Source organism: Xenia sp. Carnegie-2017, unplaced genomic scaffold (genome assembly GCF_021976095.1).
Source record: "Xenia sp. Carnegie-2017 unplaced genomic scaffold, XeniaSp_v1 HiC_scaffold_3, whole genome shotgun sequence".
In the NCBI taxonomy this organism is placed as follows: domain Eukaryota; kingdom Metazoa; phylum Cnidaria; class Anthozoa; order Malacalcyonacea; family Xeniidae; genus Xenia; species Xenia sp. Carnegie-2017.
Window position 1 is genome coordinate 10,589,860 of NW_025813493.1, and position 72,089 is coordinate 10,661,948.

The 72,089-nt window shown below is 34.3% G+C and overlaps 6 protein-coding genes and 2 long non-coding RNA genes across 8 annotated transcripts; 2 read left to right on the forward strand and 6 right to left on the reverse strand.

Moving 5' to 3' along the window:
• Positions 1–28,397: 28,397 nt before the first annotated feature.
• On the reverse strand, positions 28,398–29,039 carry LOC124454213. Its single transcript, XM_047005018.1, has one exon. The coding sequence runs from the start codon at positions 29,037–29,039 to the stop codon at positions 28,398–28,400; it is 642 nt and encodes a 213-aa protein (XP_046860974.1).
• A 3,621-nt stretch (positions 29,040–32,660) lies between these two features.
• On the reverse strand, positions 32,661–33,656 carry LOC124454214 (integrin alpha-2-like). The gene is made up of 2 exons (XM_047005019.1): positions 33,446–33,656; positions 32,661–32,971 (listed from the first exon to the last, which is right to left on the reverse strand). Exons 1-2 carry the CDS (start codon positions 33,654–33,656, stop codon positions 32,661–32,663), a joined length of 522 nt encoding a protein of 173 aa, XP_046860975.1.
• A 4,904-nt stretch (positions 33,657–38,560) lies between these two features.
• LOC124454970 lies at positions 38,561–39,023 on the forward strand. The gene is made up of 3 exons (XR_006951632.1): positions 38,561–38,597; positions 38,725–38,861; positions 38,989–39,023. It is a non-coding gene; the product is annotated as an uncharacterized LOC124454970 (long non-coding RNA).
• Positions 39,024–43,474: 4,451 nt separating this feature from the next.
• On the reverse strand, positions 43,475–44,200 carry LOC124454215. Its single transcript, XM_047005020.1, has one exon. It carries the CDS (start codon positions 44,198–44,200, stop codon positions 43,475–43,477), a length of 726 nt encoding a protein of 241 aa, XP_046860976.1.
• A 49-nt stretch (positions 44,201–44,249) lies between these two features.
• Positions 44,250–45,319, reverse strand: LOC124454216. The gene is made up of 2 exons (XM_047005021.1): positions 45,302–45,319; positions 44,250–45,248 (listed from the first exon to the last, which is right to left on the reverse strand). The coding sequence occupies exons 1-2, from the start codon at positions 45,317–45,319 to the stop codon at positions 44,250–44,252; spliced, it is 1,017 nt and encodes a 338-aa protein (XP_046860977.1).
• A 1,205-nt stretch (positions 45,320–46,524) lies between these two features.
• On the forward strand, positions 46,525–47,330 carry LOC124454362. The gene is made up of 2 exons (XR_006951426.1): positions 46,525–46,564; positions 47,271–47,330. It is a non-coding gene; the product is annotated as an uncharacterized LOC124454362 (long non-coding RNA).
• A 1,185-nt stretch (positions 47,331–48,515) lies between these two features.
• Positions 48,516–49,781, reverse strand: LOC124454217. The gene has a single exon (XM_047005022.1). It carries the CDS (start codon positions 49,779–49,781, stop codon positions 48,516–48,518), a length of 1,266 nt encoding a protein of 421 aa, XP_046860978.1.
• Positions 49,782–49,862: 81 nt separating this feature from the next.
• Positions 49,863–50,609, reverse strand: LOC124454218. The gene has a single exon (XM_047005023.1). It carries the CDS (start codon positions 50,607–50,609, stop codon positions 49,863–49,865), a length of 747 nt encoding a protein of 248 aa, XP_046860979.1.
• Between the last annotated feature and the right edge of the window lie 21,480 nt (positions 50,610–72,089).

A 72,089-nucleotide genomic window follows, 5' to 3' on the forward strand; every position in this document is an offset into this window, starting at 1 on the left:
ATACAACATTTCTTTCAACGTCGAATGTGGAATAACGTTTTAAATATTTGTTAGCTAAGTATGTTAACTTGAAATATATAATGTGCTAAGCATTTATGAATTTTAAATCACTTTAGCAAAGCTCAGTTATGAAATTATATGATTTCATTATATAAAATAAATACAATGAGTTTATAAAAGTGTATTCAATTTACAAAGATACCAGGCAGAAAAGTAAAGTTCTGCAAAAAGGTGGAAGGACAACTTTTGATACAAGAGACTGACTCGGTTCTCAAACTTACGTTTGAATGTGAACTTTTCTTCATTACTTCATGGCAAACATCGTTCAATGAAGAAAAACGAGTTTGCGTAATTCCATCAGTAAAGTTACAATCTTTTTCAATTAAGTAATATTAACAATGTAGCATCATTTTTATGCATGTTATCATTATATGCATTATCTTTTAATTTATGTCTTTTAAATATTAGCTATCATGAAAAGTTGTGAGTGCATTTTAATACGTAATATAAAAATCAAACATGTTGGGTAGATATTTTAAGACCAGTGACGTTTAAGGTGTAGGCTTACAAACCTATAAACATGCAGCAATTGCACAGCACGATACTATAACGACGATTATGCCTCCATTTATTCCGCCGATGATCTCACCTATTTCTGTACAAATTAGAACAAAAATTAAATTTTGAAAAAGTTTAAAATGATCAGCAAGTTGTGGGACTCTTATTGCATTGATGAGAAGACAGTTAAAATGTCGTTTTTTTTATGTATATATTTGCAAATTATATGTAAATCTGTTTAACGACTTAATCGATTCTGCAACAACGTAGCTAGATTGAAGAATTTGGAGGGTTAAGAAGCATTGTATATTTTATATAACAGACAAAATTTTTCAATTTTATGTCAATTATTTGTCCCACGATATGTCAGCGTACATATGGTTTTCGATTAGGAATAAGCTTCTAAAACTCGAGCATTTCTTAACTTACTTGTCGCTGTACTGCTTTCCTTTTTTTTCATTATTTGTACCGCGCCATGTTTGTTCTAAAATAGCAAGTTGTTATGCCTCTTAAATTCAGCAATTAGAAATCAGGCTAATTTCTATACAAATTTTCAGTCTTCTCTATCAAACTTTATGCACATGCGTAGCATAAATTGTTGCTGCTGACTGTACTACCAGTGTCCATGTTTTATTAATTAAAATTTACATATTCATTTTTAATCTCTATTAACTAAATATCCGTCAACCGATCAGAAGACACTGTCGATCAGCTGAACAAAGATAGCTACATGAAAGGAAAATTTTAATAAATGTGAATGCCCTTGTCAAGCCCAGCAAAACTTTAAATGACGTTTTGCCCTTGCTTGCATGCAATTGTTCATTGAATACATGAAAAGGCTTTTAAGCAGCTGCATAGACTCAATGCTTTATATTAAGAGCAGAAGTTAATCTTCCTCTCTGATTTGAAATGGTATAGCTATGATGATAAAGAACGAGAAATAATTTGCCTGAAGGATCAAAACTGGAACTAAGATATTGGTCCATATTGAAAAATTTTTTATTGTTTTGAACATTGCAAATCCCATGGGAAATGGCCAAAAACACCTAATATAATTAAAACAACTGTTTAAAACCAGAACACATTTAGCAGAAGTTGACACCTGAACAGTATTTGGAAGAAATGCATCGTGTCTTTTAGATTTAAAATAGTTCTTTTAGAACTATCGGGTAATTAATCTTAATATATACTGTTATTCTACGAATTAATATGTTAGTTTGGTCATCCACCAAGGAAATTGAGATATTAATAAAACAATTTTTAGATTTTTTGCAACGGCAATTGTTCCTTTTGATTATTATTGAGCCGAGAGAAATTTAATTTGTGCAAGTTTAGTATAATTTAACTTTTATTTACTAATATTAGAAAACTTTTATGTGATGAAAAACTTTTTTTTTATTGATAGAATTGTTACGTAAAAATTAGAAAATGCTTCATTTGGCACCGCAGAACATCAATAATTTGGTGGATGATGTATTTATAGTAATAGATGTTATAATAGTTTCTACAGAATGAGCTGAATATAAAATGTTGTCTGAAAGCAGGTTCACACTCAATTATAGTTAACAGACGAAGGTACATGCATATTCATTATTTTATGTCAGCAGTCAGTACTAAATAATTGACCCTTATTCGTATAATGCTTGCCTATACAACATATAAAAAATTACGAATCACAATGGCCTTTATTAACCATCTAAAAATAAAAGAAAAGGTGATGCGTTGAAGATTTCTCTCTATGTTTAGACAGGTGTTTTTTCTAGATGGTCCGTTCTTTTTTAACTGTAAATTGTATTTATCAGCAGAGTCTGAAATGTTTGTAAAAAACATGGCACTGGCTGTACAGTCTTTTGATGATAAACATGTGGAAATAAAATTAATGACACCTTAAAAAATTGCAAGAACAAGTATAACACAAAATTATGATGATTCATTAAAGTATCACTTTATTATCATTTAGCAAAGAAAAGTTTGATTCATTCAAGTTTAATGAACTTTAAATCCTAAACTACCACCGAAAGATTATTTAACTAAAGAAAAGTTTTCTTCAATTAAAACTGTGCTTATAATTTTTTATGGAATTCCAAAAAAAATCTACAAAATAATTCATCTGTGATCACGGAAGATTGATAATTCAGATGGGCCCTTTCATATATTCACATGTTATAATACATAATCACAAATGATCATAACATGAACCAGAAATCGGAAATGCATATATAAATATTCAGCTCACCCACCAATCCCACCTCTCCCCATTTATCGATCATCAAAAGTCCCTGCTGACTTAAAAAAAATTAATGGGCGTTGTACATTGAATATAGAGGACAAACTTTTTTAATATATATACTATAACAATAATAAGGTAATGAGATGAATTAATGGGGAGTGTGTTGCTAACTACACTTTAGTTTCAAATATTGTGTTGTAACTAAAAACTTGAACATTGAGTTCAGGGTTAGTTTCGTTAATGTGCAGTGCTTCTTTGATTTTAAGAGAGAATGAGGTGTCTGCAATGTCGATGATTCTGAAGCAAAAAGGTGAATAGTTGGTTTTACATGAGTGAGATTTAAGAAGGTGTAGGTGTAGAGAGTTTTTGTCAGTTGTGGTATGTTCCCTGATTCTGGTGAATAAATGGCGCGAAGTTTCGCCAATATATCAGGAATTACATCCCGCGCAATTGAATTCATATACCGCCATTGATTTAATTGAATTAGAGATTTGTCATTGAATGAGAAGAAGTTTTTGATTTTAAATAATGTGAAAATTTGTCGAATGTCAATATCCTTTCATAATATTCGTAAGTCTGCGCTGTGTGTGTCGTAAGTAATGTCCGATGTATGGCAGTTTGAAGTATAGAGTTGTTATTTTTGGATTTTCATTTGTGTTGGTCTTCACGGTCGTGTCAGGAGTTTCAGTGTCCAGTTTGAGGTTATTGCCTTGTTTGTTGCCGAGATATCGTTTTACAGTTCGGTTAATAAAGTGTAAGTGGGAAAGAGTTTCGTGAAAGAGTGGATGTGATGTTTTTTATGTCTCTTTAAAAGCCATTGTTCGTATTGCTCAGTTTGTATGCTCTGTCGATTAGTGTGTGTATAAGTCCGGTTTTTTATGAAAGCGGTGCAAAACTAAAATAGTTCATCACAAGTCATTTAAAATAGACGACAAATTTCTTTATAGCAAAAATTTTCGGCATACTTTATACCATCTTCAGTGCGAAGTGAATAAATATAGTAGGGAAAGGTTTCCTTAACTGATAAAATTTCATGGCCTCAGTCGCATTAGTAAAAACACGAAAAATACCGTCAACGTAACTGAGGTAAAATGGTGGTTTAGCGTCGTTGTAATTGTTTAGCCAGTTTCGTTCATGTGGGCCCATGAAAATGTTAGCAAGTATGGGGGCTAAGGGAGAACGCATCGCAACACCGTCCGTCTGGTCATAAAATTTTCCATTAAATAAAAAATGCGTCTGTGCTGTCGCTATCGAAAAAAGTTGCGTGATGTCCGTCCTGTTTATAGTGATACTGGGGTTGTGATATTGCGTCAATTGCTAGGTTGATGTTTTTAGTCGGTGATATGTTTGTGAATAGGCTTTCAACGTCGTAGGAGATAAAGAATTTGTGACAAGAGGTGGATGGGTTGAAAGATGAGAAGTCGTCGTGGAAAGTGAAAGAATCTTCAGTGGAATGGTCATCTGGTACGAGTGGTGTTAGTAGAGAACTAAAATTTTGCGAATTTTCGCGAATTTTTGCGGATTTTTGCGAATTTTTTTAAGGATGGGATGTTTTTTGAAGTCAGCTGGTGTCGAGTGATAAGATGAGATGTACGAGTGAGCGATGTGTGCCCTGCCAGCTCTGTTTTGAGATGCGTGTAGTTTTCTTGACTGCGAATGTTGTGTTTTATAGTTTGGTGGATTTTTTCGAATGTTGCCAGAATGTCCGTTGAGTTGAATCGTAGTGGTGAACCGAAGTCCAAGTTCGTTTCCTTATTATTGTTATAATTTATTTATCATACAAACTTTGTATAAGCTTTTATATAAACTTTGTATTAAATAGGTATTATTCACTTATACTGAAGATGGCATCATAAGACGCTGAAACATGTCTATTCTAAAAACACTCGTCGTCTATATTAAATGCACATTAACAACAGCGCTTCTACGAAATTATGAAAACAGGCTTTATAAGAACCAACTTGTCCTGCCACCGAATTTTGGAAAATTTTTTACAGATTTAAATTATTGACATGAATACTAATCTAAACTACAATTTTTCAAGCGAGGGAAAATTTATGAATGAATTGTGATTGTCTTGACAAAGACAATCTGTCAATTATGACAGTAAAATTTCTGCAATTGCTAATAGAAAGCAAATCATCCTTGTATAGGAATATCGATTATTGGGGAATGGGCCATATTGATAAATACATAATATTAGTGTTCAATTCATTTGAAATGCATTATTTAAATAAAGGGATCAGAACATACGACCTTCGAAAGATACGACCTTTAAAATCATAGAAACGTATTGCACATAAATCAAATAATATATCTACCATTTACTGTACTATTTATATAAATCGATTGAATACAGGGGCGGATCCAGCTTCTGGGCTGACCGTGGCCCTGTGACGTAGCAAGCGCCTTCGGCGCGAGGCAACGCTAGGGGGTTTGGGGGCAACGCTAGGGGGGTCTATAATCTCATCTAAAAAAATTCTAATATCGCCATTTTCTTAATTCTGTTCGGATAGAAAAATAAAAATTTTACTTACCTTGTGGTGTCTGATGTAAAATCAACGCAGTTTCCGTACCTTTCTGTAATCACAGAATTGTTGCCGCAGGAGTGAGAGAAAGATGAAGCATGTTATTTTTGCAGTGAATAACCAAAAGACAGTTCACTACAAAAATATAATTCCCCATCATTGTTGCCCCATCAAATGGTCTTTTTCGAAAAGCAGCAAGGATGCTTTTGCTAACAGCCATAAAGATGGCAAGACTAATAAAAGCAATGTTCAAAGGTGGTCTTCTTCCAACAACAGCAAAGATGTTTATCCAACAACCGTAAAGATTGCAAGATTAATAAAAGCAATGTTCAAAGGTGATCTTCTTCCAACAGCAGCAAAGATGTTTATCCAACAATCGTAAAGATGGCAAGATTAATAAAAGCAATGTTCAAAGGTGATCTTCTTCCAACAGCAGCAAAGATGTTTATCCAACAATCGTTATGCTGGGACTCGATGACAGGATGGGTAGAATAGTATTTTGCATTTTCAAACATTTCAACACTAGTTAGGAATCTCAAGTAAATAGAGAGAGTCTCATTCCCAACTAATGCAATAGAACATGCATTGAACAGACAATTCCCATTGGCTAAAGTACTAAAAGAAAAATTAGTATTTATATCAATGGCTGCTTTGTTATACCAAGCTATACCTGGAAACAAATCTGCTAGACTGACTCTGACATTGGAATAAATAAGGGTAACCAATACAGTTAAAGATAGACTAATAATATTGAAATTGAGAAAGTTATTTTCTTTGTGTTAATTTGGTAACATCATGATAAAGTCAAAGTCACAGGCAGGTAGTCTAAGATTTGGAACTAGTCTAGGCATGTCGAACAGGATTCAGACGACTTATTGATTCCATCTACTATAGCATCAATATTCTATATAACCCGTGAAAGAAAGTAAAGTTATTCAAAATGATATGTTAGTTTCTTTAACCAGGGATAAACATAAAATGCCAGGAATACAAGGATAATACGTTATTGATTGGGTTAAATTTTAAAAGGACTAGCTTTGACTAATATTGAAGTAAAACATTTTTTAACAGACAGTAACAATTAAAATTATTTAGGCCGTACATTAGACAGACTGAGTATGCAAAATAATGACAGCTTTAGACATATATTTTACATGATACACTAAATATGAATAGCTGAAAATTAACGGTTGATCATATATTTCAGGCCAAGATGTCAAACGTAAATAAAAATATAAATTAATACCCCAATACATGTAAATTCTTACCTAACAGGGACATTGGGGCCTGATCTTTCAATTTGGCTTTCAGGGAACTGCATTTTTGAAAATAAACAAGCTCGTAGCATAATATCGCCAGTAGAATTTATACGACGAAGCCTTTCCTCGTTGATTATTTTACCACAGTGTTGTCTCAAGTTAGACAATTCACCAGAAATAATTTCGCAAGCGTTCTCTTTCTGAAAGGTTTGGACGAGCTTTCAAGAACATCGATCTTTTAGAAGTTTCCATTGATCCTAATCGCTGAGTAGAACTAGAAGTAGCGTTTTTTCAAGTCGACAAGAACCGAGCTATTGCATATGACTTGTATTTATTGCGCAATCAAAATACATTCACCGTGGCTCACCGTGGCGCACATGACCAAAACATTCCCTGTGATTGGCTTGCAACGCTGCACCGTGGCTGAAGGTTACTATCATTGAGTTCTATAATAACTGGAGGGGAAACGTCACAAAATTAGTATAAATTATTAGCGCGCGGCCGCGTGGTCAAAAACATGGCGGATTTTGGTGGTCAAAGTCAGCGGAGAGACGCGGGCTCATGAAATAAAATTTTTGTCGCCCACCCTGATTTGACCACCACGATTGCGAGTATAGAAAACATCAAAACTATTTATTTTCCTAACATAAACACTTTTTAAAACTTTATCTATTAAACTGCCAACTTCTGTGGTTTGGGGATGCTGAAATAGCGACAGAAAAGGGAACATTTCTTGACTCCGGTAAGTAGCACAGTATTAGTTTTACTATGTTGTTTTTAACACGATACTTGAAGAGTGTTTCTACTACTAAGTTTTAATTTAAAGTTATTTTGGTCCAGTCTTGTTTGTTCTTCACTTAATCGCTCGCCAGACGTGTCGAAGCTGTCAATTTTTATCGAGTTTTGCATCCATCTTGTATCATGATCAAGGCATCAAGCTAAACTCTCCTGATTTGAATTGAGTTTACCTCCCAAAAATGGGGCATAATTTGTTCATGTTTTTTTTTGAAAAGATGAAGGGAAAGTTTACAACAGAGTTGTGTTGAAATCGAATGCAGTGCCATGCAAAATTAATGAGAACTATGGTATATGTTGTGTAATAAAAATAACTATTAAACTGTTTGCCTGCTCAATTTGACTGACTGTATAGTGTAGACAATTATAATGGGATTGGAAAGTTGGATTTATGCAAACAATTTTAAAGTACTACTTAGCGTTTCTGTAAATGAAGTATTTATTGTTATAGTAAACAGGTTACTACATCAAAACCAAGATAAAAGTAGTGTGTTGAACAATGTGCTAAGATTTGTTTCTACCTTGAAATTTTTGTTCAACAATAGCTTATGATTATATCATTAATATGCATGAAAAATTAAACATATTATTATCTCATCTCGTTAAATCCATACTTGGTATGATTCCAGGTGATCCACAAATTCACATTGGATGCATTGGTTACAAAGAAGTTGAATGTAGAAGAAGCAAAAATAGATGGCAAAGAAATTCTTTGTGTCTTATGAAGAATTAGTAGAAATCAATAGAAAGACTTCTTTGAACAAATTGTAAACAAATTTAAATTTGCTCATGGTCAAGCAACCTAGTCAAAGAAGCAAAGTCTGTCTTCAACATGTGACCTTTCCAATTATTTAGTTTCTTTGTACAAAATACTATTTTCAAGAAACTTGATTTGTAAGTCTTTCATTAATATTTTTTTACCAAGAGATAAAAGGAACTAATTCAAAGGCTTGATGTAAAATACAAAGATTTAATAAGTTGTTTATCATTTAATTCCCAAATGTTAGTTTGTACATATAAATAATTAGTATTGGTAGCTGTAAGTTGTTTAAGCAAAACAGAAGAGTAGTAGTGCTCGAAGGGGTTAGCATTTTTGAAAAATTATATCTTGTTCATGACATATATTACTCAATTCCAAAAAACTGTAAGTAATGCACAATAATATCTATAGAACTTGATAAATTTCTTCACCTACACTGTGAAATAACTATTTTGCCTTCATGCAGCAATAGACAGTGTTTTTGTCAGAGAAACCAATGCACTTTAGTTTCCAAGTTTGTAATTTCAATGGAAAATTAATGTAGTTCTGTTCAGTAATAGATCCAAGATTCTGCCAAGCTGTTTACAAAATACAAATTACCAAGCAACAGTGTCATGGTGTTTTTGAATTGTTTTCTTTTTTGTAGCTCTTCTGGTTCAACATACTTTCTTTATGAGTTTTCAGCAGATTTATCAGGTAATGACAATACACTTATGATACTTATCCATGGTAAACTTTCAGTTGACTTATGTCGTAGGACTGAAGCAAACATTTTCTCGCTTCCTTAGGAGCATTTTTACACAGATTTATCTATTTGAAGCAAGAAAAATAGGTGCACCAAACTGTTTACAAACAGTCAAACACACAAAAGCATGAAATAATGTATAAGTTCTACGAGATTGACAGGTCTAGTAAAGAATGCCGTTTGATTTTCACTTTTAAAAGGCTAAAATGTCATAAAATAACTTAAATGTTACATCCAAAATATGCGTTTCTCTACCGTTGATCTTCTTTACTTTGATGTGTGTCTGTACTGTGTTTTTCACGCAATGCTGAAGCATTATTTTCACATGATATGCTGTCGGTATCGTAATTGTTTTTTTTCTCACTTGTTTTCGTTCATACAAACAGTATTAGAAATCAGGAGGGAGTGAATATTGAAAAAAATGTTTAAAAAGGAAGTTTTGAACACCAAAATCCGCCATTACCGCCATGTTTTTGACCACGAGGCCCAGGCCCCTTTGCCCCTCCAGGTCTTATAGAGCTCAATGGTTACTATATTTAGCAACTATTGCGAAATTTTCTGAACGCTGACCGTGGCTCTTCATTCTGAGATTGCAGGTTCGAATTTACGAACATATTCCGAGCATATTCATGACGTATTCGGCAAGATTCGAGACGCTTTCGGTGATTTTACAGTTCAGAGTTTAACTGGATGATAATACTATTTTAACAAGACGTTTAATTTGAAGTTTTTGTTCTGTTAACACAAATTTTTGACAAAAAAATTACAAAATTCATTCAATTTTTGCTTTTGATCGAATTTTGCTGTATTTGAGCAAAATTTTTAATCATGAAAAAGTCAACCATGGAAAAACTTAAGTGGCAGAATTCTGACCGTGGCTCAAGCAACTTTCGCCATGGCCTAGATCCGCCCCTGGAATAAAAAACTTAAACAGATTTCTGGGCCGCCTATGGTGAACCATGCATTCATTAACCAATCTTATTTACATATCAATGTTTTGAAGTTGTAAGTCAATACGCTGAATATTGGCAACTTTGGTGGCACTATTTTGAACAGTTAAAGAATTGTGATGCGAATAATATTGATGTTTGTGCTCAGTAAGTAAAACTATTTATATTTATGTCGATTAGACTTAAATAAGGCTTTTATTCTAAAAAATGTTTGCCTATAAAATACAGCATGTTTTACCACTACAAAATACAGCGCAAAATATATGGACTCAATCTGGCTCGTCTTGCCTCGATTTGTGAAAGGCTTTATAAATCTCGAGAATAATATGTGATTACTTACCTTATAGAAACATATTGGAAAAATATATGAGAAATTTATTTTTCGACTTGCATCTAAGCTTGGGATATTCACGTCTGCGGTGCTCAGAATAAAGCTGAGTTTCCATATGATCGTGAACGTGTTGCAACAATGTCGTGAATGTAATAACAATTTCGTAAATATCTTGAAAATAGAGTATAACTTTATCTTTGCGACTCTGCAACGACATTTTCGACTCATAAGTCACAACCATGTGGAAACCAGACTTCCGATTGACAGCTAAAATTTTCATTTGTTGAGATCAGCAACATGGCCGAAATGCAAATAATACTTATCTTGGAGGAAAATTAATTTTGTTGTTTAGAAGCATCACACTGAAATATATGAACATTTAGCCTGACATATAGCTACAGTATATCAATTTTCAAAATGAATAGATAAGAAGTTTATATCTAGTTCATGGAGGTTGCAACTCTGATTCATTAAATGATTTTACCAGCTGATAGGTAGCAATTGACATGTAAACAGTTCGTGATGCTTTATTACATTTTAATTAAATAAAGCAATCCTTTCTTTTGACATTGTGACAGTATTAAACAATGGCGACAATAAAAACAATCAAAACATTACTGTTCATTTTACTTTGGGTAATTCAAATTTACTTAAAATTGTTTATTTCAATCATTTTTTTCTTTGTAAAGTCAAACAAAACAAAGCAAAATAAAATAACTTTAGTTATGTTCAGATGCCGATTTACGTAGGATTTTGAATACTGTCCACCAATTTTATGCCGTGTAATACCATATGTTGATTAAAATTGATTAAGTCAAGCAGCATATAGTATGTAGGTTCATACAGTCATGCTGACATTAGTGGCTTATTGGAATCTGCTTTAGTTGTAAGCTTTTATCAATAAAAATGGTGACAACATACTCGAATGGGTGCATACTAGAACTCATCTGATATCCAATAAACCTTTTACATACAAACATAATAAACAGTAAGCTGATATAGATGGCCAATAACATGAATATCTTTTTAAAAAAAGAAAAGTGTGTTTTGTAAGGATTAAATATGGTTCTTACACCAATCCATGAAATTATAACACTTTACCACCACCACACAATCACTGCACTCCAAGTACCCTGCATGTAGTGATAACTTATGTAGTATTTATTAAAATAGAGTACTATATTGAGCTATGTTTGCTTTTTGATTTGAATTTATTGTAGATATATTTAGTGCAATGTACAAAAGTCTGAAAACTTATGCTCGTTGATGTTCATATTTGTAAATTATTTCTTAAGATGTTTTTCTATCTTCTAAATGTCAACTAAGGTTGATACACAGTTTAGGTTGAAATGAAAGTTACATATTTTATTAATAAATCAGTAAATGGAGTATTTCTCCACCCCACTTTTTTATATCTGCTGTGCAGCATGAAAGGTCATTATATAAGGTTTAATACCACATAATATTTGATAAATAAAGGATTAAATTCTGAATATATGTAACAAAACTCCACTTCACTTCCAATACCTTGACCTAACACTTTGATTAATAAAGCATATTACATTGTAGATGTTTAAACAATAATCCTATTGCTACAACACATTAATCCAAAAACTTAGTATTTATTTGTAGAAAAGCATGCACTAATCCTTAATGGTATGTAGCAAAGCCATTTATGCAAATACAGGCTATTGTGGCTAAACTTGATATATTTATACAAACATCCCTATAGTTAATTTTTTCTTTTACATGTTAAAGCCAAACTTAAGATCAAAGTAGGTTAATAAAAGTTTGATTATTTCAACTTTATTCCAAAAAGTTTAAGGCGCAGGCTTGCTAGAACATTAATTAAACATATGGACAAAAAATAAAATCAGGGGAGCTCAGCAGGAAAATCACTGCCAGTGAAGTGAAATATCAAACATTAGAACTAAAGTATGGTTGCCAAAACTATTTACAGAAAGAAGAAAAGCACTTTAGCCAATCAAATGATGTTTTGATAGATTGGTAATGATCAAGCCATTCCCTATTACAGACTCATTGCTAAACTGCTTGATGTAGAATGGCAACCTCATGACATGAACATTTTTATTTTTGTATCATTATGTAACAATGATCTAGCCTGCAATTATTTCACCAATTATATGAACTATGTATAAACATATATTTATAACTGTAGAACACTGACGAATGACGTATAAATATTAAGCAGTAAATTACTATAATGCCTAAGGTGCCTATAATCACAGAATAGATATCTTAACAGAAGGTCCACTTGTGTCGGAAACTCTGATGTAAGTTTCTCCCACTTTTCTGAAGAAAATTCTAAGCAGACACATCGACACACCTTTCAGGAAGATACTTTCTCTAGCTCGCAATAGAAAATATAGATGTTTTGCAAATATATCTATATAATTTACAAATATATCAATATAATTTACAAAAATTTTTTTACAAATTTTGCACTGCGTTTAGAACCTTACCTTCTTTGCAAGATGATAACTCTTTGTAAAAATTTCGGCTATGTTAATCGATTAGTATTTTGCTGTTCTAGTATCCTGATCGTATAAAATCAAAATCAGATTGGTTTAGGAATTTTACCATAGGCAAATGCCTTAGTTGCCTACCCCTAGATCCCCCACTCATGCTCATGTAATTTTCAAAATTGATTCTTGACTGCGGTCATATATCGTAAAATACCGCCCAATTCTGCAGCCAATCAGAATGCAAGGAAGCATTCACTTTCCTGATGATTTGTAAAAAATTTCTGAGAAAGAAGTAGGTAAGTACTTTGCATTTGTGAAAGTACAATCACTTTCATCATGATAATTAAAGTAAAATTGAAAATAGAATGTTAAACCGTGACTTCTTTTCCAGTTTATTTATTTCCACGGTTGAAGCTTTTAACTTGCGACGAGAATCTCATTAATGCCTACATATGAATGAGCGACGTTTAATTGCTAATCTTTTCCCCCTTGTTTCTCTTACGACTGGTATATCTACATGTTTTTTGTTTCGTTTAGTTTTTGCGTTTTACAAAACTTGCTGCATGTTTTATAAAACTTGTACATCTTTACATTTTGTCGAAAAAGTTACGTGATTACTTCAGAAATAAAAGATGTTTGCTTTGTTTGCACAGGCTTATGCAATATGAGGTGACCTTTGGAACCGAATGTCGTGGGTTGCACATGCTCGAAAGTTCTCACAAAGGTCTCTGAGGTTTTCATAAGCCAGTGCATACACGTAAAACTTTTATTACTTTTATAGAATAACAATAATGCGACAAGACAAGTTTAAAACAAAGGTTTTAATTTTTCATCTAATATTTATTCATGATCGATTTGCAAGTTATCTTTGATTGATTGATTGTTTTGATTGATTTGATTAGTTGAGCTCAGACCTGTTTTACACCGACTAATGCAAACACAGCTGGAGACCAATCACCGCGCGCCTTTTATTCTTTTTTATTTTATAAAGGAAAACAATATGTTTGAGCCAATTAAAGCACCTGAATTGACACTTGCCGTACAACAACAACCGTGTAATCAGTTATAAGTGTACACGCATATCCCGCTTCTATAAAGCATGTTTTGATAACGTGCATCTTTTTCTTAATGAAATAATTTTTGGAAAGTAATTTTTTAGTATGTGTGATTTTTTTATGATTAAGTTTCAGATAAAGTTGTTTGAAATAGCATAAAAAGTGACGGATAAATGCCGTTAAAAAATGGGAACAGTATTTTATACAAATCAGTTGCATAACCTTTAAATGCTAAGAGTGTTTTGATCTTGAATCAAAATTGTATTTATATGTGATTGTAAAATACATACTTGCGACTCCAGTTTTATATGAAACTCAACCGTACAATGTAGCAAGTTGACAATGTACTCAGTAAACGTTTAAGGTTTTTTATATGCCTTTTTATTTTTATGTCTTTGAAAGTACAGGTTGAAAGGAAAATTTATTAAAAGAGTATTGCTTAGATGCCCGAGAACATTGTATTTTTGTTAAAATTACATCGTAAATCAAAATTACGTTCGTTCAACATTAGCAAGTTTTAACACAATGAGAAGGTATTTTTTAAGAACACGACATAGTGTTTTTAGTAGTGGTTTTTGGTTGAAATTGTTATAAATGTCTCCTAGAAGCCAAAGAGTGAAGGAGTATTTTATGAATTGTCATATATTACTTTGTTGACTTGTATATAATTTATTCTACTTTCATTGCACTAATTAAAACTTCTTATTCTCTACATTCAAGAGGTATAAAATGGCGTCACAATATCTTTTAAGTTATAAAAGATTTTGGGAAAATGATGAACCTATAAAACTTCCCGGAAACAATCCAATTCCTATACAGCACAATGACTGCATAAAAACATTTCTGAAATGTATTCAAAATGAAGGTTTGCAGAAAGCTTACAATCTTACGGATACAAGCCTCAGGAATCAAATCTTTCAAGCTCGGTTGTCAGTACTGTACATGAAGATGAAACTATAGTTGACGTCATCGTTGTTGGTGCAGGAATGGCAGGTCTATCTGCTGCGTACGAGTTGAAAAAAGCTGGTCTTTCTGTGAAAATTCTTGAGCAAACTGAGCGCTATGGAGGAAGAGTCTATACGTATGGTGAAGAAAGTGGTCTTGCATCTGGTTTATATGCAGAAGGTGTGAGTTGATTAGCCAAGGTTGTTTGCATGCTTAAATTGAACATCGTTTTATTGAAATGATTTATTGAAATTCGTTGAATTAACTCTTCAAAAGCCCACTTTTTGACGTTTATAATACTGCTAAATATGCCATTGAAGTAGAAAGTGTCATCAAAATTAACACCATAAATGGTTTTGAAAATTTTGCTCAATATTATTGGGATTGCATTTGTGGCAGATGGGTTTCGTAGAAGAGAGTTCGGAGTGAACTGAGGCACGTGAAAGTTAAAATAAAATAGAAAAAATTTTCAGCCAAAATAAAACAAAACGACAACGCCGTCTAAATGTTGAAGAGAACTGCGTTGAGGACGCCGTCGTGTTCTCAACTTATTTTGGTTTAACATTTTTAGGATGGGGCGCTGAGCAATGGGTTGAAGTTAAAAATGACTTATTATAATTTCATAAATTAAACACAATTTCCTTTTTGTCTTAGGTAATGTAGCAATCAAAACTTTTCACATGAGATTTAACATCAAATGTACAAAATTTTTCGACAGTTACATTTTCCTGTGAAGTTATAGCTACCCATAACAAGAAGGTATTTTCCTATAGTTGTCTGTTTTCGTATGTCTGGAAATATGGGAAAAACGGAAACGTTTTTGTTCCAAAGTAGAAACTAGTATGCGCTATAAATACTTCATAAGAATCTTAAAGCAAAAAAAATTTAAAAAATATTTGCCTCAGAAATTTATTTTCATCTAAAACAAATTAAACAATTATTGTATTATTTAATGAAACAGAGACTTTCTCGTGGTGACAAACTTAAAGATGGATTTCAAAATAGCAAATACCATGGTGAATGGTGATGATAACAATGTAATAGTTCCTAAAAGAACTGTTTTAACAAACACTAATCTAAAAATTCAAATGAACCGTTATTTACAGCTAGAAAGAGACACTATGCATTTCGGCAGACTACTCGTCAGGTGTCAACGTCTGCTAAATGAGAACCTCCAAATCATGCTATATTTATGTTACAGAAGGTCAATGTAATCCTTATTTTTAGAGATGACTCTTAAAACAGAGACAGATTAAACACGTAATCCTTTTGTCGGCAAAGGACAGGATTAATCAATTTGATTAATACCGACTCCATGACGCGTAACTGAAATAACGAGCGACATTTTTTAATAATTTTAAAGTTTTTATCAGAATAAGCATTGGCACAGTGAGTGTTGCTTAGCATCTTTGGAAAACATCTTTTAAGCAACACTCGCTGTGTTCTTTGCCGACAAAAGGATTGCGTGTTTAATCTGTCTCTGTTTTAAGTGTCATCTCTAAAAATAGGGATGATATTGACCTTCTGTAACATTATAAATATAGCATGATTTGGAGGTTCTCATTTTGCAGACGTTGACAACTGACGAGTAGTCTGCCGAAATGCATAGTGTCTCTTTCTAGCTGTAAATAACGGTTCCTTTGAATTGTTGGGTTAGTGTTTTGTTAAAACAGTTCTTTTAAGTACTATTACATTGTTATTATCACCATTCACCATGGTATTTGCTATTTTGAAATCCATCTTTAATATTGTATTATTGCTAGTACGCTTCTGTAGACGTAAAAAATTAAAAAAAAAACTCACGAGAAAGATGTTGCCCAGAATTGGTGACCTGCTCAGTGTTTCATGTTTATAGCTATAACAAAGTTTTTTATATGCTTTTATTAGTCCTCGCCATTTTTATAATTGTTTGAGTTCTATATTTGTTTTTAAAAATAATAAATCATAAGTATAATGCAAAAGTGTGACGAGTACCATGTCGTAAAACATATGTGCAAGCGTTTACTTTCGCATTGACTATAAAAAAAGGAAAACTAATAGGGCATCTTATCTGATCTTAAATTGATTATTCAAGCTTTGATAAAATCAATTAAGTTGAATTATGCTTACTATTGAAATCAAGAGTTTAATTTGATAAAAGTGTCATGTAACCTTACTATTATACATGCCCTTTAATAATTTGTGCGAGAGATGAATTGTTTTTTCTTTGTTTTTTAGCAGGGGCTATGCGAATTCCTTGTGATGCCGATGGTCAATATGAGGGGCAACATTATTTGACAAATGGTTACATCAAGAACTTCAATCTACAACTAAAAAGTTTTCCAAACTACGATGAAAATGCCGTTTCTTGTATCTATGGGTTTCGAGAAAAAATTAAAAGTAAATTTTTTAAAAGTAGACACCACAAAAAGTTTGTAATAAAGTTTTATTTGTTTTGCGAAGTAAGAGGATATACGTGAAGCGGCTAGGAACAGAAAAATTTTTCTTAAGATACCCTCATCAAATTAGCCAATTTCTAATTCGTTTTTTAGCTTTGGTATCTTCGCAAAATACAGTCAAGCCACTAACATTTTTTGTAAAATTTGTAACCTGTTTGCACCAATTGATACGAATTAACAGTTATGACGATAACCTTAACTTCAAAATACTGTTAATAGAGCTATTTATTTAACTTCATTATCATTGAATTTGATAGATTGTACTACGACTTTTTTAGTTTGGTGTGAGAAACATTTCATTAAAATTTGGCCACATTGGAAAGATGGTATAAAGGAAGAGTTAAAAGGACATATAACTGATATTTGTAAGTTTAATGAGACTTTTTCCCCCAGTTTTTATAAGCCAGCCATCAAAATTAAGAGACTATTTACAAGGCAAGTTGATAACTGTTTGATTTGATTGTGTTGGACCATGATCAGGATTAAAACTATACTTGTTTGTTTTCCTTTTGGAGATAAATATTACCAAGAAACAACAGATGTCGTCACTGGCCAGCTTTGCATTTGGTTATCGAATTCCAAGAGCGTCGTTGATCAAGTCTGTGCTTGGGATCGATGGATTAAAATTTGGAGTCGGTTCACGGTGGAAAGTTTTCTTGAAAGTAGTATTAATGTGATTAAAGCTAAAGTGTCTGTTGAAGACCAGAAAGACTTAGATTTAGTGAAACTTGAAAACCTTTTGCCATGGTCTAACGATGCCGTTCGTGGTTTTTCTGTATTTTGCTATGTGCCCGAAATTGAACAGTCCCTGGACCACTTTCTTTCTTTTAAGCTGGGAAAGTGGTCATCTGGTAAGATGCATTGCTTGAAAGGTGGTATGCATAATTTGCCCAAAGCGTTTTTAAAAAATGAAATATTGAGTAAAGATGACATTGTTAAGATATGAACATCACGCAAAAAACATAAACAATATAGCTTTGCATGCATAATTAAGTAGGTATGACACATATAAGATGAAGTGACATTGTGAACTTGTTAATTCTAATATCGTTGTTAGCTTATACGTAAGTTGTTATTTTGTTCCACAATAAAAATCCTATTATTTCACATATTATCCGAACGTTATTGCCGAACCTCGAATAAATTTAACAGGTTATGGGCCCAGGAGCGTTTGAGTTTCTGTTTATGACGGCAAATACGGAAAGTTTATGAGATATCGCGATTTCATGAGAATATAACTTACATAAGTGCGAAATATTGAATATGGCGACTTCGGGAAATGACGAAGCATTTACACGGATCGAAAAGTTCAATGGCCAAAACTTTCGCCTTTGGAAGTTTAAGATGCAGATGATACTTGAAGAGAAGGATCTCTGGCAAATAGTTATCGGCGATGAGGTAGAACCTAATGGTGAAGGAACTACTGATACTCAACGTCGACAATATCAAAGGCGGGAAAGGAAGGCATTTGCAACAATATGTTTGTCTCTCGGCGATGAACAGCTATCTCTCGTTCGATCAGCGCGTACTGCAAAAGATGCTTGGGCGAAATTAGAAAGTCATTATGAAGTCAAATCTTTGGCCAATAAGTTATTCTTGCTAAAGAAATATTTCACTACAAGTATGGGTCCTGATGATTCCATGACCGAACATCTCAACAAGATGAAGGATATTGCAAGTCAATTAGAAGCATTGGGTGCGTCTGTTTCTGAGGAAGATCAAGTGGCGACACTCCTTTGTAGTTTACCTGATTCGTACAGTGGCTTAATAACAGCATTGGAATCTAGAGCGGATGACTTATCATTAAAATTCGTTACTGCTAGACTTCTTCATGAAGAACAGAAACGTAAAGAATCCAACGAAAGTAAGGATATTGGTGAGAAAGCACTACTATGTCAAAAGTCCAAAAACGACAAAGTAAAGAATACCAAATTCAAAAGAAAAGGTAAATGCCATAACTGCGGGTTACCTGGACATTGGGCTCGAGAATGTCGCAAACGCAAACAAAATCAGCAAAGTGACTATAGAAATAAAAGGGAAGAAGCATCCTACGGAGCCACAGTTCAGAATTCATCATTGTTTACAGATAGCAAAGAATCTGCATGGTACATTGATTCAGGTGCATCATCTCATATGTCATATAATAAGGACATCATGGTTGATTTCATCCCATTCAAATTCCCTGAAAAGGTAAAGCTAGGAGATGACAGAATAGTTCAAGCACTGGGAAAAGGAAATGTACACATTGAGATTAAGTCTAAGAAGAAGTATGAACCAAGAAGATTGGTTGACGTTCTATATGTTCCAGATTTAGGAAAAAATCTCTTCTCAGTTAGTGCTACTGCAAAACGGGGATACTCAGTTGAATTTAATGAACACACTTGCTTGATACTTGATCAAAATGGATCTATATCCGGATCAGGAAGAATGATGAATAACCTGTATGTTCTTGATGTTAAAGAAGAACAGGATGATTCGAAGCATGCGAATGTTTCTACAAGTGATACTAGCGAAGAAATATGGCATCAACGGTATGGCCATCTAAGCCTGAAGAATTTACGCCTACTTCGAGATCAAAAGTTGGTTAAAGGTCTTAATTTTCAATCAGATGATCACTTTGAAGTTTGTGAAGGATGTGCACAAGGAAAGCAGATACGAGCAACCTTTCCTCGAGAACCTGCAACGCTTGCAAAAGATGTTCTCGATCTTGTCCATAGCGATGTTTGTGGACCGATGGAAGAAACAAGTCTTGGTGGAAATAAATATTTCATAACATTTATTGATGATAAATCAAGGAACACAACAGTCTACTTTATGAAGAGTAAGGATGAAGCTTTTGAGAAATTTAAAGAGTTTGAAGCAATGGTGACCAATCTCACTAACAAGAAAATTAAAGTATTTCGATCAGACAACGGTGGTGAGTACACTTGTCAAATGTTTGAAAAATATCTAAAGGATAAGGGAATTCAGCATCAGTTTAGTGTTCGAAGAACGCCACAGCAGAACGGAGTTTCTGAAAGAATGAATAGAACCATTCAAGAAGCTGCACGATCTATGCTGAACAACGCAAAACTACCAAAGAAATTCGGGGCTGTAGCAGTTCATACTGCAGTCATCTTAAGAAATCGAAGTCCTACTGTATCCGTGAACGGAGTTAAACCTTACGAATGTTTCCATTCTAAGAAACCTGATGTATCACATCTGAGAATTTTTGGTTGCACAGCTTACATGCACGTTCCTAAGGAAACAAGGAAGAAATGGGACTCCAAAACCAAGAAATGCACATTTTTTTGGTACAGCCTCACAAGTAAAGGTTATCGACTCTACGACGCTTCAACTGGTAAAATTCACATATCAAGAGACGTGTTATTTGACGAAAGCTCATTTGATCTACGAAAGAAATCTACTATAGTAATACATAGATATGATAAAGATACTGTGACCGAAAAACAGAATGATGAACTATTTGAAGACAATGAAGAACATGAAGTCAATGAAGAAATGGAAAATAGTTCCAACAACAGTATGGTAGATGAACAACAACAACCACGACGATCAGCACGAATACACAAATCTCCTGATAGACATGGTGTGGTGATCACAGGTAATTGGTGGCAGAACAATGTCGCTAGCATTGATGATGAATCTATCCGTCACGATGAACCACTCAACATTAATGAAGCTTTTGATAGTCCAGATAAGGCGAAATGGAAACAAGCAATGGACAATAAATATTCCTCCCACATAAAAAAACAATACGTGGACATTGGTTGACTTACCTAAAGATCGTAAAGCCATAGATTCTCGATGGATATTCAAAGTAAAGTACAAAGCAGACGGTTCAATTGAACGACATAAAACTCGGTTAGTTGCTAAAGGATACTTACAAGAATATGGTTTAGATTATGAAGAAACATTTTCTCCAGTAGTAAAATATACATCAATTCGCTCTCTCTTGGCAATCGCTAATCAGTTAGATTTGGACGTACACCAAATGGATGTTTCAACGGCATTTCTGAACGGCGATCTTAAAGAGGAAATATACATGAAGCAATCTGAAGGATATGAGAAAAAGGGACAAGAACAGAAGGTCTGTAAATTAAACAAAAGCATATATGGCTTGAAGCAATCTTCGAGATGCTGGTTTGATACCATTGATCAGCTCTTAAAGAAATCCGCTTACGTTCAATCCAATTCTGATCCGTGCCTGTACATTAAACGAAAGGGAGACAATATCATTCTTTTAGCGTTATACGTCGATGATTTGATTCTTGCAAGTAACAACAAGAAAATGCTAGAAGAGGAGAAAGGCATTTTAAAGAAACGCTTTGAAATGAAAGATCTAGGTGAAATTCATTTCTGTCTTGGCATTGAAATTCAACGAGACAGGAAAAAGAAACAAATGCGACTTCATCAATCAAAGTATTTGACGAATTTATTGAAGAGATTTGGAATGCAAGACTGCAAACCTGTTGCAACCCCCGTTGAGCTCGGAACCAAGTTGTTGAATAATGAAGGAGAGCCAATGAACATAACCAAATATCAAGCATTAATTGGTGCATTAACGTATGCAGTTACAGCGACAAGACCAGACCTGGCACAAGCACTTTCAACAGTTAATCAATTCTGTGCTAACCCTAGCCAAAACCATTGGAATGCTGCCAAACGTATTTTACGTTACATTAAAGGTACGATTAACTACGGCATTTGCTTTGATGGACATAAGGAATCTGAAGTCAAATTAAGTGGATTTGTTGATGCTGATTGGGGATGTGATCCAAATAATCGAAAATCACATTCAGGATACCTATTCATGATTTGTGGTGGAGTGGTAAGTTGGGCAAGCAAAAAGCAAAGTATTGTAGCTCTCTCATCTACTGAAGCTGAGTATGTTGCAGCATCACAAGCATGTCAAGAAGCAATATGGTTAAAAGGATTACTACATGATTTAAACTTCACTCAAAAGAAACCAACTATCATAAAAGAGGATATTCAAGGAGCAATAAGTTTGTCAAAAAATCCGAAATATCATCCAAGAACGAAACACATTGACATAAAATATCATTTCATTCGCGACAAAGTACTGAAGAAAGAAATTGCACTTGAGTATTGTACGTCACAACAAATGGTTGCTGATATGTTAACGAAACCATTAGGAAAAACTGTATTTCAACGAATGAGATCTAATATGGGAGTAACAAACATTTAAAGGAATAGTGATTAGTTTATATTTTTCGAAAGGGAGTGTTAAGATACGAACATTAAACGAAAAGATATAAACAATATAGTATTAAGTAGATATAACACATGTCATATTAAGTGACATTCAGAACTTGTTATGGTAATAGTGTTGTTCGCAGATACTCAACTTGTTATTTTGTTCAAGAATAAAAATCCTAATATTTCATACATTTTCCGAGCGTTATTGCAGAATCGCGAATGATTTAACAGAAATTGTCTTGTCCTAAAGTGCTAATAATATTGGCTTTTTGAAATTTGATATCAACACAAGACAAGTATTTTTCTGGGGACGGGGACACAAATTTTGAAGATTTTCCATTATCTTTTGCATAAAGAGCAATAATTGCAGAAATTTAGTGTCAGAAAAAATATGCAACAAAAATATTGTTTCAACAATTCCAAGAAATACCATTTACATTGAAAATAACAGACCGAATTATTTCAATTCCTTCTAACAATACCCCGGGAAAAATATGTTTATGATGACGTTATTCAAATTGGTCAATCAATTTCAAGTGTCTCTATAAACTAAAAGAAAAATGTGCACTGCAGATGTTAGTTTCCGCTCATAGATAAGATACTATAAATTAAAAAAAGAATATTGTCAATAAATAACTTTTGTTTAATTTTTATAGCTCATTATAATATGATTTACCCCCTTTTTATTTAACCTAACATAAAACTTTCCAAAGTACATCAAATTCAAACAAGGCTAGTTTCTTAGGTAATTATCTCTATACATCACATTTCACATGATTTTAATTTCTGTGTTTAACAAATTTAGTTTATTTCAACGTATTAATTCCATTTCCTCTCTCAAATGCAGAAAATAAGGACAAAAAAGACACATTGATGGTTGCGACCCCCCCCCCTCCCCCCTAAACATTTTCATAGCAAGATTTACGACTTACATTTTCATAAGTTACAATCCTCATACAGTGTTTTTTCGTTTTCACCCAATGTATAAAAGCAAACTACCTGCACATACTTTTTCATTTTCCCGTCATAAATATTGGCGTACTGCGTATGTTTGTGTCTTATTATCATAATGTCTTATTATCATAAAGTTTAAGTTGTTTAGGCCCATTACTTGTTTAATATATATAAATGTATATCATTAGATTATACTTTTGAACAATTTTTCTTAAAATATTAATGATTTTTCCACAATTCGTTTTCAAAAATATTACATTGCCATTGATTGCAAAAACGTTCTCTCAAATTTATTCAAACAGTTTTCAAAAAAAACACGCTTTCTGCAAAAAAATTTGCAAAGAAATGTCTCTTTTTTTTACGTTGCTTTTGAGTCAGATTGTGTGACAGGGAATATTTAATACTGATTGCAAAAAAATATAAACACCTCTTACAAAATTTCCTTTTAATGTTTAAATTATTCAACAGCTTAATTCCATTGACGTAATTTAATTAGGAGTGCAATCTGACTCACGCAACACTCAGCAAATGCCGATAGGCACGGAGTGCGTACATGTGGGTAGCCTCTAAAAGATCAGCAGCAATACGCCGAGTGAAAATCATGGTTCTTTCTCCATTCTTAGTCCTATAATTTAAATAACTCTTTACTTGCTGAAAATAAACATCCCTGTCAGCTGAATATGCCGATCATAGAATAGATATCTTTACAGAAGGTCCACTCGTGTCGGAACCTTTAATGTTCGTGTCCCTCACCTTTATGAAGCAATTTCTAAGAAGGCACGCCTTTCAGCAAGAGAATTCCGCTAGATCGCAATAGAAACTATAGATGTTTTTACAAATGTATTGTTTTATACTACAAACGCTTAGAACCTTATCTTATTCAAAAGACTTTAACTCTTTGTAAAAATTGATAACTCATGGTAATCACCAACATTAACTCGGTTGATCCGCCTCTAAATAAGAATTTGCTACGTTATTTAATCTATAACGTTAATCAACTGCACGCTTACTGGTATTAGCAGTTATGCGATGCTTTAGTTTCTTGCTCTGAATTGCAGCCGGTTTATAGTACAAAGTGATGGGCATATATCATTATCCGTTTTACTTTTGTCTATCACAAATTTATCGACTCCATCAAAAATTTCACTTTACTCGCTCTATTTTTGTGGTTTCTGAGTGATATATTAGGTAAGCTGGACTCCTCTTATCACATCCCACAAAAATTTCCATTTGTAGCAATAATAGGTTTGAAATAATTGCATAAGCCAGTGCAAGCACGAAAAACATCTTTTATTTTTTTTCATAAAATAACAATAATGCGAAACGAAAAACCCTTATAATATTCTTTTAACGTGTAGTCATGATTAATTTTCAAATTCTCTTTGATTGATTGATTGATTTGATTGGTTGAGCTCAGATCGTTTTTCGCAGACTAATGCAAACACAGGTCTAGACCAATCAGCTCACGTGTTTCATTGTGATATTTTATAATATGAAATAATGTCAAGCAAACGATACTTTAATGTTACATAACAGTATTGTAATATTGTGAGATTTCTCCCTTTTATTGCTTAGTCATGTTACTTATATACAGATCATTACTTAATTATAATATACGTAGTATGACGTACGAAATACTAATAATTTGAATAATAACTATACTACACCTCTCCCCAAACTAATTAAATATATTTTTTTTGTATTTTATATCTATAAGTTCGTATATGAAAATATTAATTGTTTCTCTTATAGCTAAATAACTTTTATCTCTAAATTAACTTTCAACTTGTCCGTATCGAATAGGGGCTTTTCTTGTACGCAAAGGATACCGCCGTTCTTTTTCCTTTATACTTTCCTCAATGGTTCTCCTAGACTTCTCCCATTTTCTATCTTCTTGAAAAATGACGAATTACGAGTAAGCAACATTCTATCTTTCTTCGCTGTTACCATTGAACCTTTTCTTTCCACGACTTCACATGGCTTACCATCATAGGGTGTTTGTTGTTTATTAGTGGTCGTATCTTTCTTTACTAACACCATATCACCTACTTTAATCTCACTTGTCTTTACGTTCCTGTTATTGTCTGCATGTAATTTCATCTTCAATTTTGCTCTTTCATCCTGTACTCGAATTTTTCCTCTGTATCTTCATAAAATGGTTCTTCAGGTAAACGTACTTTCATTGGTCGACCGAATAAAGCCATAGATGGAGAGATTTTGGTCGAACTATGAGGTGTGGCACGATAATTTCGCAGGAACCTGTGGATTTCTTGCTTCCAATTTTTCCTCCATTATCGCAGCCTTTATTGTCTTTTGATAGTACGCATAAATCTTTCCACTTCCCCGTTGGCTCGTGGCCAATAAGGAGTAACTTTTCTGTGTTTAAATCCCAAATACTTTGAAAACTCGTAAAATTCCTTGCTATTGAATGGCGGTCCATTGTCTGAACGTATCGTATCTGGTATCCCGAACTCCGAAAGTATCTTATCCAAACAGGGTATAACAGTCTTTGCGGACGTTGATCGGATTACTTCTACAATGGGATATCTGGAAAATCATCATACAAAACAAACAAATATTCACCTGTGCCTGTAGGAGCTACACCAAAGTCCATACTTAGTTCTTTCCAAGGAGATCTTGGCAACTCTGACATTTTCAATGGTTCCTTTTCACTGACTGGAGTTGTAATCTGACAGGCTAAACACGATTTAACTTTTTCATTAACTAACTCATCTATACGTGGAAACCATACCTTTTCACGTAATAACGCTTTCGTTTTTGACATTCCCATATGACCTTCATGAGCAATGTTCACTACTTTCTCTCGTAAACTTTCTGGTATGATTATTTGATGTTTTCGTAGAATTATACCCGAAGATATGCAAAGTTCATCTTTAAGTTTCTCATATGAACTAAATTCTGCTTGATTTACTCCTACCATCTTTGAACTCTCAAACCATCTACCTGTTTCAATGGCTTGAATTACTGCTCGAAGAGTAATGTCTTCTCTTGTAGCTTCTTCCAGATCTTTCCTGCTGATTGTTCTTGGAACCGAGTTCTGTGTAACGTAATTAACAAATTCTTCTGCTACTTTCTCTTGCCGGTTGTTTAGTTTCTCATCAGATAAGGGATGACGTGAGAGAAAGTCTGCAGGATTTTCAGTTCCAGGTTGAAAACAGATTTCAAAATCATATGGTTGCAATCGCAAAGCCCATCGTTCTAATCTCGCAGATGGCTTTGATGATGGGTTTGTGTATATTTTCACCAGCGGCTTGTGATCAGTGACGATGGTGAACTTTCCTCCAAACAAATATAAATGAAAGTGTTCGCAGGCTCATACTATGGCTAAAGCTTCTCTTTCCAAGTGAGAATAATTTTTTTCTGTGATAGTTAGTGATTTACTAGCGTAAGCAATTATTTTCCTTTTTTCTTCTCCCTTTTTCCTCTGCGCCAAGACTGCTGCAATACCAACTGGACTAGCATCTGTGAAAACCTCCGTATCACTATCCGGATCGAAATACGCACTTTCTGGCCCATCTGTTAATGCTTTCCGTAGGGCTTTCATTGTGTCTTCTTGTTCTCTTGTCCACACGAATGGGGCATCTTTCTTGATAAGTCGACGTAACGGCTCCGTAATTGTGGCATAATGTGGAATAAATCGGCAGCAAAAGTTGGTCATGCCTAACAAACTTCGTACTTCTCCCACATCTTTAGGATTTGTGCATTCCTTAATTGCTCTCACTTTATTGGGATCCGGCACAATACCATTCTCTGAGAACACATACCCTTGGAATATTAAACTTCTTTTCTTAAACAGACATTTCTCCTTCTTAAGAGTTAGTCCTCGATCTTTAATTCGTTGTAATACCGCGTTCAAATTTGCATCGTGATCTTTCTCGTCTACGCCAAACACCATAATGTCATCACTGATATTAATCACGCCTCTCAGTCCATTCAACGTTTCTCTGATGGCATTTTGGAATATCTCTGCAGCACAGTTTATTCCAAAATTCAAACGTCGAAATCTCCGTAGACCAATGTGTGTTGAGAAGGTTGTCAAATATCTTGATTCTGCATCGAGCTCTAACTGGTTATAGCCTTGATTTAAGTCCAATTTGCTAAACCATACAGCACCATTTAGATCACTTATAATTTCACCAATCGTCGGAGTCAAGTGTCGTTCTCTCTTTATTGCTTTGTTTACTTGTCGCATATCTATACAAACTCGGACCTCCCCTTTTTGTTTTGGTACGACCACGACTGGTGAAACCCAAGGTGTTGGTCCATCCGTTTTCTATGACTCCGCGTTCTTCGTCTCGTTTTAACTGTTTCTCCAAGTCTTTTCTCACATGAAACGGCACCCGACGATGAGGTTGTGCGACAGGTTGTACGTCCTTATCTACGTGTAGATGAACTTGAAACCCTTTCAATTTTCCCAGTCCTTGAAAGACTTCTTGATATTTGTTAATTAGCTCTTCCACTTTGGTATCTTCTCTCACTTTTTCTTGTGCCTTTTCTTTAACGGGTTCCTGTTTAGACTTTGTAGTGCCTTCTATGGATGCAACTATTTGTACCAGGCCCAATTTTGAGAACTTTTCCAGCTTATCAAGCAACCCGTATTCCCATTAACAACAAAAAATGTCTCCAACCCATATAGTTTATCGGTTTCGACCACACACTGACATTTTCCTTTAATTGATAGTTGTTTCTCCGACCCATAAGGGAAGATTTTCTCATTTGCTTCCTGCAATATTGGCTTTTCTTCAATTTGTTAAAATTCACTTCATCCAAGAGATTTACGCTGGAACCGGTATCTGCCATGACTGACACAGGAGTACCATTTATCTTAACTTTAAATTTCGGCAGCTTTTGTTGCGCCGTCAACGTTGAAAATACATATTCATCTTCCATACTTGATTCGGACGTTATTTCTTGCACCGTATTCACTTGACGAGGTCTTACTTGATTACGTTTTATCTGTTCGTTTCGCTTTGTTGATTCAGCTCGAGAACTTTGATAATTGTCTTGCATCAGCTCTTTGCCTCTTCGATTCTCATGGCAACAAACTTGGAAATGGTTCCATTTTAAACACTGTCGACATTTCTTTCCATATGCCGGGCAATTTGTTTTCCCTGGACGATGTTCACGAGCACAAAATTTGCATTTGATCTTCGATGAATATTCGAAGCATTTGAGGTTTTTCCGTGGGCGTCTTGAACTGCTTTCTTTTATGCCAAATTCGATTCGTGCTTTCGATGCCTTCTGATTGTGTTTTTGACATCTCCATTGTTTTACCCATTTGTATTAATTTTTCCATCGTTATTTCTGGGTCTGCAAACGCTTTTCTCCGCAATTTTGAAGACGAACCATTTTGTATGATCTGAGTTTTTATCTCTATGCTTTCTTCATGAAATTCGCAAGATTTGGCCAATTGTTTCAATCTCGTATAGTATGCGGATATGTTTTCTCCTGGGAGTTGTTTCGCTTGACGAAACTTATAAACTTCGAATTCTATATTTTTCTGTGGAGTGAAGTAATTTCGTAACGCTTTCTCCGCTTTTCTAAATACATCTTCTTCTCTGTCTGGCTCGTCGATTTCTAGAGTTTCAAATATCTCATTAACTTCTTCACCGACATAGTGCAGGAGCATCGCCTTCTTTCTTGCGGCGTTTGTGATGTTCATTGCCAACAACAAATTCTCCAATCTTGATACGTATTTTCCCCAAGCTTTTCTCAGGTCTGGTTCTTCTAGGTTGAACGTCGGGAAGCTAGGCAAAGCTGTCATGTTCGAATTGTAGTATCTTTCTCAGGATCAAATCGTATTTCTTCGTCCCTTAATAATCTTTGTCGCCAGATGTAATATTGTGAGATTTCTCCCTTTTATTGCTTAGTCATGTTACTTATATACAGATCATTACTTAATTATTATATACGTAGTATGACGTACGAAATACTAATAATTTGAATAATAACTATACTACAAGTATTTTTTTTGAATTACCAAAACTTTCTGAGAGATACCGTACTGATCTGGCTACGATTCTTCACTGATATATGTCATGAGAAAGATTTACACTTCATTTTAGCTGTAGTCTGTACTAAGAAAAAGTTCAAAAAAATGAAATGTTTTTACTAATAATTTATAATTTGCTTTCATTGTACAATCATAAACATTGCAATTGAAGAAATGGTACTTTATGCTGTACTTGATGTTTCGTAAATCATAAATGATTAGAAACATAATAATTCATGAATGCAATATCTGACGTCATTTTTGAAAATCTTCATCCATTTTGAGTGAGACAAAATGATTCTTAATTTTTATTTCGATATCATATTCCAGACACTTCTGATTCCTACAATGCATCAATTTATTGGTAAATCAATCTACAGGATTAACAAGTCCCAACGGAAAAACTGAATGTGAAGATTTACAATAGATTGATTTTTTCAAGATTTCTTTTAATTACAAAGTATGTCGAGGTTTGCCTCTCCTTTGGAAACACATCATAAACAGATTTAATTAATTTTATTTTAATGCAATCGCAGTCATCTCTGGTGGTGGGCAACACAAGCACATGGTAGGTAGCAATCACCAGCATTGTCTTGCGGAATCCACGCAATAACTTTATGTAACTTCAAAAGAAAATCCTACGGCTTGATTTGTCAATTGTCAAAGATAATGTCATTCAGTAAATCATTTGATTTGTCAATAATATTTTATTCTTAGCAGAAATAAAACTTTATCATTTTACTTTTTTTATATAGATTATGATAATATGGTTCATTACAACTTATTTACACGTAGTTTTCTATTACAGATACATTTCAACAATGGATAAAAATGTCAAACACATAGCATTTTCTACATAAGCTTTCAAATTTTCCACGACACATTTTACGAAAAGCCTCTTCGATTAGAATTATGTTTTTAGTGTATTTCTTTGACATGATTCCCCATCACTAGGATCTTTCGTCATAGTCTATAAAATTTTATAAAATTTAACTCTCAGAAAAGCGATTTCCTGCTTTTACTATATATGAAGGAATATAGCAAAACCCTATTCATGATCTGAACGGAAAAAAAATTCGAAAATTTTGGCTAATTTAAAATTTTGTCAGGTTTGAGAGCCACAATTTGGTCTCTGTTTGTACACTCTCTTACGAAATGTGAAGTAACACCACATTCTTTGTTGGAAAATAGCGGTCTTCCTCCACACAAATCAAGTTTTTTCACAATCACAACATAATATACTTCGCACTGGCATGCCTGTAATTCAGCAGTGCTGCATTGACAGTCTGGCTGTACACGGTAAAGCCCAACAATGATACCATACATGGTAGTTGAGCTGTCGATTTGCACATAATAATCATGGTGTCTTTGGGATCTTGTATAACTTTCCGAAGTGTATAGCACATGATTTACAATAAATCTGTTATAAAAAGTAGCTGATCGATTGGCAACGTCTCTGTTAATCATTTTTGCCACGGAAATGGTCTCAGATGGTGTGAGCTAAAATATTTTTGCGATTCCAGTGCCAAAATTCCCAAAATCAAAACATGTATTTCTATTCCAGCACCTTTCAGTGTCTTTACGTTTAGTGTTGTTCCTGGCTTCCTGCTTTGTTTATTTACCATCAGTCATAAGATCAGTATACGTGTTCCCATATTCAAAATGGTGACCTAAAAAATTTCTAAAAGAAAACAAATTTTTCTAAAAAGTGACAAACGAAAAAAATCACAGGCAGTTTACACTGCTAGCCAATCAAAACGTCAAACGAAAAAGGTTGATTTCCTTCATTCTTCTTCTATTATTGTTCCTTGTTATAAAGAAGTTGAAAATTAAATGTGAAATAGTAAAGACTTTTTGTTGTGAATCTGTACGAAGCATTTAATATATAACCCTTTGCCAATTTCTCGAAAATTAAAAAAGTTGAAAAACTGTATGCTTATTTTATTTCATTTTGCATATTTTATAAGAGGCAATATACAATATTATTTCATTTGTATTCCTCAATCAATTAACTTTAAGCCGATATGTGTTAGAGATTTTTTTTCACTCATGTCTTTAAGCATTCTAACTATTAATTAACCAGAGTGTTTTATACTTTATTATAAAATATGAACAATGCAAGTCATGCACAGCATGATTCGTCTGTATAATTGAGTGTGAATTATTCTGTTAAACAATCAAACTCTATCACTGCAGAGATCAATCAATTAAATAAATTACGGAGAGTTTGAAAATCAAGATAATTTATAGGAAAAATTAACATATTTGCTTTGATTCCGTATACAAGAAATAAAAAATGTTTACTGTGTTTTCCCTAATTTTTGCAATGACAGAAAATATCTTTTATTTTAAATTGATTAATTTTTTCTTCATCTAGACGTATACACAATGCTTTGGTAATAATAAACTATGTGTACTTTTTACAACCAACTCGTACCAGTATTGAGCCCTAGCCAAAACTATTTAACGCTTTCGTCATCGCCTTTTTTGTTTTGTCAATGAAACAAGGTCTCCTCCAGAACACAATTTAATCTTTGATGAAATAGTGTCGACACTAAGGTAAATCTGAATTAATTTATCTATTTATTCATTTATACTAATTTCAAAAGACTCATATAAAATTTCTTCATGATTCTAAGTGAAGTTTAAAAAAATGTATGAAAATTAGTCGAGTTTTATTTATTTAGGAGTGTTGCTTGGCGAGAATGTAATTAATGAAAACATTAATGTGAAAATTTCGCAGAAGTTAAGCGAATTAGACCAATTTCAAACTGGAAGTGAGGTACTATTACTGCATTAAGAGACTTGGTTAATGCATGGGACAAAAGCTTCACAATAATCTAGAGACAGCTGTCATGATAATGCAATAGAGATGACCTTGTCTTTCTATCAACATACATGCACTTGCCATTTTGGACTGTCAACACGTAGAGAATCAATACGAATAAAAAAAGCTCAGCTCAGATCATATTTAAAGTTTGACATCTCACTTGCAAGACCCTTAATCATACTGAAAAATTGTATAAGCATGCATGTCAGGAAATTTGTGTAATATTTCAAGGTTTTTCTGTTTGAAGAGTGAAATCTATAGTTCTTACATTTTGAATAAACGTAGACTGGTAAATCAGATCCCATGACGAGCAAATAAATTGTAAAAATATAACCCCCATGTTTGGCGTTGCTATGTTGCAATCTGAAGTAAATATTTCAAAATCTTTACTTTTGCTTGAAATTGTAATATGTGTATCAGACGCAGCACTACTGTAACATAATTCATCTTTTATTCATTTCAGTCGAATCAACTTCCATGTCATTAAAAAATAGTTACATTTAACGCAAACAAAAAACTTTAAATTTTCTCAAGGCAAAAATACAAGTGAGACAAAGTGTTAATCATGTTAAACATGAAGAAGGAATTTTCGCAACGATTGCATATTGACCTGGATTAATTTCTTCGACCACACGATTGACAACGTTGATCATGTCTCTATAGTTCCTAAATCTGAGAATATGATCTTCTACTGGTAATGTAGCAATTTGAAATATTTCTTCAATTCCACGGCTAAAATATCCAACACCGATAACTAAGATTTCTACACCGTCATCTTTCAGTTTCTTTGCATTTGGAACTGTTTGACGACGACTTATGTTTGACTGTCCATCTGTCACAAGGAACACCATTTGACGTGCACCACGACGGCTTCCTATAAACTGTGCAAAAATGAAATGAATATTGGCTTGAGACAGTTTGAGAGATAGTCATTTTATCCGATTTGTGAAGGAAAATATTCATGTTTAAGAAATATTATTATCATTATTATCAAAAACTGATACATGACAAACCAGTTGCCATGAGCTTATTGAAGGGCAATATTCAAGGAAAAAATCAAGGAAAAAAGGATAAAAAATCTCAAAACAATCTCCTCACCTACAGTGTTACAATATCTCGATTGCTGCAGTATATGAGACATTTGACAGATCGGATTCGTTTTAGATATCAGAAATTTTGCAACTATCATGTTGTTAGAACGCCATTTAAACGCCTGTTATGACAAAAACTACTTTTTGTTGTGTGATCCAAAAAATTGGATTCTTTTAATGCATCCTTTTTATAAATTATGAAGTATTTACGTGCACAAAATATTTGAAATATTCATATATTAGCTAATCTAACTCACCTTTCGTAGAATCATCAAATAAATCTTTTGCTTTTGCTAAACCGCCAGCAGTGTTCGTCCCTCCATTTTCAAAAAAAAATGAATCAGATTTTTTGGCAGCTTGTGAAGCAGGAAAGAAATTGAACATGATTCTTGCGTTGGTAGAGTACTGAACACCAGCCCAGTTACCATCGTAGTTGGGAGGCAATGTTATATTCATGAGATTTTTCATAGCCTGTTTTCCCTTCTTCTATTTACAACTGCTAATGGAGCCAGATGAATCCATTACAACAGCAGTATCTTGAAGATAAATTCTTCGTTTATTCAGGACAGAAGATGGCAGACGAAAGAATTTTTTTACCAATTTATCTGCTGTGACATTTTTGGAGGAATTTGTTTGAATTCTGAAATGAATATTTCATGAATAAATTGTTCGTTAAAACCACAAAAAGCCGTAAAACTTGTGGAATGATTGGTTATAGTGTTGCATTAGCCAGTGGAAAAACAGATGTGAGCTCAAACAAATAAGTTAATCAATCAATTATTTATTGATGATTTGATGATTATTGATTTGACGATTTACAAATCAACCATAAATACAATTTATATTGTAAATTTGTAAAAGAAACAAAAGATGTTTTTCGTCTTTGCACTGGTGTATACGAAAACCTTGCAGACGCTTGTGAGAGTTCTCGAGCAGGTGCAACCCAGAGCCTTCTGTCTCTGGCTTGCACTAATTTGCGCTCTCCAGTTCTCGTCAATGTCTTTGCGGTTTGTATAAGCCTGTGCAAACACAGGAAACATCCTTTACTTTTGAGATATTTCTTATTTTTAAGGTATTTTTTATATAGCTATCTTAAAATCTATTGCATTTCATAAGGGTGTTTATGATTATGGCTACGCATCAAGTTTCCTTTAAAATGAAGAACAAGATGATAAACTATATCTTTTCTCTACCACGTAACAAGTTCATAGCATTTACTTACTGTCATAAAACGGCTTGTCACTAGTTGGAGGTAAAGTGGGCATTGGTGTTGTCGTTCGAATCCAAAATGGGAGAATACTCTCCACTAATGTTGTTCCACAAACAAATGCAAGAGTTAATGTAGAAAGAGCAATTGCCAACTTCATGTTAAGACTGGAATATTTTGTTAATTTTTCCTAAAAGAATTGAATTAAACTGTAAATATGTGAGGCTTTCCTTCACTTTCAAAGTATGGTACCAAATACTTTACATTGTTAATTATGTGTATGACGTTTATGCTAAGACTATTTAAGTACAAAGATAAATATTTTTTAATTTCGAACATTAGTTATTTCAATCTTAAACTGATCCAACTTTAAATTTGCTGTTGGGTTTCTTTCAATTTACATGGAATGAAAACAGAACAAGTATGGGAAACTTTAATTCGGAGTACTAACAAAAAACTTAAAATCTTTACTAAGAAGCAGCTGCAGGAAGCATGAAAATGTACCATGTTTGTTGCTTTTGCAAGAAGCAAAATCTGTATGTCAAGCATTTTTAGCAATGAAGAGTATACATTACGTCAAATAAAATTTCATATACACATTGTGTCATTGCAGGATGGTTAGCATGCTCATTGGCAAAATCAAGCAGTTTTAAATCAATTTTTCAACATGCTAGAAATATCATTGTATTGTCATTATGCACATTGCCTTTGGCTTAATTCATACACATATTTAGTTTTATTGTATGAAACTTTGATTCAGAAGTAGTCATTCTGTTCGAATACTAAGTTGTAGTTCTACTTGAAAGAAAAAGGTAGGGGTGTTATCAGCAAGTATGCTTTTTTATAGTGCCCTCACACACTGCGTGTATTTAGCAGAGGGATTCGCCAAACTCAGTATTAAAATGAGCATTAAATTAAACTGATAATGCATGGCATTCATCAAAGAGTACATAATGATTGTACAACAACAATTAACGTGCAAAACATCTACAACATTTAATTGCTTTCCGTATGTTCAACAATGCTTCAATATAATATAATACTGATAACATATAGAATAAATGTTGGCTGGTTTTTAACTTTTCTTATTTATTCCCTAGCATTTAGTAAAAAAATATGACGGTATCCAAAAGCTTTTGGAGTTGATGAAGTGTGCCATGATTGTAATGTCTTTCCAATACAGTACTTTCCTTTATCAATAACAATAGTATTCTCAAAATCAACTTCATGTCGATAATCCCATGCGTGTTTTGCTATGTTTAGCCCGAATTTATTTTATATAATGTTCCGTCTATTTAATGTCTCTATGTAATGCTCCGAGGCTCCTAATGTTCCTAATGTTCCTATGTTCCTCATGTTAATAAAGCTCTTGATGTTGTTATCTTCCTGTATATTTCATTACGTCTACACGTGGTTAATGTTAGCATTTTTCGGCAGCCATACAATCAGATTGATTATCAATACATCCGCATGACAAAGTTCCCAACATAAATCTTATCTGCCAATAATTTATTTTAACTATTATGCTGGCAGACGTCTACTGCGTTTCTTTCCAGTCCTTGATCATACGCTAGACAATGTTATATTTCAAATTTATGGTCTTTTCCTTTAACAGGCTAGACAATATGCAGGCGTTTAAATCGTTAAATGTTACTTAAACCTAGTTATTGACATTTTTCTGATTGAGATTAGATCATCTCTTCTCCTCAAATGAAAGAGTAATGGAAAATCTCTTTGTCTTTATTTATCGGAGCAATTTAATCTTTATATTAATTTCAGAACATGATGTATGATGGCCGCAGTTTTCATTGTTATACTAAATGATTCGTGCATCTAATTGGAGCAGCATGATCTTGGTTCATAGTGCATGGCTACTTCATGCCACTTGTCGCAAATACCTGTCACTGTTTATGTTGTTCAAAGCTCTTTTCAAATTGAGCTTTGTAACAGTTAGCGATTAAGGAAGTATTCTGTGATTAGTAAGAAAAACGGTAAAAGTCATGCAAACAGGCAAATTTTTGCTTCTATTGCTAATTTTCAATGTTTGTAGCTAAACAGCTGTGGAAATTTTACAGGATCGAAATAAGTATCACAGAGATAGTTAGCGATCAAGTACTTCATCTTAGAACGAATAGTTACATGCGTAACCTACTTCATTTTGTGTGAAACCAGATTTGTTTATTACGGTTTCTGTATACGTTGATTAGGTAACTTGAATATTTATTAATGATCACAATGATATATAATGTTTTTATATTGATGTAAGAGCTTCTTCTCGTGGATTGGCTTATTTGAACTGGAGTCTTTTGAAAGACAGTAATTCTTCAAATTTGTTTGCCACGTAGTCTTAAATTCCGTGAACTCAAAGCAGATATTAGCTAAATTTGTGCTTAAATCGATATATACTTAGATAAAGAGCTATAAACGTTGTTTTACTATTTTACTTATTCGTCTAGGTGGCACTTTACAAACACAGATTTTAAAAAAATTTTGCAAATATAACAAATTTAATCATTGATGACATTATTGGGCAATAGAGAAGTACTTAATTGATTGGATATTCAAAAAATCTATATGTGGCTAGATATACGATGACATGAGCTTATACAAATGGTGAAGTATGTATGCATCAATATTTACCTTTATTTAGAAGTTAGCTTTGTTCGACACAGTAAAATGTCTCCACAATTGTTATAGAAGTTTCTCTTTCTACTTCTTCTGCCAATGTCTGCAATACTGCAACTTGTGACAGCAAACCGCCTTGCTTTATACCCAAAGTGAAGCAATAGGGAAGTATATTTTTCAAAAATAACCACAGGAAGTTTACTCAAACAAAGCGTAAGAGTAGCAAAGTTGACGGAAAAGCGTCGGGTGTCGTATACGAAAAAATCTTTTTAATGGTTTAAGGTTCAAAGGCGGTCAAAAATGTATAAGTTGAAAGGATATTTGAACGTAAGAAAATTAATTATTGGCAACAGATTGTACAAACAAAGTTAACTCTTGTTCATTTTACCAAAGAATAGTTTTATTTTTTTCGAGCTTAACATTCTTAAATGCAATGAAATGTTATCAATTAAAAAAATCAACAGACGCATTCAATAAATAAGAAAAGTGAGTTAAAGGACACATCCAAGCTAGAAGACAACTTTATTTTATTGTAATGCCTATAGCGTGAAAATAAGACGTACCAAGTTTCAAAGTCGTCCGCAAAATATTTCAAAAAATATTTAGGGTTATAATCGGTAAAAACACGATATTCGATGACCATTGCTAAAACGCCGTGAGATTGTTTAAGTCTGGGAACTGGGAAAGAGTGACGTATTAGTTGACATAAACAAGCATCATTCTTATATCGTTCTACGACTTGCACGCAGTGCTTGCACGGCTTTCGGTAGTTTGCTATTACTGTTTTTTATTTATCAAAAATTAATGGATACTTCTGAAGAAGATGCCGATTATGATATTATCATTAATAACAATGAGGTACAACCTTACATGTTTGAGCTTTTGGCCAACGCGTAAGGTGGTCATAATGATGACAATTCTCCGTCATCGGAAAGCGAAGATAAATACATTCACAGAATTGGAAATGTTGAATTGTTAGTTGCATTTTATTTATGCTTCATTGTTTTTCCCAAAGTAAAAACATTGTTTTTATCTTTTAGGTGCGAGTGTGGCTTTTGTGTGGTCATGAGTACAGGACGGGAAAGTATATGTTGCCAAGAAGTAAACAATACTGATCCTCTGATACATGGCGATCATATTTGTATCACACAAGAGGAAGAGTTTGCCACAGTGTGTACAAACGAAGCTGTCGTAAAAACAGCTATGGTCGTGTACACACATGACGTTGGACCTATGCCTGAGAGTGAAGAAAACGAGTGAGAGTCTGATCCATTGTAGCTATTGCTCATCGTCGACGTGCTTTCTGTATCAGACCATACTGCGCTATCCTCAAAATGTTCAATTTCACATGACGTCGTCTGTGTGCTGTGATTTTTTGTTGAAATTAACTCAACCTCCTTACCTTAGCATAAAATTATCGTATTGCAGGATTTTTCACAAAAATCAAAACGGCCGGAATGGAAAGTCTATACCTCTAATTATCAAATTTGGCACTTTTGTTTGAGTGGTTCTTGACCTTACGTGTTTTTGCAGACGGATTGTTATGGCTGCTTGGCATTTCACATTGCGCTTCTAAGGTACGTTAAGGAATTTTCTATGAGTTAAACTAACAAAGAAAAGATCAAACGACATTAGTCTGAATTAGTTACCACTGTATATGTTTGTGTTTCGCTGTCTACATATATTTTGAAATCTTTATCTTAGACAAACTTCCTTTGAAGTAAAACGCACAAACATTTCGAGCCGATGTCGACACATCGTGGTCGTCGCCTACAAAAAAGTCGTCATGTTCTGCAAGAACGTCGTCAATATTCTAAAATTATAAAATTGTCCTCAATTTGGTAATGCTATATAGCTTAGTTTTTGATAAATGTAAACAAATATTGCTAGCTATAACTATAATAATCACTTCTTGCCTTCGTCTCTTCTCAAATGCAGTTCTAACATTTGTTGGCTGCTTCCTTTTAGATGCTACACTTGTGGGTTCCACAGAGTATTAAAAAATCGTGGATACAGCATCCTTCTTAAGGCGAAGCCGTCCTGCTGTCCATCCTACTGATTGCATCGCTTCAAAATTTTGCACGAAGCACGAACTCTCGAAATGTTGCGAGCACAATTTTGAGCTCTTTGTTGGCTTCAAATTTTTGCGTCGGATTTTTTTCAATCAAATATCTCGCATGCGCTTGTTTTCGGGAAACGAAAAAAAGAAACCTTTTGCTGCGTTTGGTGGTTTTTGAAGAACCGTTTTTACAATTAAATGCGGCACAATAAACCATATTTTCAATGCTAAATTGTCGTGTTGTTATGAAGTTACCAATATATTTTGAACGAAGCGCGCAATTGACCGCGTTTAGCTTATGTCAACTATTACGTCACAACGATCTTTTTCCAATCGGTAGCCGTCGTTAGCTCGTCGGGCATTTTCAATACGTTATCAGTAAAGCCTCAACTTTAAACCTCCATATCTTCAAAAATATTTATCCTTTGAGTCTCAAACTTTGGTGAACTATTAGTTGGAGCTATACCTTTAAGTAAAGTTCAAAAATAACAATCCGAATTTTATGTTGCATGTGTCCTTTAACGTAGATATGATTCACTCTTAATTCCTGTTCTTTCAGACATTTCCACTTTTAAAAAAATTTCAAATCGCCAGGTTTTTTGCTATTTATCGAAATTAGCTTATAATGCTTCCTTCACTAGTGCTATATGATTTAAATATTTTTGTTTCCTTTGACGCCAAACCACTTGTTGAATTGATTAAACGTAGCACATGCATACAAAAACTTTTGCTAGCGATGTGTTTTCACAAAATATTAGTCATTAATACGCAAAAAGTTTACTCGAATTCGGTTTATATTAGCACATCTAACAAAAATTGGCAAATTGCTTGCGAAATGATGAGTTTGCCATTCATTAAAGTGATATGATGATATGTTGCCCAGTACACACTGACAATTGGGTGAAAATTTGACGTAGGTAATTCTGTTACCTACGGTCGTGTCTGCAGCAAAAAATCAACATATTTTAGACATCTTAATCTTATCATATGGGATGATTGCATCCCATAACGCCGCTCATATCAAACTTACTCAATATATTGGGAGAAAAACTTCAATTTATGCGAACACAGATTACTTTTTGTAATGAGCAAGTTGCGATATGTTGTAGAATTCCAGTCCCGCAAGATGCAAGCTCTGGAGGCAGACATAGATACATAGTTACAGCAGACCAAATTGAAGAATTACGCAGTACGGGTATGAATTGGAAAGCTATTGCCAGTTGCCTGGGAGTGAGTGCCAAAACTCTTTACAGAAGAAGAATAGACTATGGTATAGCAGACACTTACTGTGACATAACAGAACAAGAGCTTGAATGGTGCATTAGAAATATTTTAAGATTTACACCCTTTTCTGGCGAAACTTACGTAAGAGGAGCTTTGCGTGGTCGGGGTATTCATATCCAAATGTGGAGAGTTAGGGAAGCATTAGAAACTATTGACCCTATTAACCGTGCCATAAGACGGAGATACGCTATACAAATGCGGGTGTACAATGTGAGGAAACCAAATCATTTCTGGCACATTGACTCCAATCACAAACTCATCACTTGGAGATTTGTCCTGCATGATTGCATCGACGGCTATAGCAGAACTATTATTTATTTGAAATGCTTCACGAACAATCTTGCGTATACTGTTTTGCAATGTTTTGTCAATGGTGCACAAAGATTTGGGCTTCCATCTCGCGTACGTGGCGATAGGGGGGGTGGAGTTGGAAAGTACACGTTGCGAGGTTTGATAGCTAATAGAGGTCTAAACAGAGGAAGCTTCATAGCTGGACGCAGCGTGCATAACTAAAGAATTGAGCGTCTTTGGGCGGAAGTGAAAAGAGTGAGTTCCTCCTATTATAAAGATCTATTCCAATTTATGGAGGAAAGCGAGCTTCTAGATGCGCACGATGAAATCGATTTGTATGCTCTGCACCATGTTTACATTCCTGCAATGCAAGCCTCGCTCAATGAGTTTGTCAACCAATGGAATCATCATGGACTTCGAACAATGCGGAGTATGTCGCCCCTAGCATTATGGCGTCCTGAGCTTAATGAAACTGATTTAACAGACGTAAATATCGATGATGTAAATTTATATGGCCATGATCTTGATGGCGAGGTAGGTGATATCGAAACGGACAATATGGTTGTTGTCCCTGAAATAGGCCGCCTTTTTCCGGAACCTTTAAGCGATGACGGCAATCACGGAAATCACCACTAACTCACAGCTCGTCAATATTTGCAAAATTATTTTCAGGAAGAACAAAAACTATTTAATGAAAAATTATTAGAATGAATTGAGACTTAAAACATACCATTTTATCAACAATCGTCTTAACTGCTTTAATTGTCACATAGAAGTCAAAGGATTTTTTAAGAGGTGTGCCGTTCTTGGATTTGGTGAAGAGAAACACAACGTACACTATAATTTATCTACAAAACAATTTTTTACTACATAAATGTATCATATAATGGGTTATTGTGAAGAAAAACCCTTGATAAAAGAGCACTATAACAGAACAGTTGTATACGTACGTATACGGTATAGTATAACTTCAACCATAACATTGTTGTTTAATTGTTCGTCTTTATCTTTTGTCTATAAAACTATGTAAAATGACCATGCAGCTTCTCGTCGAAAAATGTTATTGAATTCCTCAGACAGTTCGTTGTATGACTGGTAAGTTGATGGTATTATCAGTAGAGGAGCACATGTGTGCGCAACAGGTCGACTTGCGTTACCAGACTCATCACTAAATGCAACCTCGATTGAATCAACTGCAATGATGTTGCTACCAGTAACATACTGGAGAAAAATACTAATAACGTTGTCGTCAAGAGATTTAACGAACCGCTTTAAATGAGAGAAGCATTCCCGTTCGGCGTCAGAGGTTGGGCTTGAAATCAATAGCTTGCAAACCTTTTTCTGGTTTGGCATTTTTGCTTCATAAAAACTCACCAAGCTCTCAACACTTTCAAATTGCTTAAAACGTTTCAGTTGCTTCAGGATCAGTGACCATGCATTAGCCACGTATTTTGGACGCAGTATTATTTCTTGATGAGCAAACTCCTCAATAATTTTTGGCATCGAGCTCTTCTTAATCACCCTGCGGCACTTGTAAGTTGAAAGCACGTCAGCTACATCTTCGTCCAATGACGGGCCAGGGCATTCATCACTGATACTTCTTTTGCCTCTATAGTGTCACTTTCCTCCTTTGATATGTATTGATGAAAAGACTCTACTAGCCAATCTTTAGGAAGCGCGTCCTCCGAAAAAGACAGGAAGCATTAAATGCACTGGACAAAGTAACACGAAAATATGCAAAGTTAATAAATCCTGCAACAAGAATACGAGAAATACTTTTCCATTCACTCTGTTGGTAGTCATGACGTATGTCGCAGAATTCACTGAGTTCGTCCAAAATTGATCTGCACTCTGATTCGGTTTGTTTTATGGAGTTTATTAGCAATGAACAATCTACACAATCTTTTTGACTATTACAAATTTGAGTCTATTTATATGTTAACATTTCGTGACTTACGTGCACTACTACAACGTGAATTAATTAAGAGAGAAAATATTTAGGAAGTGTTAAGTATATACACCCTAATTTTTAATTATAATTTTGGCACACATAAAACTCTGCATGGGAACTTATAAAATCTGGCATGCAATAAAAAATATAAATGAAATATCCTAAATTATACAACACTTCTCCCTTGACTCACTCAGGAGTCAAGCATCGCCCTAACTCTTCCACCTGGCGTCCAAAGCCGCCTCTTCTTAGTCTTCCTTACATCCGCTAACTATATCCTCCTTAACAACCCTTCAACCTTACTCTCGTCTTTAACCTCAACTGGATATAAATGCTGAATCGCTCTATTCAACACCTGGCGACGACCGTTTGTCACCACGCAAACCCCTTGCACCACGAACGACCTTATCCTTGCCACAAATCAATTCCTGAATCACACCTGTCTTCCACTCCCTTTCTTACCCTGCTCAAACACAATGACCACATCCCTGGCTTAATTATCGCCGACTGTTTGTCTGCCATCCCAACCTTATGAAATTCCCGAAGATTCGTGAGATACTCCCGTTTCCACCTGCTCCAAAAATGCTCCAGTATGGTACTTAAATGTTTGAATCGTGTCCTAGTGTTTGTTCTAGTCGAATCTTGTCCTAAATCATTAAATTTTGTGTCCTTGCTATCGGGTAATGTCACGATGCGCCTACCATAGACTAAATGTGCAGAAGTAAGTACTTCACTATTCACTTCCTCGTACTCATACGTTAAGGGTCAAGGATTCAATTTGGCTTCAACTTCAGCTAGAACAGTTGTCAGTTCGTCGAAAGTAAGTTTTGCATTGCCCAAAACTTTTAAACAAACTAGACTTTCGAAAATCACCGTCCCGCCCCAATGTTTATAGCGCTAAGGCAATTATCTACTTCTTCGCATTGAAATAAGTCGCACAACGTCCTTTTTGCGGCTTTAAATGTTTTGGCGTTGTCAGAAACAATAAGTTTCGGTGTTCCAAACCTTGCAAAAAATCTTCTTAAACAGCGCAGAAATGTCGCTGCACTCAAGTCGTGCACTAACTCTAAGTGAACCGCGCGTGTCACACAGCAGGTGAACAGCGCAATGTACACCTTGCTCATACTTGCCTTTGTTTTTACGTACAAAGGTCCTGCAAAATCTACGCCTGAATTTTCAAATGGTGCGGCTCTCCTAACCCTAAACTCTGGTAACGCTGCTTGCTTTATTTGTGTACACGGCTTACTGTTCCATCGTTTACAAGCTACACATCCACCGCTCACTCTCTTAACTTCCTGTCTGCCCTTGGGTACCCAGTACTTCGACCTCAGTTGCACCAACGTGCTCCGAACTCCCCCATGCATAACAGATTCATGACACTGCCTAATCACTAGCTCTGTGAAATACTGTCTCCTAGGCAAAACAATCGGCTCTCTAGCTTCTGCCTCCAAATCTGATTCACCCAATCTTCCCGTACAATGCAGTATCCCGTTCATTTCTATCAGTCCGTACTGTCTTTCTAACTGCTTAAACTCGGGTTGCCCTCGTAACTCTAGCTGGGCTGACTTTATCCACTCGCATTCTCCATCATTCATTTCGCTCGCTTTTATTGGTCCGGTAAAAATTTCTAATCCTAGTCTTTTTTTATTTCAAATTATAGACGAATCTCTTCACCCACGCAGTGACTCTTAACAGCCGTGTAAGTGTGCTGTATTTACTTATGCTAATGACATTGCCAATTCCAAACAATGACCTTGCACTTATGATTAGGTTAACAACAAATGACCTTTTCTCTTCAACCTTGCTGTCTACTGTGGGAACTATCTCCTTCACCATAGGATAATGCCTTGGACTACCCCGCAACCAAGACGGTCCTGACCACCAAACCTCCGCGTTCTTTAACTCAGTCATCAAGACCCCTCGCGACCCTAAATCTGCAGGGTTTTCCTTACCCGGACAATGACTCCACTCTGTTTTTGAACTAAGCCTTAATATTTCGTCAACTTTATGCTGAACAAATTGCTTCCAATTGCCTGAGTTGACTATCCAATACAAAACAGTCATACTATCAGTCCAATACTTAACGCCCTCAAAATTATACTCTGACTCTAACGCTTTCCTGACTGCAGACATTAAATGAGCCAATATTCTAGCTGCCATTAATTCTAACCGCGGAATACTAAGTTCTTTCATCGGGGCTACTCTTGTTTTGCTGGCAATCAACTTAACACGAACATCGTTACCGTTCAAAACTACTAGATACACAACCGCACAATAAGCTCGCTTTGACGCATCCCCAAATCCATGCAAAAAATATCTCTGCTTTGATTCTGAGCCAGATGTGTCAGTCACGCCGCTCGAATACCTGCCTATTGAAACACTCTTTACCTCCTTTAGATCTCTCAACCACTTCTCCCACTTCTCTTTCACACTTTTAGGCAATGTATCGTCCCAATCCACGCCACTGTAACAAATATCTTGAAAGAGAATTTTAGCTTTAACAATCGTAGGACTCAACAGACTCAACACATTTCTCTTCGTCGGTTCCGTGTTTTCCGCTTTCGCACTCAAATTTTCGAAATCGAATATTATTACGTCCCCGACGCTATCCCATTCCAACCCTAATACTTTACCAAATTGACCCTGTAGTTGAGCAAGCGTGGTTTTCGCATACGTTTGCTCATCAACGCAACTACTTTCCACGTCACGCACATCTTCTTCAATTTGCAATCTTAAAGGGGTTATATCACGAATTTTAGCCCCCCTTTTTTATTAGCTTAATTGAAAATTTGGATTATTTGAAGAACTATGACATGTCGCTGGACTTAAACAGATAAATATAAGTTCCTTAATTTTGCCTCCAAAGTCGGGTACTTTTTGCGAATTTTTTACGACGCCATATTGATACTTGTGACGTAGATAGTTGAACACGTCTGTTTCCGTCAATATAATATTATATTATAGGAGGTGATTTTGTTGTCGTTTTTCTTGTGTTAAAACAAATAATGACAGTATTTTCAATAAAATATTAAAAAACAAGTTGTCCGGAAAGTATGGCTTCAAATCAGTGCTCAGATAATTCGAATTCGATGTCTGAATGCGTATCTGATTCGAGCTCGGAATCCGTGGGTTATGTCGAGCATTTAAACGACTTCGCATATGACGATGAACCGCTCGCAGGAGATGGTGATGAAGTGCATACTCCAGATGATCCCGATGGAATTCTCCTGCGACCTTAGAACAACGAAGTGATGGCGTAATTCCACTCGGTGAATGGTAAGTTGTTGTTTTCTCCTGTTTGTAATATACATAAAGTTACTTTATAAACCACAATGCTCCCACGTTTCAGGTGTAATTGTCAATGCTGTCATACCGATTTGTTAGAAGGCGCATTAGAGTACAGATGCTGTAAGGAAATAGGACCAGCTTTGCAGAAAATGACATTCGATGGCAGCATTGAGAAAATATCATGCATAACACAGCATGCCAAATTTGGGCCTTTAGTTCATGAGGCTGTCCTTGAAAACGTCGGGCCACTATTGAGAGATAGGAATGGACGTGCTTATCGCCGCCAAGCATCACAATCATTAAATATGTAAGATTGTAAATTGTATGAGAAAGAATGTTATCATCAACATTGTTTCATCAACAATAATTAGTCCAACCTTTTTATTTACTTCAGGTACTTGAGAGCTGTGGCATACAGATGGTTGATGCGATGGTTTGTGGGTCTATGGGATGGGAGAATACTCGGCCTTTACCTGCTTGTGTTTACCACTTTATTCGGAAAGCATATCCAAGTGGTAACACAAAAGGTTACATACCATCAGAGGGGCGATGATGGAAAGGTCTTTAACTTGTGCACTGTAGAGACTGTTGGCCTTCTTTGCTGAGTTTAGAATGGTCAGGAAATATGCCTAGATGAAAACCAAATAGGAGATACATGGATGCACTATACGGTAAAGAAAATCTTTTCTTCAATGTCAGTCTGGGAAAAAAAAGAAAAATTATATGGAATTAAATCATAGCATAAATGTAAAAATGGAAAATAGCAAGCCACATGAACTTATCTTATAAGGTCTTCACACTTGAGTGCACTGCATCCACAAAGGGCATGTTGAGCATTAAACTACAATAAAAAAATTATTCATGAAAATTAATTAGTTGCACAATCGAGTGAGATAGTCATCTTCAATCTGACAAGTATACATACCATTCAATGTTATATTAATACTGTAATCATCAGGAAAGGTGTGTATATCAGTGCCCAGATAGGGAGGCTAGAGGGTACTATCACTTGCCTAAGGTGAACCCTCAGGCTGGTGGTGGGAAGGAGGTGCCTTACTTCTCCATTCCAGACAGGCTCCAAGCAATGTCTGACCACTGCCCTATCATCTACCAACTTCAATTTATTCTTTTTCAGTGAAGCATTGACCTCGAGGATGTCCTTTCATTGGAGCTTTGCATTTAGTACATTTTGAGTACTTTTATTCCCAGAGCTATTTAATATTTGATCTGCATCATCTGTTAGGTCTTGTAACTGCTGTCTTTGCTGTTCCACTAAGGAAAAAATGCAGATCATTACATCCTAAAATAATTGTAAACAATACCATTATCCCATACTTACAGCACGGATAAAGTGCAGCTTAAAGTCTTTTATATCAGCTTAAAGTCTTTTGTAAAGATGTAAGTTTTTTCTTAAGACGATGGCACGATTTACATGGAGACTGGGATTCACAAATATCTTCATCAACTGCATGTAGTTCTTCTTCAAATGGCGAATCGTTTGCTTCCCCAGTGCATACTTCAACATGCTCAGCTCCATCACTAGTAGATGGTACTTCCTCATCGAGAGAATATGTTTCCTTCAGCGATGGCTTATGGAGAGTATGTCGAATAATCTACAAAACTTATATCGAATTTATATGACAAAAGAAAAATTAACATAAACAAGCGTAAACTTACTTGTCTGCGCTTTCGATCGGTTATTTCGTCCTGTGATGGTTCAGGAATCCCAGCCACGTCTATGGTTGGGATAGCGTCTTTCTTCAACCTTCTTTGAGCTTGACTTGCACGCTCAAATTAAGGTCAAAACAAGAATCATCAAAATGCGCAGAACACCGACAAGAGGTAGAGGAAGCCTCAAAACCCGGTCTATGTTTACGCACAAAATTTACCCATTTTCTATGTCTTCGCGGCTCTGTTTCTTTTTTAGGAAACAGATGCATCGACATTCCTTCTGTTTTGAATCATTGGCGCAACTAATTTGATTAGGTCCGCCAGCAACACAGCGTTTTCCTCCGCGTTTCTTATTAAGATTACTAGTAGAATACGCCATGTTGATATATGTGTTCAACTATCTACGTCACAACTCATTAGCATACCGATCAAAAAGTTCGCAAAAAAAATGCTGAAAATCGTGACTTTGAACGTCCATAAAATCACTTTCACCAATCCAATTTCAATTATAATTGCAGATTTAAAATCACTGAAATAAGGTCTTTCAATTTAGCTAATAAAAAAGGGGGGCTATAATTCGTGATATAACCCCTTTAACGCACTATCATTAGTCCGCCATTTGCGTAACTTAAATCCGCCTTCATTCATGCGTTCGTTGGCCTTACGATATAGCTGATACGCTCGCTCTGTACTAGATTCACCGCTGGCACGATCGTCCACGTAAAAGCTTTTTAGCAGTTTTTCTGAAAATTCCCTATCGCACTGTAAATATTTGCTAATATGATGCCTTAACGTCGAATTAAGCAAAAATGGTGACGAATTCACCCCAAATACGACTCTACAAAACGGTAAACTACAAGATTCAAATTGTTGCGCAGTACGTCATCTACCCACAAAACCTTAGGCTATCTCGATCCCTTTCGTGCACTTCAATGTTTAGGAAGGCCTTCTCTATGTCCGCGCTATTCTTTGCTCACGGAACCTAAGCAGAATATCAAACAAAAGTGGATTAAGTGAAGGTCCGATATGCAAACAATCATTCAAAGAGACACTTGACTTGAGTACTTTAGCGCTTGCGTCATAAACCACTCGAACCTTTGTCGTCTTGGCATCCTTTCGCACGACAGCTTGATGAGGCATGTAATGTATTTTGGCATGAGAATTAATCACACTATCTTTTCCTACCCTCTCTATGATGCCTAACTCTTCTTGGGCCTTAATGATAGTGTCATATTCCTTCAGTAATTCTGGGTTCTTACCTAGTCGTCTGATTTGTCCCTTCATTCTCTTAAGACTTAAGTCATAGTTAGTAGGTAAAGGATCGTGACCCTCCCTCCAGGGCAACCCCACTGAATAACGTGTACCGTCAAAACTAAGATCGTTTATGACCGATTCATGCACATCACTCACTTTGTCCTTAATTCCTAGGCTTTCTAAATCCCAAAAGTTTTCTACGTTGATACAAGTTTTATTAGCGGAGCAAAAATTTACCTGAGCAGTGGCGGTTTGATTCTTATCCGTGCTTCCAACCGGCCCTGAAACTACCCATCCAAGCACCGTCTCGATAGCCACAGGCTCCCCCTGCTTCCCTCGCATAATACGACCTTTCTGCAACGACCACAAGTAATCTGCACCCACGAGTACGTTTACCTCCAATTCCTCATTTACCTTACAAACATCAGACAACCACAACCCCTTCAAATGTTCAAAGTTATTTCGAACCACCTCCAAATGTTGATTACTAATTACTGATATTTCTGGTACAACATATGCCTCGATAGATACAACTTCACCACCCGACAACGAACTCAAATCCAATCGCACAACCCTTCTCAACTCGTTCTCTAAAGCCCTTTTCCCAAACGTAACTATTCTCAGATTTTCTTCACGAACGACTTTACATCCCAACGCTTTAGCCGTCCTTTCAGTAACAAATGATCTCTGACTCCCAGAATCCAACAAAACCCTTACTCGTCCCGACTTATTACCAACCAGTTTTGCTTGTGCAGTTTGCAAAGCAACATTGCATCCTGGGTTTTCACAACTATTCTTAGGACTTACAAATAGAGTATTACTACTATTGGCATCTACATTCCCAACCTCCCCTTGTCCAACAGTTCCCTGGGGCTTACTTTCCTTTCCCGAATCACACAGAGCCTTGTGGTGATTCTTCTTACATATACTACATTTAATATTGTTGTCATAGTCACGAGCCATGTGGCCCTTTTCCAAACAAATATAACAACGACCGTATTTCTTCATAATATTCTTACGTTCCTCAATTGACTTGATCTTCTCTCATTCTTCATGCCGACGACATCCCAGGCAGAATGCGCAACGAACCGGTCCCGATTTTGTCAGGAGGGCGCTTGCTGTTTTCGTATCGTACCGCCTGGCTCCATTTGACGACTTCTCAGGATCACCATGCCGTTCTCGTTGCTCTCTCTGAACTCGATGCTCTTCTCGCAGCTCAACTTCGCACTTTAACGCTCTTAGCATATCGTCCATATCCCACTGATGGAAGTTTTCGCCTCTCGTGATCAACAATCGAATCGATTCCGGTATCAAGTTCAAAACGTAAGGTACCACGATTGATGAATACGTAGCGTTGTCCACTCCCAATGCATCCAAACCTCGATGATGTGCTTCGACACTATCACACAAGTGACGAAGAGACGTAATATCTCTCGGATCTTTCACTCTATCTAAGTTCAAAAGTTTTTGCATGTGCGCTCGTTGGACCGATTCTGGCTTCCTATAGCGTTCCTTCAACGCGTCTATTGCAGCGTTGTAGTTCGCTGAAGTCAAAGAATATCCCGCGATACATGACTTCGCTGGTTCGCCTAAGAGTCCCCGAAGATAATTGAATTTGTCAACGTCGGACAAACTTCCATTTCCGTGAATGGCGCTTTCGAAGGAATCCCAAAACTCCTGCCATTCGCAAACATTTCCATTGAACCGCTTAACATGCAGCTTTGGCAATTTTGCGCAAACTGTTCTATTGGTCACCGACGCTCCTCCGTCAGACCTTAACGAACTGTTCATTCTATTCCGAAGCGCAATTGCCGTCAATCTTTTGGCGAAGCTTCCTCGCCATCGACCTTGCTTCAGAACTTATTCTTCCAGCTTCCTCGACTTCGCTGACAATGTCAAGTTCTGACGCTTCTTCGTCCCCAGCAATCAAGTTAAGGATGTCTTCATCCAGTTTTTGGAGCATAGCAACTGTCTCCAAGATTTTGTCGCGTTGCTGTTCCGCGTCATTCTGTCTTCGTTCATTGAATGCGTCGACTAAGCCTGCTGCCGACGCCACAACTTTCGTCAGGTAACCGCGATGACCTGCTCGTACTCTTTTCTTTCTTGCTAACTCCTCCATACTATCCGGCTCGAAGGACCACTTGTCGCAGAATTCACTGAGTTCGTCCAGAAAATTGATCTGCACTCTGATTCGGTTTGTTTTATGGAGTTTATTAGCAATGAACAATCTACACAATCTTTTTGACTATTACAAATTTGAGTCTATTTATATGTTTACATTTCGTGACTTACGTGCACTACTACAACATGAATTAATTAAGAGAGAAAATACTTAGGAAGTGTTAAGTATATACACCCTAATTTTTAATTATAATTTTGGCACACATAAAACTCTGCATGGGAACTTATAAAATCTGGCATGCAATAAAAAATATAAATGAAATATCCTAAATTATACAACAACGTATAGCTGGGCTTTTTCGGAAGCACCAGTAGCCAGTGAGTTATAAAACTCTCTCCAAAATATGCTAAGCGCCTCTTGTTTTACACCAGGACCTCTTCCCTTTTCGAATCTCCTGCTTCGTCGATAAATACAATCTCTAGGCAACACGACAAAATACTTTCGTCCTTGAACGCAATAATCATGTCTGCTAACACATTGTAGCAGTTAGTGGCGATTTTCTTAACCAAACGATTGTTTTCTTGAAGCTGATTACCACTGTACAATTCACCATCTGCATCAATATTTACTTCTCCATCATCTTTCATATCAAATAATATACCACTTTTTACAATCACGAAAAAACAAAGATTTTTATCTGATAAAAATTATCACAGCTTAATAATATTAATAGTAGTACTAACAATAATACCAATAATACTAATAATGCAAGTACTAATAAGGATACTAATGGAAAATGCTAGAGTACTTGGAATTACAAATAAAGATAACAGACAAAAAATATTCAACTAGTTTGTATAGTTTCTTTGGCATACTCTATATTAATAAAAATAAAAATTATACTGATAATGATACCATAATACCTGATAAGACACCCAGAATCAATCCTACCAAAAAAACTCAAAAAAAATTACATACCTACTTATAATATATTTTCAGTTTACTTAAGTCGTAGGGGTAAGCTAACTTTTTCTAACTCCTTTTTGGACATTTTAACTAAGATTTACCCATCTATTAAAGAACGACAGTTGCACCAAGCAGTTAACAAACAGTCAAAAACACAAGTAATGCGCATGGGATTATGCATTAAAGCTTAACAACACATTGACAGTGTAAAGAATGCCGTTTGATACTTATTTCTAATGTAGCTAAAGCATTACTTGACAAAATATACGTTACTTTACAGTAGATTTACCTCATTTAAATGTGTGTGTCTATTTCACAAAAACCTGAAGCATTATTTTCAATATTTTATGCTTACGGTATCGTGGTTGTTTTCGCTGGTTGTCATTAATTCAAGCAGGAATAGAGATCCGGATTCAGGAGGGAATGAATGTTAAAAACTTTTCTCAAAGTGGAAGTTTTGACAACCAAAATCCGCCATTACCGCCATGTTTTTGACCACGGGGTCCAGACCTCTTTTCCTCTCCAGGTCTTATAGAACTTATTGGTTGAATTACTTGGTTGATTTACTTCCATGTCTGATGATAATGAATGCTGTCTAGACGTCTTTCTTACTTTATCCTCAACCGAGTCGTGAACTTCAACACTAGCATAGTTATTGGAAGATGCCCCGGTACTTGCCAAGGCATCCGACAATTCTTCGATACGGTTAAATATTTGCGAAAGTATCTTATGCACCTGATGAAGATTCAGTCGCCATATAGTTTTTAATGCCACTATAAACGCGGAAAAAAATTGTGTGAAAAAAATTTCGACTGTAAAAAAATTCTCGACTGTGAAAAAGTTATCTGGACTATAAAACATGTATTCTCAACAGTAAAAACTAATCTCAATAGAAAAAACCCATCTCAATCAGACAAAGAAATTCACGAACAGAAAAAGATTCTAGACAACTTTTGTCCACTATGGCTTTCCATATTAACATTTGCGTTTAACTGGTAACTGTCCTGAAATTTTTGCGTTTGTTTACGTTTCAAACGTCACGTTTGTCAGACGAAACGTCGGGTTTCAACCATTGAGTTCTAGGGTGACAAAAGATGTACGTGAAAATTTCAATTATGGTTTTATTAAAGTTATTTATTTCAATTACAACACATCATTCAGTTTATGGAAGATTTTCATTAGTCATTTAATTTTTAGATTGCATTTATAGCAATTGTATGGCAAAGTTTTGAATCACTTTATACACCTCTTTCGGGATGGCTCTTATTTTGCTGTGATGGCAGTTTTAAGTTCTTCAAAAATAAGAGCCATCCCGAAAGAGGAGTGTATAAAAGTGATTCAAAACTTTGCCAGACGAGTACAGGTTTGCTTGCAACAAAATGGTGGACATTTGGAACACATCTTGGGAAAGCCATAAATTGACTAAAAATTGACAGAAATAGCCGAAACTCTTGTGAATAGTCTTTCATAAACTGAATAATGCGTGGTTGTAATTTGAAATAAATAGCTTTTTAATTAAAGCCATAATTGAAATTTTCATGGATACGCATCTTTTTGGGTCACCCTGTATAAGACCTGGAGGGGAAAAGGGACCTGGACCCCGTGGTCAAAAACATGGCGGTAATGGCGGATTTTGGTGGTCAAAACTTCCACATTAAAAATTTTTTCAATATTCACTCCCTCCTGATTTCTACTACTGTTTATATGAACAAAACAAGTGAGAAAAAACAATAATTACAATACCGACAGCATATCATGTGAAAATAATGCTTCAGCATTACGTGAAAACACAGTACAGACACATCAAATAAAGAAAATCAAAGGTAGAGAAACGCATATTTTGGCTGTAGCATTTAAGTTATTTTATGATATTTTAACCTTTTAAAAATGAAAATCAAACGGCATTCTTTAGTAGACCTGTAAATCTCGTCAAACTTATACATTATTTCATGCTTCTGTGTGTTTGACTGTTTGTAAACAGTTTGGTGCAACTATTTTTCTTGCTCAAGTGGATAAATCTGTGTTAAAATGCTCCTAAGGAAGCGAGAAAATGTTTGCTTCAGTCCTACGACATAAGTCAACTGAAAATTTACCATGGATAAGTATGATAAGTGTATTGTCATTACCTGATAAATCTTCTGAAAACTCATAAAAAAATGTATGTTGAACTAGAAGAGCTACAATTTTTTAAACAAAATTTTTCAAAAATGCTAACCCCTTCAACCACTAATACTCTTCTGTTTTGCTTGAACAACTTACAGCTACCAATACTAATTAGTTATATGTACAAACTAACAATTGGGAATGAAATGATAAACAACTTGATAAATCTTTGTATTTTCCATCAAGCCTTTGAACTTGTTTCTTTTATCTCTTGGTAAAAAATATTAATGAAAGACTTACAAATCAAGTTTCTCAAAAATAGTATTTTGTACAAAGAACTAAACATAATTGGAAAGGTCACATTTTGAAGACAGACTTTGCTTCTCTGACTAGGTTGCTTGACCATGAGCAATTTAAATTTGTTTACAATTTGTTTAAAGAATTCTTTTTATTGATTTGTTCTAATTCTTCATAAGACACAAAGAATTTCTTTGCCATCTATTTTTGCTTCCTCTACATTCAACTTCATTGCAACCAATGCATCCCATGTGAATTTGTGGATCACCTGGAATCATACAAAGTATGGACTTGGTTAGATGAGACAACAATATGTTTAATTTTTCAAGCATATTAATGATACAAACATATGCTATTGTTGAACAAATATTTCAAAGTTAAGAGCAAATCTTAGCACATTGTTCAACACACTTCTTTTATCTTGGTTTTGAAGGAGTAACCTGTTTACTATAACAGTAAATACTCACTTACAGAAACGCTAAGTAGTATTTTAAAACTGTTTGCATAGATCCAACTTTCCAAACCCATTATAATTGTCTACACTATACAGTCAGTCAAATTGAGCATGCAAGTAGTTTAATTGTTATTTTTATTATACGACATGTACCAAAGTTCTCATTAATTTCGCATGGCACGGCATTCAATTTCAACACAACTCTGTTGCAAACTTTTCCATCATCTTTAAAAAATAAATATGAACAAATTCTGCCCAATTTTTGGGAGGTAAACTCAATTCAAATCAGGAAAGTTTAGCTTGATCATGATACAAGATGGATGCAAAACTCGATAAAAATTGGCAGCTTCGCCACGTCTGGCGAGCGATAAAAAGAAGAACAAACAAGAATTGACCAAAATAACTTTAAATTAAAACTTAGTAGCAGAAGCACTCTTGAAGTATCGTGTTAAAAACAAAATAGTAAAACCACTACTGTGCTACTTACAGGAGTCATGAAATGTTTCCTTTTCTGTCGCTATTTCAGCATCCGCAAACCACGGAAGCTTGAAGATTGTTTAATAAATATAATTTTAAAAAAGTGTTTATGTTAGGAAAATAGTTTTGATATTTTCTATACTCCCAATCGTGGTGGTCAAATCAGGGTGGGCGACAAAATTTTTATATCATGAGCCCGCGTCTCTCCGCTGATTTTGACCACCGAAATCCGCCATGTTTTTGACCACGCGGCCGCGCGCTAATATTTCATAGTAATTTTGTTGATGTTTCCCCTCCAGGTCTTATAGAAGTCAATGGTTTCAACTGGTAAACGTTACGTTTGTTCAAATCGCGGATTTCTAAGTTTGTAACAGCTCTTTTTTATATTATACGTTCAATTATCAAACTATGCAAATCGTTTAAGGTATACAGATGTAATTTTCAGTTGCTACTGCATTTATCATTGGAAAATCGTATAAGCATGTTAGTCACATGACCAAAACGTGTTCAAGTTGCTCCTCAAACGTTAAACATTCCAGAGCAAACTTTACACATTCCTGAGCAAACATTACGTTTCTAATTTGAAACCCTACGTTTCGTCTGACAAACGTGACGTTTGAAATGTAAGCAAACACGAAAAATTCGGGACAGTTACCAGTAGAATGCAAATGGCAATATTTGTAATCGGTATAAAATTTTTCAAAATCGTATGGGAAAAGTAGCAACAAAACAGCACAACCCATTGTAGCAAAATTACCGAACATATATTCATTATTCAGGTGTCACATCTTATAATGTAAATAAATACAATTCGTATGAAGTGCGTTGATTTATCAGTTGACTGAACAACATATCACTTATATACTTCAGAAAATTATTTGAAAAAAAAAGCTGATGAAATTCAATATTTATATCAAAAAATAGTTTTCAGCAAAAATTTAAATAAATTCATATCTAAATTCGTTTGAAATCATATTTGACCATATTTATTTATTGCAACTTAAACTTAACGATGTAAGCTAAGTCATGTGACATGTAATATATGCAAGAGCGTTTAACAAGCTAACAAATGGGTGTGGGGAAGCCATAAAGTGTATGGAAAATAGATGGACTAAATCAAACTTTTAAAATGGTTAAGAACTGCAAATATTTGCTTTTAGCTCACTCATGATTCAAATGAAAATTACGTAACTTTTTTTAAATAAGGGGAGCAAATACCAAAATATATTTAAATAAACAATTTGTCGCACTGTCTTTGAAATGTATCATAAGGCTTGATGTATTTTTATATGACTTTATCTTCATGTAAATCCACATCGAGAAGTTTACTTTAATATGTTTAAGACTCGTATGAAAATACAGTCAATTGCTTTCTTCTTTGCGCTTTGCTCACCAAAGCACTGTGACCTGAGTGAGGATTATACATTATAAGCGCAAACGAAAGAGGTCAATAAACCCACTACTCTATTACTTACAACCATATCACAACCTAGAACATATTACATCTCTCAAATATATTTGGTATGTACCACTTGCGCCTTTGCTTTCAAAAGGTCTGTTTGGGTTGGTCATTCGACTAAAGATTGAGCTCATAGCACATTTTTGCAATGCCAAAAATTTTATAAATTACGTACTTGCCGTCAATGTTTAAAACAAAGTTCAATGTTTAATATATATTATGTGTTTGCCGTCTATTTTGTGGCTACCCACATGTACGCGCGTACCTATGTTTTGTGTGATGATTGTTGGCTTCTTTCCAAAGAAAATTTGTATTGAATTTTTTCATTCATTACAAATTTTGAAAATGTTATAAAATCAGCGCAACTTCCATGGTATTTTGAAAAATCGCTGCTAATCAATACGGATTTCAGTCACTTTCACTTCACAAGAAGATCGAACATCAATAGGATTTGGGCTCCATCGTTACATTCAATCAAACAAACTTAGCAAATACTACTTTGGAATAGATCTAAAAAAACTGCTTTCCACCATTGAGGTAAAGTTTCATAATATTCTATATAATCATCAATAAATTTATTCTTTATAGTTGAATTTCTGGATAAAACTGATTCTTTGATGATGGGCTATTTATTATTATCATAACTCAATTAGTACGTTATAATGAACACGCACAAAGCATCAAGGCAATGCACATTGAAAAGCAAATCTTTATGCAATTATTTGCCCTTTTCGAAAGCTGTTTCCATCGTTTCTAAGTTTGAGCATTGATGGTTAGGATTTATTGATTACACAGACCAAGGTTAGGATTTATTGACTAAAATGTTCATGTTCTTCTCAACTTATGTTGCCATGTGCAGTATCACTATTAGTATTTACTGTGACAATATTGACTGTTTTTCTTTAAGTCATCTCTTAATTTTCTGTTGTTGATGTTTCGCAATAAGTTTGTGGCATTGGCAATTGGTCAGTCTATTCAATTTGGTTCTGCCAATTTTATATTGAGCTGCCATGCTTTGTGTCAGCTTTTGAGAATTCGAGGGCCATTTTGTTGCTATGCAAACTAATTACAATTATATTTTTAATTGTATGCTATTGTAGTTTTTATCAGAAAGTATTAACACATCACAACAAATGTCATTTTTTGTTTCTGGGTCTTTCTTCGATTTTTATAAGGTAAATCCTTACATGTTAATATTTAAGCTCGTTGAATCAGTAAAAGCAAGTCAATCTTAGTTAATTGTAAAGATATAATAGTATGTCAACATGTTCTATCACTGTAAATTGATATTGTTTTTTCCTAATTTTTTAGATTAGTCATGTCATTGATCTCAAGTAACAATGACAGTTTGTTCTTGGTAATCCTTGTTCAATTTAATCCTTGTTACTTTCAATCAATTTTTCAAGAAGTCAGAGCACTTTTATTGAAAAAAAAATGTATCATGGTTATTCTCATACACAACAACCAACATGAATTCTCATTTTATGGCCTGTGCATGTAGAATGTCGGATAATGTTTTACCATATTTTTATTTTGTATGATAATTAAGCATGCTGATAATCCATACCCAGAACAGAGCTGTTTGTCCTTTGCCATTTGCATCATTTGTTAACAATGAAAACTTAGTTTTGATACATCGGTAAGTTTTAATGAAAACATTTTGTTGTTACAAATATGACATCAAAAATCATGCAATGTATGATTTACATGCAATAATTTTTTGACAAATATGAAAATTCCTGTTTCCATTTCGGGGAAGAAATAGATGTATCCAACAGATAATTTAGCTTATCAAAAAAGCTCTGGTGTTAATATTCTGGAAAAATTGTATTGTTTACTTTGTGTCTGACAATACTAATACTATTGGCCAGTCAAGTGCCTTTGACAGATTTAAGTGAAAATTTTCTATCTTTACTCATATTTTTTTGATATGTTTTTTATAGTGTATTTAGTATGCTTATGTATTTTTCTCCATGTTTTTAATCCTTATAGAAGAATAGTGGATGAAAAATTGCCATTGTAGAGAATTTTTAATTATTTCTCTTTAAAAAGAAAATGTGAAGGTATGATATTTGACCAAGCAAGGTATGTACCTTCTTAATTAGTTACAAGAGTTTTTTTGCATTATTATGGCAATGTCAAGGATAAGCTGTATTTTTTATTTCGTATTTGGTGACGTGTAAATGGAAAAGTTCAAGTGGTCAACTCAAAGGCAGTGTGCATTCACAAATACAAGGAGTGGGAATTATGCATCACTCACCAAAGAGCTCAAAATAAAAAAATATGCCATGACATTTTGATTATTTTTTAGGAGCATAGGTATTTTCCTGCTCTTTTTTTTAAATTGTCAAAGTCTTGTAGCATGCTGCCTTGTGGATTTTATTACATGGTTGAACATACAACAGTGGTATATTTACTGAGAAAGCAATGTAAACCTATACGTTGGAGAGGCACTCTATACCTTAAATTCTACATTACTTGACAATATACAATTATATATTAACTTTAAATATCAATTTATTTTGACAAATTGGTTTTTGTATAAATGATCCAAATTGCTCATCATATATCGTATTTTCTAATAAGTAATTAAAAACTATAGTTGTTATAAAGAAAGCATGTATCAATTGAAAGGTTAATTTTTTCATCTTCCATCTCTCAAATATGACATGTTTTTCTCAATTTGTAGCCTGCTTTTTTCATTCCTGCTTTCTAGAAAAATGCTGTAGAGGATTTTACAGGATCTTGCATGATCTATTAGCATCAATTGAATATTGCATAAAATATGTTATAGAATTCTTTAATGTAATATTATATAGAATACTATGGTAAGGGAAGAACAAATAATCTTTTGTAAGGTCCTGCAGGATCATCATCGGATTCTTACTAGGATGGAATAAGCATTGATAATATCCTGCCTAGGGTCTTAAAGGATTTTTACTTAGGTTTGTAACAACCATTTAACAAATTTTGCATCAAGGTCGTTATGATGTTATTCTTTGTTACATATGGTACTCACATTTGGGGGCGTAGCAGCTTGAGCCTCAGCCTCAAATTTTCTTCCTGTGGTTACGAATTGTCTTTCGACGCTACATGGTGGTTGATTCTTGTTAAGAAGTTTGTCCACTTCTTCGCCTAGGTATATCTCTTTCTTCGTTATATATTAGGTATTGGAAGAAGACAAAATTTTCACAAGGCACAATCTATAGCTACATGTTAAGATATCCTTTCCCCTTTTTTCTTGTTCAGTTATTTTCAAGTAATAACTGAGGCCAGAAAGGTTAATTTAATAGAACGTGCCACAATAGCAATTATCAAAACGACTTTGAACATAGTCCAAAATGCTTTAACACTATAAATAATCTAAAATGAAATCTATGAGTCAAAGTCATGTTAAATCTTAAACCAATTCCAAATACCTTAATTTTTTGGTTAGGGCTGGAATTAAGGTCAGGCAGTTCCGTTTGATTTGATTGAAAAATTATCTTCCAGAGACTTTTCGATTTTGGTTTGGGTAGATATTGTCTATGTTAAGTATACATGAAGATCTGTGTAATGTTCATTAGCTTTTTTCTACAATATTTTTTTCTTGTCTCTTAACAGGGATAGATAAAGTGAGTTTCACATTGTGCAAACAACTCGGACATTTTTTGAATTTCCTATTATAGTCTCTTGTGAGAGTTGCTGTTTTGCAGGCTGTTGCTATGAAAGATGTGAGAAAAAATTGTTCTAAGCATCTTCACTTTGAAGTAATTGACTGTCATATGGTTTCAGGATGTTGAAAGTTTCACATTTCTCGACTTATTGAATCCTTAAACTTTTCTAAGCGGCAAAAGGGTGTTCCTTGTTAGATAGTGGACAATCAAGGGAAAGTTTGTGTCACTTTAAAATGATAATGTGTAACGATGAAATATGGATCTGGTTTTCGTATGAATAACCCAATGAAACTCTTAAAGATTTATCCTTGAGATGAATATTTTAATGCTGAGATGAAATCGTTTTTGTGCGTGATTGTTGTTTCTTGTTGTTTCCTGTAATCATGGAATGTCCTAAAAATTCCCCCACTTTTAATTCAATTCCTTTCAAGTGTAATGAAGTTACTGGCTCCTTCAAAACCTGTTGTTGCCAATTTTCTTTGTAAAGCTGTCTGTGTTAGATTCATAGTTATTCTAGATTTGTTTAGATTTTACATATATTTGTGTTCCCTATGCATCTTGCAGCATGATGAGCTCTGATATTGTGCTAAACAGGTATTTTACATTCCCTTTTACATTTTGGTTTTTTGTTCCAGAACTAAATTTCGTAAGGATAAAACAACAGTAAAGTTAGGGCAAATTGTTGCCCCTTTCTGAATCCAACATTGAAGTATAAACTAACACGATTAGGCGAGATTAATTGACCAGCAACTGTTTTAATAATTCTCAGATGTGTGACTCAATGTACAACAAAAGGTAGCACTGTCACACTATGACATTTTAAAGCTTGCACGAAGCAGGTGTAAAGTCACTCTTACACGTTGTATATTTAACGAGACACTGAAACTGGAACTCTAAAGTGGTTGTTATGGGGAAAGCCAAACTGCATGCTATAAAATGCAGTTGAAAACAGCAAATATCTTGTTTAAATTGTTTAATTTCAGTTCAAGTAATCAAGTTCATTTATCAGGGACAAAACTTTTTTACGAGACTTTCATAAAATTTTAAAAAATGTCTTTAGGAATTCCTATGTTACAACCATAAAAAAGCCTTGAGCTTGTGATGCTTGATAATTTCTAAAAACTTTCAAAAAAATGTTGAATTCACCAGCAATGAAAATTGTTTTGCTTAGTTCCTACATCGATTTGCCAAAAATAGGAAATGGTGCTTTGGGTTTATTTCTTTCAGGGATAACTTTCCTTGCATTACATTTGTTTCTATATGTTTAAAATAATTTTTTAGTTATAGATTCTTAGTCCAATGTAATACACTCTCACTAGTGTCGTAGACTTTGCCTTTAACTTGACATAATGTTTTCACAAGTTCACAAATGTAGAAAAATTTCTTCTTGCACCTGATACAGCAGAGTTAAGTCTTTTTATTAGATCTTTCAACAAGGTATGGCCTCAAGCATATGGCAACATGCGAATCTTCTGTAAAAAGTAGAAATATAATAATTCAAAAAAGAAACAATAAATTTATGTTGTTATTAGCCTTAACTTTTTTTGCTAAATTTTTAATCTGCTACGTATAAAATAAAAAACTGTTTTGAGAAAAAAGCTTGCAATAACTTGCCAGTCACAAAACCAATATTTACCTACCATCAGTTGGAAAAATTTCTTCCTCAGCATCATCAACGTTTTCAGCGTCTCTCGTCAGTTTGAAAGACTTTGAAGCCATGCTTCCATTTCTAGCAACTGTTTTCTGTTTTGTTGTTGGAGATAAGTTCCTCTTTCATCTACTTTCAGCTGCTAATTCTCAGCATATTGGCCATTGTGTGCTTTCTTCAACTACAATTTAATAAAATAGAGAAATCCGTCATACATATGCTATAGACATCGCAACAATTTAAATACTTCTTGCAGGGTGACCTACGAAAAGGAATTAGCACAAATAATTGTGTATGCATTCAAAAGAAGTAGGCATAACACAATTTAGTCTGCATTATGAATGCAGCAATGCAAATAAAACAATATGGGCATTAATCGTGTTGCCTGGAGTTCTCGTCTGCGAATAAAAACTTCTTAAGCTGAAAGGAATTGTGGAAGGGAAAGATGCATAACTAATAACTATTTGCTCCGCCTGGTTGATTTAGGTGCACGCTTGTTTCTCCTTCTTGGAATTTATGGAAGTCATGAATTAGTTTTTAAGACTGTTTTTACTCAGTTATGTCGCTATGGTTTTACAATGCTTTTGAGTAGTAAATTTGAGATTAAAATCAGTGTATGATAATACTTTTAACTTGTTTTGCTTTAATTAATACTGAACAAACCTTATGAAATCCTGCAGAAATGTCAAGTTGTTGTGAATGCTAACTACATTATTGTGTACAATAGTTTAGCAAATACATAATTAATTTATGTTCATTCTGTTTTTTTGGGACAACCTGCGTAGTTAAAACAGCCAAATTGCAAAACTTAAAATAAAATGCACCTGGCTGGTTCGATTTTCGTTGACAACAAAACATAACTCTTCTTTTCTTTTTTTCTTTCATCCATGTCATGTCTTCATTTGATGAATGATCATTCTCATCAGTTGTAAGCAATGAATTTACAATTCGTTTGAGGAGGGAACGCACAGATGTTTTGGATCGATAATTTCCTCTAGTATTTTTTGTCTCGTAAGAACTTGGAGATAGCGCTTGCAATGGTAGATGTAGTTAAGTTTCTTCAAAAAAATTTTATATAATATTGGTTTAAAGAAGTTTTGATCTATGGTATATAACTTACCAAGGGTAAGCAAATTAAATAAAACACCATGCAAATCTAGCTACAACATGTGGATAAGCTGGCATGATTATAGCAAATAAACTTTGCTAATGTTGCTCGTCATGTATTTTAACTTTATGATACATATTTCAAACTTTTTAGTGTTTATTTCAGGTTTCTTAGCAATTGAGGCAAGATTGCCCAGATGAAAGTTTGGTCTGTATGACATGGCTGCATTGATGGAGAATAATAAGTGAAAATAAAATAGTTTATGACATAAAGAAACTTACATAACTACCAAAAGCATCTACCAAGAAAGGGTGGATAGACACAGTTGATCTGCACACAACTCTTTCTTGATCATGTGATAGAGCACTTAAAAATTAGAGGGAAGCTCTTCATAGTATTAGCTAAGCGTCTCTAAAACGTATTTGCATTAAACTTGCCTATAGGAAAATGGCACGTGCGGTGATAAGAAGTTTGAATGAATTTCTACCTCAACGTCTTTTTCATGAATGAGCATATCTTGCTGGAAGAACAAATGTGCTTTTCTACTTTCTTGCATTATCATTGTCATCCCTACATTGGAAAGAAAACAAAAAAAAAACAACAAAATATATTCTTGATAAAATAGGAAATATCAGTGAGAATATGAAGATTATAACAACCTATATATGCTGAGTGAAACAGCTAAAGGACTCATTCAGGGCTCGTACATGATTACAATGCATTAATTCATACCTGAAAAAAGCATTGTAAAATGGATTGTGCTCTATGTTACATGTCATCTTTGCCCAATAAAAATAAAAAGAGAACTACCCGACAACTCTGAGTTACATCATGTATCTTGGTTAATTTTAGATATTTTATATTATCATTTTGGATATAAAATTACAAGTTTTGCGTAGCTAACTTTAATCCAATTCATCTATTCTGTATTATGCAAATGTTTGTTTAAGCACACGAATTGATTCTCATTGCTCGTTCATTCATATGCAGGCACATGATAAACAGATGTCTTGTTTATGTTTTCCATTTGTATTGCTGAAATACGTTTCGCTTTTTTGTGTTTCTTGGCGACTTTTCTCTTTAGCTAATGTTAAAATAACATTTTTAACATTGCAAACTATTTTTAACATGGCAGTAGAAACACAATGGTTGCATTTAATCTCCCTCGCGCTGCCCCTGGATAACATTGTGCTACCTGCAAATTAATGCTCACATGCAGACAATGTAAATTTTTAGATTTGGATAATTTCTTATACCATGTTATTCACTAATTTATTGGCATGCATGATATTATGAATTAAGTCATAATTGGGTTTAACTCACAAATACTGTGTTACAATTCAGCAAAGTACACTATTGTAGTTTTCTAATGTAGCTAGTTGATCATAGTAGCTTTCAAATATGTATAAATGTATGAGCACTTTAATTTATTTCGCAAATGGCTTTTATAGACGAAAAGATCTTTTTATATGATCAAATTCTTCGTGAAAATGACAATTGTTCAAAGGTTTGTAATTTATAATCTGTTGGCATCTTATCTATGGACAAAGGCTGATTTTACTTTCATGCTATGTGAAACTCGGCTGTTGTCAATTAGCTGGCTGCATTCCATGCATCAAAAGTCAATTGTTTAGCCTGCTAGTTAGCTCCAACAAAAACTCGATTGTGTATTCAGACTTGAAAATGTGTGGTTTTAATTGCTGATACTTAAACTATAAAGATAATCCTCTCTAGATAAGAGACAAAAGTAGATTTTATCAGTTGTTATCCACTTTCGCACGTCCATAAATACGGCAAATAACACTTAACACTTAAGCTGTCTATACCTCACTCATTAAGCACGATTTGTACATTAAGTATGTGTACACTTTCAAATGTCGTTACAAAATGACAAATAGCTGTTACTATAAAAGTATTTTCTGTATATTTCCGCTCTTAAACCAACAGTTTCTACTTAAAAATAGTAATCACCTTAACTACACAAACGTCAATATATTGAACCGCGACGATTGTTGTCCAATGTTATTGCGATAAACAATATGTTATGATTCTTAATGGAGGGATGATTAGTAAAGAAAGATTTGTAGCTACCTGGTAGCTACTTGGTGAAGTTTTAAGTGATTAAATGGCAACATCTCAAAAATGGCACCCTGAATTGAAAAAACAGAGCTTACAAAATCTGGACAATCACTAATATGGAACTTTTGCTCACCTATATACTTCATATATATATTGCTGAACTCTTGCAAAGCTTTTCTAGCTCTGTTTTACATACCTTTATTGAAACCTATGGTAAATATCCATGCTTTCACATTTTGCTAGTGGATTTATTTTGTGGCAGTTGTTGTTTGAGGCTGAACTCGCGTAGCTTCCAATAAGTATATTTATAACATTAAATGAACCTTCTAAATTGCAAGAAACTACAAAAACTACAAGTAAGCACATGCTGATACACGTAATTTACATAGTAGACGCTACATGGTTGGGTGATAATGATCTATCATGAGATTAAGCTCACAATATCACAATGATAGGGTGACATTATTACACAATTTACCACACTTTCCTTATTTCAATCGGAACTCTTAATCAGAGCAGGTTTATAGTACAAAGTGGTGGGCATATTTCATTATCCGTTTGACTTTTGTCAATCACAAATTTATCGACTCCATCAAACATTTTACCTTACTCTTTCTATTTTCGTGGTTTCTGAGTGATATACCAGGTAAGCTGGACTCCTCTTATCACATCCCACAAAAATGTCTTTTCACCTTTTATCTCAAGCTTTCTGGGAGTCTGTACGTATAAGCAAAAACACACTGAACCGAATCATTCATTTTACTAAGATTAGACTTGAATCTCGTTCTATCCTCACATGCAATTATTTCAAACCTATTATTGTTACATCTGTTTGCAATATATTCGGATGCCATTACTGCACAAGATTACAATAACTAAACTTTGGTGATTTTGATTCGAATGGTAACCATCTGGCCATATTGAATAAATTTAACCAGTCTCTCTCTTCAGTCCCATTTTGGTAAGGCGAATAACACTCAATGAACAATGTGTCCTGCTTGATTAGACAATTACTTAAAAGAAATTTGAACTCATATGCAATAAAATCTCCTGGATTATCACTTTTGAGGAATATTAGTTTTCCTTTCTTTGCAATTTCAGCAAGAAATTCAATAAGCGTCTCTTGACATTATATATATTGAACAAAAGAATATTTAGCCACATATAAGCACTTATGTTAATTATCTCATTTCACAACTAAATCTGGGCTAAAACTCGAAATGTCAAAACAAAACCACAATGAAATGAAAACATTGACACAATACAAAAACTACGCAATAATCCGATAGGACCTTCACATATCAGCTCAAAAAATTAAACGAAACTCATTTTAATACGTTACATTCACTTGATTCTTTTCCTAATTAATCTTGATGATCAGTATTCAATTGATGTTTAGAAAGGCATTAACCTTGAAGAAATCTTTTCTTAATGTTAAGACATATAGAATTGTAGATCCAGGTGCCAAATGATGCATAAATACTTTCAAATAATACCTGTCTCAGTAACTTGTTGCAAAAAGATCAAAGTGATATGATTTCATGGAACATTCCACAAAAACAAAAAAAAATTTTGTGTTGTTTTTTAGGGTAAATTACACACAATAAAAGTTCTATTTATTGCATATCCTTTCCCCCCTTCGTGTTACGTTGAGACAGGATGGAAACATTTGACATTTTAATGCTTTTATCTCAGGAAACGTAAATATGGTATTTTGCAAAACGAAGTAGAGAATACTTGATTACAAAACATTTATTTGTTGTTTTTCTCGAAAATTATTAAGATCCCATTTTGAACTTCTACGAATTTTTTATCATCAACAAAACTTGACAAAAAGAAGCAAACATAATTTTAGGTACTCTTCCTCGATGTAAGAGAGAATGAAAAAAGATAGAAAAAGAGTTATCACAAATCGAGGCAACTTACCTTGTAACTTAATGTAGTTTTAGTACGTGCATCAAAAACATTATGGCGAAACAAACTTTGCACTTTGTTTTATTTGACTATTTTTTTAGCCTGTGTTCAGGCAATATAGGCAGGACAACACTTCCAGGAAGTTATGTAGCTATGTGTGTAACACACTGTCTTACCAAGTGTAGTCGTTGTAACACATTGAACTAAAATTAATGGAACGCTACCTAAAGCTAATAATTGAAGCCAAATGCCCAAATCTTACACCATACACGCAAGATTTTACCCCTAGACACGCGTGCTTATAGTGGTTCTATGACGAAAACTTAACGTTAAAAAATCATCGATTTTAGCAATCAATAGTTTAAACAGATATCAATTATTGCTTTCGTAAAATGTAAGCAAAAATAATAATATAACGAGGGAGTTATGAGCATTTGAAATGTCTAATTTTCATGTCCGCCATTAAAATCGGCCATTTTGAATATTTGCAATCAGCAAAGGTTTGTGACGTCATAGTCTTAACACGGTGAGAAGCGCACATTGGAAAGTATACAAAGTAATAGATAAATAGAGCAAAAAATGTCAAATTCATCGAGATCTAGCTCGCTCTCTGAGTCTTCGATCGAGACAAACGCATCGATTTTTTCATCGGAATTTGTGACGGCAAATTTGAACGAATCTAATTCGGAAATTTTGCCATTTGTCGATAATATTGAACCGCTTGCTTCGCCCGATGAAATTGCTGAGTACGAAGCTACAGTCGCAGAAGAACGGCGGGTTGACGACATGCTGCAAGATCGTTTTCATGCCATTGTTGATGTTACTTCATGGTAAGATGTCATTCTTAGTGTGTTACTTTGATCTGAATCGTCTGCCGTTAGCTATGATAACTTTATGGGAACATACAATTTGGCCAATGTTAAAGGTGTGAATGTGGCCATTGTTCGTTGGATCTTGTTGTCAACCCTCAAGAGTGCCGATGCTGCATGGAAATAGAGCAATGCCGTGGTAAAATGTATCCATTCGAAATCGATGAAAGGAAATGCATTTTGGATCACCCTGGCTTTGACGAAGTTTTCCTGAACGAATTTGTTCTTCAAGCAGCTTCGTTAGGTTTAAAGACCAAAGGTCATCGCATGATACAGACACTTCATTTTGTATTTCCTTTAAAACCGTAGTATGAATGTATATTATATATTAAAAGTTTGCCTGGATTTATTATTGGTTCTCTCAAATTGTGAAAAATTATCATCTGTAATATGTGTAAGTATATAATAATTGCAACTTGTGCTAACTTTACGCCGCTCTCTTGACGTTGTTGGTGTTTGTGGTTTCTTCCAAATAGTAGGTACGGCACCAGGTTTGAACCGTCTAGTCATACCACCAAAATGGAATAAACGCTCAAAACAATCATCCGAGAAGTGATTTGAACAAATCATAAATCGAATTTCGCGCGAACTCGGATTAAAGTTTGCGCGCTTCGTCTGAACAAATTTAACCCAAATTCTTCTCAAAGACTCGTCGTTTGGGCTTTTATGTAATGAAATGCCTGTACTTCTATCAGACTTATTACTGCAATCTTGCACGACACAGCGTGTTGAAGGCATGTTAGAAAAATTGAGTTATACAACCTTTTAAATCTCTATTTGTATATAGTGTTATATTTTAAACAGCCGCGAGTTAAGACAATGACGTCACAAGCACCTTCCTTGAAAATTCAAATATGGCGCACTTTAATGGCGGCTCTTAAAGTTCAAGTTTTATCGCTACGTAACTCGAGCAGCATGAAATACATTGCGCTAAAATTTGTCCAGAAGAGATTTTTTTACATACACTATTAATCTATGAAAAAAAACGAGAGAGGCAAAATTTTCGTCATAGTACCACTTCAAGTGTTTCGAGACTCTCGCTCGGAGTATAAATTGATTGACTTCACAAACGTATCTGGGGTAAAATCTTGGATTTCTGGGGTAAAATCACGGCTTCAAAAAATTATTAGGGTTTTGTATTACAAGCGGCATTCTATGTATTTTAGTTAAATATTTTAACAACATCTGCAATCATGTCGCTATGTCGTTATGTTGTTGAGGTGTAAGGACCTAACGACAAAGATTACAAAGGTTTGATCGAATTATAAGTGTTCTTTCTAAAATAAAGGGTAAAAAAGTCGTTAAATAACACGAAAATGTCTCATGTTTTGATCTAGGAGTGTAAATGTACTCTATTGTAAACAAATTCTGTGAAAACCATTGACGTTTTAGCATTTCGTAAATAGTTTCTCTAATAAAGCAAGGATGTTATTTACAAATGAAGTAATTCATACACAAATTATGAATAAAAGATGTTTATTGCATGTGGTTGCACAGGCTTATGCAAACCGAGGAGACCTTTGGGAAAACTCGAGAGCAGATCAGTGCAAGCCCAAAACCGAATGTCGAGGGTTGCACATGCTCAAGATTTTTAACCCCAGACACACTTGCATAAGCCCGTGCAAACACGAAAAACATCTTTTATTTTTTTTTAAAAATAACAATAATGCGAAACAAAAAACCGTTATAATATTCTTTTAACGTGTAGTCATGATTAATTTGCAAATTCTGTTTGATTGATTGATTGATTTGATTGATTGAGCTCAGATCGTTTTTTGCAGACTAATGCAAACACAGGTCTAGACCAATCTGCGCACGTGTGACATTGTGTTTATTTTATAATATGAAATAATGTCAAGCTAACGATACTTCAACGTTACATAACAGTATACGTTCTGAATTACCAAAACTTTCTGAGAAATACCGTATTGATCTGGTTATGATTCTTCACTGATATATGTCATGAGAAAGATTAACACTTCATTTTGGCTGTAGTCTGTACTAAGAAAAATTTAAAAAAATGAAATGTTTTCACTAATAATTTATAATTTGCATTCATTGTACAATCATAAACATTGCAATCGAAGAAATGGTACTTTATGCTGTGCTTGATGCTTGATAAATCAAAAATGATTAGAAACATAATAATTCATGAATGCAATATCTGACGTCATTTTCTAAAATCGTCATCCATTTTGCGTGAGACAAAATGATTCTTAATTTTTATTTCGATATCATATTCCAGACATTTATGATTCCTACAATGCATCAATTTATTGGTAAATCAATCTAAAGTATTAACAAGTCCCAACGGAAAAACTGAATGTCACGATTTACAATAGATCGATTTTTTAAAGATTTCTTTTAATTACAAAGTATGTCGAGGTTTGCCTCTCCTTTGGAAACACATCATAAACAGATTTTTTAAATTTTATTTTATTGCAATCGCTGTCATCTCTGGTTGGTGGGCAGTACAAGCAGCATAGTAGGTAGCAATCACCAGCTTTGTCTTGCGGAATCCACGCAATAACTTTATGTAACTTCAAAAGAAAATCTTACGGCTTGATTTGTCAATTGTCCAAGATAATGTAATTCAGTAAATCATTGGATTTGTTAATAATATTTTATTCTTAACAGAAACAAAACTTCATCAATTTGTATTTTTTTATAGATTATGATATTATGTACATTTACTTTATATGATAATATGGTTGATTACAACTTGTTTACACGTAGTTTTGTATTACAGATACATTTCAACAATGGATAAAAAGTCAAACACACAGCATTTTCTACATAAGCTTTCAAATATTCTACGACATATTTTACAAAAAGCATCTTCGATTGCAATTAGGTTTTTAGTGTATTTCTTTGACACGATTCCCCATCACTAGGATCTTTTGTCATAGTCTATAAAATTTTATAAAATTGAAATCTCAGAAAAGCGATTTCCTGCTTTTAGTATATATATGAAGGAAGATAGGAAAACCCTATTCATGATCTGAACGGGGAAAAAATTCAAAAATGTTGACCAATTTGAAATATTGTCCGTAAATACTACTTGTGTTTGCCAAGACTCACCAAAATCAAATCAAAACAGTTTCATCTATTGTCATAATCATAGTGTTGTTCCTTGGTAGCAATAGAAAGATGAAACACGTCATTTTTTGCAATGAAAAGTAAAAAGAACAATACAATACACTACAAAAATTAATGCATCATCTTTCTTCCTGTTTGCAAGAAGTTGTATGCATGGAACATGATAATACAAGCGATTTTCAAAGAGAATACCAATCTGGTAATGAATCATTTGCAATTGGGTAGTATGATTTAATAATGCAGGATGTAACAGATACCAATGAGAACATACACATCATTGATGAATACATAAAACTGTGTGCATTATTCTTGGCTTTTTCATCTATTGTCATAATCATAGTGTTGTTACTTGGTAGCAATAGAAAGATGAAGCACGTCATTTTGTGAACGAAACAGTTGGTAGATTTCCTGCACAGTCGAGTGTCGAAACTATATAGGTAGTATATCATGCACTTTGATGTCACATGAAACATAGTGAAACCATATGTATAAAATAACACAAACACCTAATACTAATACATATTTCATAACATCTATAATCATAAATAATGCTACTTTATTGCTACACGATTTCCTTTGTAAGGTTAATGGTTAGGTTTTTTAGGTATATCATAGTTTGAAAACACTGTAAAACACACAATTAATCAATTCATCGTGCATTATTCAATTTTTTACAAGACCAAGAAATGCGTAATATAGTTAGCTAGAATCATGAATATACTATCATCATGTATCCTAGCCTAAAACAATAGAAAACTCATAATTATTTTATGATGAAATAATTAAAAAAAGGAATCTTTCATTTTGATTGTTCTCTCTGACTCTTAGGAAACTGTAGTTTTCAAAATTCGCACAGCTGCACTGTAATTTGTTTACAATCACCTACGTGATTTTTTCCCTCAGAAATAGCTTTTTCGCATTGTTTTTGAAGCAATATTAATTCACTAGTGAAGTGATATCCTTAGTGTTATAATTCTAAAAAAGGTCGATGACTTTTGATAAAGCAATGGAATCCATGTT

Coding starts and splice junctions, on each gene's coding strand:
- LOC124454218 (XM_047005023.1), bottom strand. CDS start 50,609: ATGAACAGTTCGTTAAGGTCTGACGGAGGAGCGTCGGTGACCAATAGA.
- LOC124454215 (XM_047005020.1), bottom strand. CDS start 44,200: ATGAATGATGGAGAATGCGAGTGGATAAAGTCAGCCCAGCTAGAGTTA.
- LOC124454214 (XM_047005019.1), bottom strand. CDS start 33,656: ATGAAAAATCTCATGAATATAACATTGCCTCCCAACTACGATGGTAAC. Junction 32,972..33,445: donor ATTTGATGATTCTACGAAAG/GTGAGTTAGATT, acceptor CACAGTTTATAG/GAAGCCGTCGTGGTGCACGT.
- LOC124454213 (XM_047005018.1), bottom strand. CDS start 29,039: ATGACAGCTTTGCCTAGCTTCCCGACGTTCAACCTAGAAGAACCAGAC.
- LOC124454217 (XM_047005022.1), bottom strand. CDS start 49,781: ATGGCTCGTGACTATGACAACAATATTAAATGTAGTATATGTAAGAAG.